At 35.5% G+C, this 72089-nt stretch overlaps 1 pseudogene; it reads left to right on the top strand.

The window, feature by feature from the left end:
- Positions 1-27495: 27495 nt before the first annotated feature.
- Positions 27496-28232, top strand: LOC142832509 (ubiquitin-conjugating enzyme E2 variant 1 pseudogene; annotated as a pseudogene).
- The last annotated feature ends 43857 nt before the right edge of the window (positions 28233-72089 follow it).

Genomic DNA, 72089 nt, shown 5'->3' with positions numbered 1-72089 from the left:
CAGATTTTTCACTACCAAGAGCATGAAGGAATTCTCCTGATTTTGTGCTGGTTATACAACTATACACCAATGCCAAGTGAATTAAACCATATAAGTCAATAGGTTAATTACATGTAAATTATGCCTCCACAAATCCATGAATTTCAAAACTAAAACTTCAAAAACAATGGACATGTCAAATAGAAATTTAAAATGTGTAGAAAATATTAATGAGGTGGAAACTGCTTCCAGGGAATTACTGAGAATGTAGGATAAAGACCTTAGAAATGCTAAAAGTGGGCTTAGATAATGGTTTGGTAAGTTGACTACTTGTTGTACACATGTGAAGTTTTGTTTTAGATTCCACAGATACAGCAGCATGCATGTGTAATCTAAGGGCTTCTAAGACAGGATATGAAGCAGAATCAGATATCCATGGAAGCCTGTGGGTCATCAACTCCTTCATTTCTTGCAGAAATGCAAGAGAATGCACCTAAAACTAGATAGATGGCAATAAATAATACTGAGATTATCCAAAAAAACTATAACAAGAATGTAATAATAAATACACATTAACTTTCACGCACACATGCAAGTAATAAGTGAAATGTAAAAGCCCACAGTGATCAAATATGCATAATAAAGAGCTCTCTCTGGATATATTCATATGGATATACTTGTATGTATATATATACATATATATCACATAGAAACATACAGATACATTTATGAATAGGTTTACATACACATATACTAAGAGTTTAATTTTTCAAAAATGAAGAAACATATGGCTTCAGATGGAAGAAAACATCAGGATATGAGTATCTGTACAAACCTGAATCCATAACTAGTATGTGTAGATTCCAAATACTATGAATAGTGTTAAACATAAAAATAGAGAAAAAATAAAGGAAAAATGAAAGATATTAAAAATTCATCAAGAATAGTCTTTTTATTAAAAACTGTCCCTAAAAGGAACTAGAGAGATGACTCTGTGGTTTCAAGTCATCTACTAGCACCCCTATCAGGTGATTCATAACAATCTTGATCTACACATTTAGGTGATCTGATCTGATGATCTTTTCTGGTCCCTGCAGGCACCAGTGCAGAACTAGAAAGAAATATTTCCTAACTTCATTTACTACAGCCTAATGTATTATATAAAGATAAAAGAGAAATACCTAGACTTCAGGTAGAAAATTTTAAAAAAAAATGCTTACAAATATTATTAAAACATTAAAAACCAGGTAACAATGAAGGACAGATGATAATAAATTATTCTCTAAAAGATATATGTTTTCATCATTTAAAATGTTTTCTATAGATATGTGTAACAAGGCAAAATTGTTACAGCATTTAAAATTATAGATTTGAAACAAATTTGAAGGAATCACCTGAATTTATCATGTTATAAACAAGAAATAATTGACCCAATGTTGTCTGAACTTTTTCTTATCAATCAATAATTACTTGTCGCATATACATGCTTTCCAATGACTCAAAATTTGTTAGTTCAAGGGTAATATAGCAATTAAATATAAAATTCTATTTCGTACCCTGGGATTTGTAAGTTCTCATATTAATTTACGTTTTATATTTTCATTTCATATGGTTGACTTAAATGTTTATCTAAATATAAATATTTGATGCATCCTTTAATAAGATTCATATAGGAACAACAGAATTTATACTGAAATGTTCACCACTAACCTCTGTCTTCTGCTGTTCATGCCTTTATCTAGTCCTTTCTCCACTGCTGTATTGTTTGATATCAATAGTATATTATTCATCTCTCCTTTTTTATTTCCCTATATCTCTCTTACATTTAGCACTAAGGGAGAATGTGAGTTCCCTATTGTCCAAGTCTGGAAGAGATCATCTGGAGAGGGGTATGTCACCGATCTCATTCATATCTCTATATCTCTTTCCTGATAAATCACATAATACTTTCTACTTTTGGTCATGAGCTAAATAACAAAGAGCTTTAAACCACCACCACCCCCAGTCTCTTTTAGTTCACAAAAGATAACATACAGACAATGGAAGCTATGTTATATACATTTAATTGTTATGCGTTGACTTACACATACAAGTATACTGACAACTTCAGTGAAGTATGCTCAGCAATGCTCCTCATACAATTACTTTTATGGGTGTGACAAGAGCAATTCAAATCTATTTTGACAAACCTCCAGTCTACAGGGTAGTGCTATTAACAAGTCATCAAGCTGCAGCTTAATGTACGTAAGTTTTAGAATTGTACCCTCTGAACAGAAATGCTAGTTCTGTCAATCTTCTGAGAGGTGGAACAATTTAAAGCTCTTCAATGTGTCAGTTTCCTATAGGTTCTGATGCTTAAGCCAAATACATGAACCATTAATAACTACTTCAAAACATGAACACATTTGCCAAGTCTACTTAAAAATGTCAAAAACTGATGTTTTGAAACTGGATGGTATAGTTGGTCACAGTATTATGTTTAAGACAGATTTCTTTATAGCATTTAACATATGGTGTTAGTACAGCTATCTACCTTTAATTTACTACAGTACTGTCTGCCTATAACGAAAGTTACATTTTCAATAATTTGAATAATTACACCCACTGAGACCTTGTATAAAAAGTTAATACGAACTTACCACCTAACAATAAAGGACTCAAAGTAATAATGTTAAGAGGGTGTCACCAGAGATGTCACTAAAAATACTGACTGAGAATTGTTTCCACTCCTTTGTCCCATGGCTGATAAAAATATGGGGATAACAACAAAAAATCTATATTATTAGCTGTATCTATCTAATTTAACCTATATGTGCAGCATCTTAGATCGATATCCAATAACTTATAAAATAATTGATTATGGAAGAAAAGCATAATGAACTAAATGTAATATAAAACCAAAGTTTAGTCAATTTGTATTATTTCTAAAAATATTAGCCATGAAGTAAAAATTTTGGATAGTTGTATGTTCCATTATCCATACAACTCAGCCTTTGAACTCATGCTGCTGGCCGTGAGCCTGTTCCAAGCTCTGGTGAGGGGGGCTATTATCCAAATGACAATCGTCTATTATCCAAGAATCGTCTAAAATTAATTTTCAAATGGTACTTTACAAGTCATAATGGTATACAATCAAAGAATAAGATGATAATTTAAATAGATGTCTCCATCAAATTCTTCCTGTCAGTGGTCAGGGAACCCAGCAGAAGAGGAGACAGAAAGAGTGCAAGAGCCAGACAGGATGGAGGACACTAGAACATGCTCTTTAAATTATTATAGACAAAGGTCATATGAACTCACAGAGATTGAAGCAGTGCAATGCCTACATAGATCTGCAATAGGTCCTCTACAAACACGTTATGTCTTTTAGTTTAGTGTTTCTTTTTTTTTAAATTTATTTATTAATTAAAAGATTTCTGTCTCTTCCCCGCCACCGCCTCCCGATTCTTTCCCCCTCCCCCAATTGAGTCCCTCCCCCCTCCTCAGCCCGAAAAGCAATCAGGGTTCCCTGTCCTGTGGGAAGTCCAAGGAACCCCTACCTCCATCCAGGTCTAGTAAGTTGAGCATCCAAACTGCCTAGGCTCCCACAAAGCCAGTGCGTGCAGTAGGATCAGAAACCCATTGCCATTGTTCTTGAGTTCTCAGTAGTCCTCATTGTCCGCTATGTTCAGAGAGTCCGGTTTTATCCCAGGCTTTTCCAGACCCAGGCCAGCTGGCATTGGTGAGTTCCCAGTAGAACATCCCCATTGTCTCAGTGTGTGGGTGCACCCCTTGCGGTCCTGAGTTCCTTGCTCGTGCTCTCTCTCCTTCTGCTCCTGATTTGGACCTTGAGATTTCTGTCCGGTGCTCCAATGTGGGTCTCTCTCTGTCTCCTTTCATCGCCTGATGAAGGTTAATATTCAGGAGGAGGCCTATATGTTTTTCTTTGGGTTCTCCTTATTTAGCTTCTCTAGGATCACTAATTATAGGCTCAATGTCCTTTATGGCTAGAAACCAAATATGAGTGAGTACATCCCATGTTCCTCTTTTTGGGTCTGGCTTACCTCACTCAGGATAGTGTTTTCTATTTCCATCCATTTGCATGCAAAATTCAAGAAGCCCTTGTTTTTTACTGCTGAGTAGTAATCTAATATGTATGTATGCCATACTTTCTTCATCCATTCTTCCATTGAAGGACATCTAGGTTGTTTCCAGGTTCTGGCTATCACAAACAATGCCGCTATGAATATCGTAGAGCATATACTTTTGTTGTATGATAAGGCCTCTCTTGGGTATATTTCCAAGAGTGGTATTGCTGGGTCCAGGGGTAAGTTGATCCCGAATTTCCTGAGAAACCACCACACTACTTTCCAAAGTGGTTTCACAAGTAAAGAAAACAGAGAAAGCATACATCGGAGACTTAACAGCACACCTGAAAGCTTTAGAAAAAAAAAAGAAGCAGACGCGCCCAGGAGGAGTAGAAGACAGGAAATAATCAAACTGAGGGCAGAAATCAACAAAATAGAAACACAGAAAACAATCCAAAGAATCAATGAAACAAAAAGTTGGTTCTTGGAGAAAATCAACAGGATCGACAAACCCCTATCCAAACTAATTAAACGACAGAGAGAGAACACGCAAATAAATAAGATCAGAAATGAAAGGGGGGACATAACCACAGACACAGAGGAAATTCAGAGACTCATTAGATCTTACTACAAAAGCCTATATGCCACAAAACTAGAAAATGCAAAAGAAATGGACATTTTTTTTAGATAAGTACCACATAGCAAAGCTAAACCAAGACCAGGTGAACAATCTAAATAGACCTGTTAGTCGCGAAGAACTAGAAACCGTTATGAAAAATCTCCCTTCCAAAAAAAGCCCAGGACCAGATGGTTTCAATGCAGAATTCTACCAGAACTTCCAAGAAGAGCTAATACCTATACTCCTTAATGTATTTCACAATATAGAAACAGAAGAGTCATTGCCAAATTCCTTTTATGAAGCTACAGTTACCCTGATACCAAAACCACACAAAGACCCAACCAAGAAAGAGAATTACAGGCCTATCTCACTCATGAATATCGATGCAAAAATTCTCAATAAAATACTGGCAAACCAAATCCAAGAACACATTAGAAAAATTATCCATCATGATCAAGTAGGCTTCATCCCAGAGATTCAGGGCTGGTTCAACATACGAAAATCTATCAATGTAATCCAGCATATAAATAAACTGAAAGAAAAAAACCATATGATCATCTCATTAGATGCTGAAAAAGCATTTGACAAAATTCAACACCCCTTTATGATAAAAGTCTTGGCGAGATTAGGGATACAAGGGTCATACCTAAATATAATAAAAGATATTTACAGCAAGCCGACAGCTAACATTAAATTAAATGGAGAAAAACTCAAAGCCATCCCACTAAAATCAGGAACACGACAAGGCTGTCCACTCTCTCCATACCTCTTCAGTATAGTGCTTGAAGTTCTAGCAATAGCAATAAGACAACATAAGAGGATCAAGGGGATTCGTATCGGAAAAGAAGAAGTTAAGCTCTCGTTATTTGCAGATGATATGATAGTATACATAAGCGACCCCAAAAACTCTACCATAGTTTAGTGTTTCTATGGGACTTCTGAGTGTGTGAACAAGTGGCTCTAGGAATATTATGTCTTATCTTAGGTTCTTTTCTTTCTTCTGGTTTGCTTTGTCCAACTGTGATGTGAGAATTTTCCAATATGTTATTATACATTATTTTATTATGATTTGTTATCTTTTTGAAGCCCATTCTTTTCAACTGAGAGACAGAATTGGATCCAGAAAGCAATGAAGGTAGAGAAGAACTGGGGGAATTAGTAGGAGGAAAACAATAATAAGAATATATTGTATGGGAAAAGAATCTATTCTTAAAAATTAAATAAAAATAAACACACTTTTTAAGAAAAACCAAACCAAAATAACAACAGCAACAACAGTAAAATCAATAAGCAACCACAAAATAACAGACATCCACCATTAGAAAATGTACAGAGAGTGAAAGCTTTTAGAATACTCAGGCCTAAATTGAATGTCCATATCACAGGCCTTGCATATAAGGGATTGTATAATGGAAGAAGGCACAGAAAGGACAAAATACCCAGAAAGGGGAATTACTTCAAGGAAACAAGTTTGTTTGGTATACCCAAAATATAACAGGAAAGTTGCACATGTGAACTCTGTGACTGATAACATGGACAATACCTTCTCAAGCTCACACAAGATGAAACATAGAATTGAGGAGGAAAAGTGGACTCAAAAGCCCATTCCTAATCGTGAAGTTATTCATAGCTGATAGCTCCAAGGAGAGAGAAGATAAACACATTTTAATGAAATGAAACTGGATTTAAAACCACACTCCAAGATAGGTCCTATGCATAGGAATAGATGGCCAACACAATCTGGATACTTAAATATATAAATATAAGTACATATAATGTATATAAACATATATATGTTAAAACATTATATTTTTATGATAATACGTCCACACCACAAACTCTTCCCAGGTCCTCTGTTTTCCCATAACTACTCAGTGCCATGGCTTTTTCTCCCTTTCTAAAATCAATCAATGTAACAATAAGCAGCTTTTTTCAGGTGAATCTCCAATTCAGAAAATGAAGTTGAATCTTGAGGAAAAATTTGCAAACATACTGCCCCCAAAACTGGGTTTCTGACTAACACCTGCATCGTTCATGAGACTCTATGGGGTTCTTGGGGTTAAATATATACTGCATGACTGGTCCTTGATCATGATCTTGTCTAATTTAGCTTCTAAATAGCAGTTGAAAACAGAAGTTTGAGTTGTTGACTTTCGAGTTTTAATGTTTTCAAAGTCAATGTCAGCCTAGGGCATGAGCCCCTTCACCATACAGTATTTATGAAGTGAGGGAGAGGGAATTTCCCTGAACTACATTTCAGATATTAAAGCTTATTAAATCACATTAAAATTGATTTTAGGGGCCATAAACAACCTGTATATACTAAAATTATGCTGATCACAGGTTTGCTCAGGTATTATTGAGAGGTGATTTTTGTGTGCACTGGAGGGTGCAGCTTAAGGACATTATCTCTGAAGTATGGACATTGCAAATACATCAGTTATAGTCAGGACTATACAGATAACTTACCTGCCAACACTCACCTAAAGTAGCCAAAACTCATTCTAACTTATTGTGAGTGGAGAAAGCATAGAAATGGGACAAGCACCAAGACTTTTTGTTTGTTCATTTATTTTTAATTTATTCTATATTTTCTTTTGGACATTTAATGTTGGTACATTATAATGTCTAGGCATATTACATTAATATGAATATCATTTTAAATCGTGTATTTTAGTGTTTTACGTTGGTTAAGAATGTAATAACTATTATTAATAACTATTACTTAGAATAAACTTGCCTTAAATCCCCTCCATATATGTGTGTGTGTGTGTGTGTATACACACACACACACACACACACACATACAATCTGCCAATGAGCGTATCTCCATATTGACACAGACTATAATAGAAGGGAAAGTTATGGTTTAATATTTATATAACCTACCCATTTTATTGCTTATTTTGTTCTTTAGTTCATATTACTGGGTGATAAAAACAAAGATGAAAAAATGAGCATATTGATATTCAAAAGGGAGTTTAATCTGAGTGCTGCCAAGGGGTTGATTACTAAAAAAAAGTTAAGTATTGGGTAGTTTTATTCAGGACCACTTTTTGGTATTATTTTAAAATTTATTTTGAGATTTTCATGAATGAGTATTATATACATAATGTTTTTCCTCCTTGTTCCACTTCTTCATCAAACTCTTCCTGTGTCCTGTCTGCAATCCACCCATTCTCAAATCCATGACCAAGAACTCACCTTTGATTATCCTTGTCACATGTACATATAAATGCACACACATACACAAATGTGCCATTTGCTTTTTTCATTTAGTGCTGTGCGTGTGTGTTTGGAGATAATCCCTTGAAATGTATCATGGTTGGAGAAAATGGATTCCCCTCTCTCAGAAGTCATTGATTGCCTATAGTTTTTTCTGTAGGTTGGAGACTTCTGAGATTTCCTTCATCTATATTGACTTCTCATCTGGTAATCTGATAATGCTGACTTTGTTTAGCTAACCATACTGTTGAGATTCATGGGTTCAGCATCTTTGTAATATACAGAGGACACTATCTCAAAGCCCATAAAAATTGTGGTCTTCTGCTCCCAAAATGTTTCTACTCCCCGTCGTCCAATGTTCCTTGGTGTGAGTTGTAACTGTAAGAATTCCAAATGGTTTCAGGCTTTCCACATGCTCATTATCTCTGCATTCCTGCCAGTTATAAATTCCTATAATCATCTTTATCTATTACAAAAGAAGATTCTTGGTTGACCGATGAGAACTATACATAAAAAGCAGAACAGCGTAAATCCAAGCAGATAGAGGAGGAAAGAAGGCAGAGTCAGTAAAGCGCCACGTAGTTGCCAAAGGAGACAGACTCCTGGGAACCTTAGTGGTAAACCACAAGCCTTTTGGTAAAATATAAAATCATAGAAATAGAAAATTAAGATGTAAGGGTTAGTTAATAATAGGCCTAAGCTAACAGACCAAGCAGTATTGCAATTAATATAATCTCTGTGTGATTATGTCGGGTCTGGGATGCTGGGAAACAAATGAACAGCATCTTCCTATAGTCCATGACTTCAGTAGCAATGGTTTACAGCAACATATAAGAATTTCATAATGCTGAGTAGGCCTTAAGCACAATGAGAACCCTTTCTTATGAAAAAAAAATGTGAATGACAGCAATGCATCACTGTGGGTATTTTGCCAGACTGATCATTGTTGTCTTCATAAAACTTCAAGATACATAGGATTATTATTTGGTTTTTCTCTTTCAGCAGCTTGTACAGCAACCTCATATATTATGAGTTCCAATTTTAAGTCCTATCTGAAGTGTGTAGTGTCATAACCGATGCGCTCTTAAATTCTAGTTATGTGAGGCAACCATGGGTGACAGAAATTGCCTATTTTGTTTTTGAAATTTCTGGAATTTTGTTGAACATTAAGTCAAAAGTTTCCATACCTGACACTGGGGTTTTTGAACATACATAGCTTATGGCTTGTCAATAGGGGAGCATTGTCACCGCAAGTAGCATGATTTCACTTGAGCTGCATTTAGACATGTTTACAGTTATCTCTAAAATACACATTTTTAAGAAGAATAAAACAAAATACTTCCCTATAGATTGTTTATGCTTCTATCTCTCCTTCCTCCCTTTCTCTCCTCACCTTCTTCAGTTAACATCTCTGTTTTCTTCATTTTTCATTTAAAGTAACTGTAGTTTTACATATCTTAACAAACATTTTATAAAAACATTTTATTTACTTTATGTAAGAGGTAGAAGGTATCAATAGAAAGTCTACCAGAATTTCCAGGGAGTAGATCTTTATACTGCATCTGATTCACTGTCAGAAGACTTTATAGTTAAAACAGTCACCACTGCATTTAACAAATAACACAAAAATGTCTCATTTGCCATGTGGTGGTGGAAATAATTTTTAGTCCCAGCACCCAGGAGGCAGAGGCAGGTGGATCTCTGTGAGTTTGATGCCAACATGGTCTACAAGAGCCAGTTCTAGAACACGTTTCAAAGTTACAGAGAAAAAAAAATATCTCCTTATAAATGAAAGAAAAAGCATGTGATAGGCATATTTATTTCATGCTACCTGGAGAATTTGATAAGTTCTTTGTCTCTAAGGAAAAAGTTAAAGTAGAAATTGAAGACTGTGGTTACAAAAGAAACATATGTAAGTGACTAGAAAATGGAAAATATTTAACAACATTTTGCTTTGAATCTTCTCCTTGATTGTAAATGCTCACAGACTATACATTGCTCTATGTATCTATCATTTGATCTGTTTGTGTGCCTTTCTGCCTTCCTGCCTTTCTGTCTGCCAGCCCCCCCCTCTCTTTCTCCCTCGCTTTCTCTCTCTCCCTCCCCCGCCACACATACCGTGTTGTTTGGTATATATAAACACATATATACATATGTACCAAGGTAAACAAACACATGAAGAGGCTAGAGGAGGGTGTTGAATGTCTTAACAATCTTTCTTGTATTCCCTTTAAACTGACATTCTGATTCAACTGGTCTTTCCATTTGGACTGATCCGGTGGTCAGTGATCCACAATAATTTGTTAATAATGCTGTTAGAGCCCCGCTTGACATGATTTTTTCCCCCAAATGCTAGGCACATACCAAAGCCATCTCCCCAGTACACTGTGTTGGTTGTTTATTTTATTACTAAATAAAGTGTTAACTCTTTTTTTGAGAACATTTTTTGTTGAACACTTTAATATAAAATATGAAGAACATACTTATCTACATACTGATTTTATAGCACCAACTTGAATTCACAGAGAATGCTAAAAGATAATTTACTACCATTGGGTTAATAAATAGTTGATATTGGATGCATCTTAAACAATAAGAATAGTAATTATATAATATAAGTGGTATTCATAAAGTGAGGCATGGAATCACTTTTTAGATAAAGCCAATTTAAAGGATAGTGATAGATTTTTTATTATGGGACTGAACAGTATCAACAATCTGCTGATGAAAAAAAAAGCACTCAGAACTCAGAACTTTATCAGCAAAAAGTCAAGCTATTCATACCCAAATAATTTTGCGCTAAGAAACTAGAATACTGATTTTGCTTTGGTATATTGATTAATTACAGGGAGATAATGTCCATATGATGAAAAATCAGGCCTTTATTAATTACTCAAAATGCTAAGATACAGTGAAGAAGTGTTACATAACAAGTTTATAACAAAACGATGTATAATAAAATATGTTGTGACTAGAAAATCTAATTTATTTATGATATGACAAATATCAGTAGTTTGCCCAAAGAACTTGTACTAGTGTTTGGAGAAGCTATGGATACAAATGTCGCTTTGCTTGTCTTCATAATCAAAAAATGCCTTTTCTCATCAGATGCTATCTTTGCTGTACTTGAGAAGTACAGAACACTAGATTATATGGACCAAAAACAGTTAGAAAAAATAATTCAACTCTGATAAGATGTGTTGGAATTTTAAAAATCAATTACAGCATTCTAAATTTTATATGCACCAGACACTCTGTGGATATCAGATGGCAAAAACTGATTTAATTTAGGGAGGATAGACATATTCTTATCTCACTGAAATGCAATGATCTCATTACAGAGTATACTGCACTGCAGAAGACAAGTTGTGTGTCAAGATAATTTCCTCAAAATAAGATTACTAGACAAGGAATTTCTATTGTATGCCAACTGGACTATTGATAATTTCATCCATATTGACTATGTACAATTTTTAATACAGCTACTCTTCCATTTAGAAATCTGATTCAAAAACAAATCTTTTTTTCTAATTACATCCTGTCATCTAGAGGGCTACCCAGCCTCCCCTGTGCCACATTCCTTTAAAATATGATTCTGACATAGGTAAGGACAACCTACTGCTTTGAAATTTTTTAATCTTATTTATAAAATAGCACTTTTTAGGGGAAATTTTGTATATTTGTAAGTACTCAAAAATTGTTGTGTAATATATATTAAAATTAAAATAGTGTACACAGTACATATGTATATCCCATATGTGTATATAAACATTATATGCAAAAATACTCAAAAGGTGTTAGCTATTTTATAGATATATATTTAACCTACAATTTATATCGATATTTGATTATCTACTTAGCTTTTCTTTGTTTTGAAATTTTGAAAAGAAAACCCCAAAATAAGATTCAGAAAGGGTCATGGTTTGTGAGTCATTTGCATGGCTTTTATTAAATTAAAGAATGTGAATTATTCAAGGTAGAATTAAAGCAGTTATCTGTCATAAAATTTTCAAGAAGAAAAATTTAAAAATATATATAATGTGTTTGTTATATACATAAAATATAAACATTATAAAAATAAAATATATTAGTCATATTTATAACATTATTTGAAGAATGCAGTAGAATTTTTGTGAAAATACTACATTGAAGTTTAAAGTTTCACCTTCCAGTATTCTGAGTAGTAACATTAAACTGTAGCACTGTGTTAAAATAGAAAGAAAAATCCTCTTTTGCATTTTCTTATCATTTTTGAGATTAAGATTTTTTCCCACATCAATTTCCTCCCTCCAGTATGTATTTCCCATGCATCCCATTCTTGCTCCTTCATGGCTTTTTTTCTTATTTGTTGTTTAACACACACACTCACACACAGTTACACATGTCTATACCAGATTTTCATAAATTAGAGCTTGTGAGTATAATTTAACTTGAGCATATATGTTTTCAAAGCTTATTTGATAACCTTGAGTGTGCTCTATTCTAGAGAAGACTATTTCTACTGCCCTCAGATTTTATATTGAAAAATTCGATCTATTTAACTCTTCATACACAATGCTTTGTAATACTTATACACACAAGTGAAAATCCATTAGAAAGTTAATTATTCTGGTCAGGGTAGCAACTTGAGCAAAAGTCTCAGAGGCATATCATGCATTTGAACACTATAATAAAAAAAAGACATTCAAACTAAATACATCAAGTTTGGGTGTCACCTTGGAATAACCATATAGTTGTATTTCTTCCAGAACCTAGCCTTAAATTCCTATCCTTTCCTCTTTCAACGGTGACCTACAACCAATCATTTAAACAAGTCATTTCCTCCTCAAATTTGTTTGTTTTCAGAGTGATGCCCATAGTATCATATACTCAATTGGAAAAGAACAGTGTTTAAAGTAATTTTTATATTTCAAAAATTATTTGTTATACATGATAATAATTGCAACATTTCCACTTCCTTTCCTTCCTCTACCTACTGTCATATACCCCTCCTTTTCTCTCTTTTGAATTTATGATCTCTTTGTTCTATGTCCATTAATTTTTGCTGCATACATATATGTATATGCACACACACACACACACACACAAAACCTGTAAGAACGGTGTAATACTTTTATATGCATGTTTTCAGGACTGACAATTTTGTTTCCAGGGCTGGATATTTGACACTTAATAACCAATGATATGTTTTTTCACTTTCATTATTTCTTAGTTACTTATAGTTCTTTGTGTAGTATTGAGGCCTAACGAACTCTTCCTCCTATAATTTTGTTGTTGATCTTTTTTAACTCGTATTTAGGTAGTAATGTTGGAAGACTTTGCACAGTATCTCAGGAAACTTCCTGTTCCTCGGTTCCTCTGGTTCTTACAATTTTTCTAGTTCCTTTTCTGCAATGCTTCCTGAGCCTTAGGTTGTAGGAGTTGCATTGCATGTGTATTAGTTGCAGGTTATCAGTTGGGACTGACTTTTCTTCATCTTCCTCCTCCTCCTCCTCCTCCTCCTCCTCCTCCTCCTCCTCCTCCTCCTCCTCCTCCTCCTCCTCCTCCTCCTCCTCTTCTTCTTCTCCTTCTTCTTCTTCTCCTTCTTCTCCTTCTCCTCCTTTCCCTCCTCCTCCTCTTCTTCCTCCTCCTCCTTCTCTTTCTCTTTCTCCTTTTTTTTCTTTTTTCCTGAAAGGTTTTTTTCTGTATAACAGGCCTGCCTGTCATGTAGCTAGCTTTTATAGACCAGACTAACCTCATACTCACAGAGATCTTTCTGCATCCGCCTCCCAAGTGCTGGGATTAAAGGCATGTTCCACTAGCTATGGGTTTAGCTTGTAATGGTTCTAGTTTACTGTAATGATCTCCACCTGTTTGTAAGAGAAGTTGCTGTGATGAAGGATAAAGACTACTCTTTAGTGTTGGTATAAGGACACATGATTAAATATTAGGGATTATGCTAACTTAATAAAGTAGTAATTGTATATTGTCCTCAAAGATCCAAGACTTCACCAGTCCTGGGAAGCAGGCCATGTACTATCAAATTTATTTCCCAGCATCCCGTGTTGATTACCTTCAAGTTATGTGTGCCACTACTGTGCTGTCCTGTGTCATACCTGGGACAATCTATTAGTTTCTTTCTCATTTGGAAACCATGATGGTAAAATAAGTAAGGCTGTATCAAAAATAAAAATGAATCATGCCATTAGCCACCTAAAAGCACATGTAATACATTTAAGTAAGTGTAAATACTAATATATAGCTTAAATGAAAATTTCCCGTCTGGACTGAAAACAGTCTTTCCATGATCTATCAACCATCTAACAAAAACACTACCTCCAATCATGAGAAGCAGTTTCTTGAGTTTGATGGGGTTGTCCAAAGCACTCTTAAACATTGCAAGCTATTCCTGATGGCTTTGGTCGCTCCACAGAAGTAGCAATTGCTGTTGCCAAAGACATCAGGCACTTCAATCACAGAACCTAGAGGCTTCTGAACAGGAACTTAAGGTAATTTAATGTAATTTAAAGTAATTTACTTTAACTTTAAAGTAATTTAACTTATATAAGCAAAAGCTCCCTAGCAAAACTGACAGTCCACAGCAGAGGACATGAGCATCTTGTAAGTAAGACAACAAGAACTAGAATAACAAATGCTGTGGGAAAGGGGCTACACAAAGAAGTTGAGCAGCAATCTTCCCGAGCTTACACCTAGGCAAAGGACAAGAGGTTAAGAGTTTGAATTAATGTAGGAAGTACCTAATTCCATATGATCCTTCACATTTGATTCTGACAATGAAAACTGTCATTCACCAGTTTTATTACTATTCATGAAAACAATAATTTCAATGGAACTTGTCAAAGATGATTAATATTTCCTAATATGGAAAGGAAATTTTGCCAAAAACTAGTCTCTATGTCCTGAAATATTCAGTTGAATGAGTTCATAAATTGGGAACTATATTTTTAATGCATTTTAAAGTCATGAGATGTATCATGACTCAAAGAAAGTGTGTTCATGTGTGTTAATGTGCCCTGGTGACATCTGTGATTATGAACTAAATGCTTAGGATACAGGTCATGAAGGAGCACACTATTGTTCAGACTCCAGATCTTTTGCTCATCTCCAGGTCCGTCCTTCCTGTAGTTCCTCTTGCTCTCCTCATTTTGTGAATTTCAACTGAATGCATCTGGATGTAACTATACTCCCTATAACTGTACCGCTAACCACTGTACTTTATTTTTTTTGGGTAGGGGTTGTCAAATACTATTTTTATTTTTATTTTTTTATGGATCACCTCACAGTTTTATTGATAACATTTTATGTTTTGTAATTTTATAATCATGGGAATATAATGTACATACTATGTGCCTTGCATTATCCACCCAATGGATCCACCTGATAACTTTTTAATTTATTCATTTTTGTTATTATATGATATTAATTTGTATCTATCAAAGTTTTATGCATCAATATTTTTTATTTTGTGTTTGTTTAAGACAGAATCTCCCACTGAAGACCAAGCTGCTGTCAAACTCATGGCACCCTCTCACTCTGCCTTCCTGGTGTGAGAATAAGGGATATGGGGCAGCACAGTCGACTATCCGGTTTATTTTAGAAATACCTAAAGACCTCTATTTGAGTCAGAGTAAACAAATTACCGAGAATACTCCAAATCAAGAATAATGACAGATGAAGGCAACAGTTTTTCCTATAAGGATGGAATTTCTGGGACACATGATAAGAGTATGCAGATTTTATTGGTTAAATATGAACTGTTTTTCAATAATAGCAATGTATAAGAGTTTTTCAGACAGCGTAATTACTAAGAAAAATCTTTTTCATAGAAGAAAAAAATCATAAGAAACAGCTCTCATTAACATCTAGCATACATTCTGTCAAAGAAGATGCTTGTTTCTTCTTTCTTATTTAAAAACTTGGTATTAAAGTTTAATTGTAGATAATTATTTTCTGTTTAGTTAACATGTAATTTTGTTTCAGAGTATTGATTCCTTTTCAGAATCAGAGCTTACCTTTATTTCTTCAAACAAAAGAATGTACTATTGGTGACAGATATTGACCCCCACAATAGAAATTTCCACTGAAATTCTAAATTTGCTTCTTATTTTACACATATATTTTTATCTGTTCATTCTATCTCAATACCAATATGCAAATTATTATAACACTTTCAAAACAACTTTCATACATACCATGAATTTAATCCAGTTACCACTTACATTTTCAAAAACAAAATGTTTTCACTTTTCATTTTATTTTCCACTTTCTTATTTTGTCTTAATTTTTCTCAAGACTAATCAAAGACATTGTATATTTGAATGATGCACATAAACCTTTAAAGTATAAAGATTAGATTATTTCTAATAAGACAATTCATAGTTTAATCTGCCATAATGGGATATTAAATAGATATTTCTGGCATTTTTTCTTATCTCTAATAACAGTAATGACTTCAAAATTAGGTTTAAAACAATGATACTTTTATGTTTATTTTTGAATTATTTAAAAAGACATCTATTTTCAGCAAAGCATATTCATTTTAAGCCCTCATACAAATGGAATATATTTTTTCTCTTAAATCACAGGAGTTAAAGTGAAATCTAGCTTTGTAGATTAAGAGTTGCTTTTTATACACTTGGTTCTTCAGGAACTCTTTAGTTAGGACTGTTTGTCTTTTCTTTTACTCTTTCAAAAGTATTTTCTAAAATAAATTAGTAAGTATGTATGATTATTAAATATATACATTTTAACAATTGTTCCATAACTTCAAATCTTAGTCTGTGCTTTCAGAACTCTGTTAAATAAATAGATATGAATAGGAATCAATATACCTCAATATCGAACCATACTCTTCTTGAACATATACCCAAAGGATGCTTCATCCTACTGCAATGACACTGTCACAGTCAAGCTCATAGCAAATTTATTAATAATAGCCAGAAATTAGAAACAATCTAAATGTCACTCAGCAGACGAATAGATTTATGTATTATGGTATTTTTATTCAGTGGAGTATTACTTAGGTATCAAAAATAACATCATAAATTTGCTGGCAAATGGAGGAGAAACTGGAAAAATAAAATCTTTGAATGAAGTATCCCAGACCCAGAAATATATATATGACATGTGTTTGCTTATATGTTTATATTAGCCAGTAAATAAATGATAACTAAGCTACAGTCCATAGATCCATAGAGGTTAGGTATAGAGGAAGTGATTATGTGGAGCAAATTGCCATGGGGGGGAAATGAAATACATTGTTTGCGTTTATTGGGCAAAGGACACAGGAGGGGATGGGAAGAGGAAATGGTGTTGAGGGATGAAATGTGGGGATGGCTAAAATTGAGGGACATAAGAGGGGTGGAATAGATACCTAGTGCTATGGAAACTTCTTAATATACATAAAGGTGATCTTAATGAATTCTCCAAACATTGAGGGAGACTGAGTCTCAACTGGCCATCACTTCTCACCAAATGTGCTTCTATTACTGGGACCTTGGTATATCCAGTTGATTTGTTGGCCAAAGGAGTATCATAGAAATCCCTAAACAATACAGACTGTTTCTAAGACAACATGTTGTTCTCCAAAAACTTACAGCACTGTCTCAGTTGCTAAGGGCTACACCCACACAACTCATTGAACATGGAAACTTGTTCTGGTGCCTACAAAGAACTGTCACCCCTGTGTTCTAATTTCTTTTATACAGAAAGGTACTTTGTGGGCTACCAAAAGAGAAACATAAACACCTCCCCAGCCACAAAACCTTATATCTATAAATCTGTTCTGCCCACAAAATATGTTAGGACAGCTGTGGTACAAAGCTTGTGGGAGTAATCAACCAGTATCTGATTTGACTTAAAATCCTCTCCATAAGATGGAACCCATACTTAATACTACTTTGGTGACTAAAAACTAGAGACTAGACTGCCCAGAGACCTAGGGTATAATGAAATACTATTTGTGGAAGAAAAAAAAACAAGTATTAACCAAATGACTCCATTGATATTATGCCATATTCATAGATCAGGGCCATATTCAGTCTTCATCAGAAAAGCTTCTTCTGTCAGCACATGGGAACAAATGCAGAGATACAGAGCTAGATATTACCCAGAGAAACATTGGAATACATAGGACTAAATGGGATATCTCTGCCAAATCCTTACCCTCAGACAAAAAGGAGCAAAGAATGAAAGTTTCAAAGGGTTTGGAGAACACAAGAAGAACAAGGACTTATAAATCAACTGAGAAAAACAGAAACAAACTCAGTGACTTAAACAGCGAGGGTAGTGTCAACATAGGCCAGCACTAAGTTCTCTGCACATATATCATAGCTTTTAGTTTAGTAATTTTATGCAATCCTTATTGTGTTAGTGAGTGAGTCTCATTTTCCTTCTATTGGTTTGCCTTGTACAACTTTCATGTTGTATTTTATTTTGTTAATCTTCATTGTCTTCTCTTAGAAATGTGTTCTTTTCTAAAAAAAAATACAGAAAGGGGTCTGGATGGGAGGGGATATGAAGAAAAACTGGAAAAAATAGAGGGAGGAGAAAGTGTAATCAATTAGATGATAAAAGAAAGTATTTTTAATAAAATGGAAAAAGGTCATAATATGTCTTGGGAGAAGAGGAGAAATTAGAACCGAGGAGCTTGGTGGAGTGAGGGCAACAAAAGGGATGAATATGATTAAAGTAATATGAAATTCTCAAATAATTAATATAAATGTATTTAATGAAAATAATTAAATTTACTTCCTAGGAGTCATAACTGAACATTTCCAGTGGTATTGGGATATAGTTATGCTTTTGATGCCTGTTTATATATAAAAAACCAAAGTGTTCCTTGAAAAAAATGCAAAAAAGAAGAGTGAAATCTTTGGTCATTTGGCCAAAGCATCCTAGAAGTATCTAGTTAACAATAAACTTAGCAGAACAAGTAGGGTCATTAAAAATTAAATACCCAGCATTCCAGGCTCACATTACACAGGGTACTGGAGCTCAGCTAGCATTGCCTTTGGAGGACAACAACTCACAGCTGCTTGTGGTCTCAGGCAATGACTCAGGGAGTTACTGAGAGTTCTTCTATGACAAATACAATTCATACTTCTTCAATTCTCTGCAGTATTCTAGGAGAGGTTAGAAGTAAACCAGAATTATTTTAGAACATACATTTTCACCCATGTCTATCTGGTTAATTATCTCAATGTATTAACCCCTCCTAACATGAAGACATTGATAGAGTGTTTTGACTAAAAAAAATTTATTTTGTTTTCTTTTAAGTTATTCCCATTTTACGTTATAATACATCTAGATATGGAGTGTGTTGAATATATAGAAAAATTTGTCCTAGATTTAATAAATTAAACTTTAAAAACTCATGTCCAGTCACAAATAGTCCTTATGAAGCTCTGGATTCTCAACTCATCTAAGTCATCAATATCCATGGAAACAAACCTGGTAAAAGCTGAAGATTTTTGTCTCACAAAAAAAAATCCCACATGTAAAAAATGGCATACTCTATGTATAAAATTGTATACCCACCACAAGAGAGTCTATGGAAGCATTGGAGTTGAAGAAACAAAACAGAAAGTCCATCTCTTCCTTTGTATAAACATTTAAAGCAGTGAAAAGATTTTATAACAGCACAGGATATCTGAACTAATTTAGAAATCAAGATTCAAAATTGTGAGATAAGTGAGATAATTATAGTCATTCTTTATAAAAGAAAAAGGAGTTACAGACTTACATTTCTCTCTAAATTCTTGTTTGTCCTGTCTGAAAAGTTTTTGCATTGTGATAAGCCTCTCCACAGAAGCAGCAATCAAAATCAGACAAAATCAAACTGAATTAGAAAAGGTTTAATGGGTAAAATGCTCCCTGATGATTTTTCTGGCTCCCCAGAGAGGAGACAGGAAGAGAGAGAGGCAGAGAGAGAGGGAGAGAGAAAGAGAGAGAGAGAGAGAGAGAGAGAGAGAGAGAGAGAGAGAGAGAGAAGTTACCTCTTCAGAAGAGTGACAGGAAGAGAGAACAGGATGGAGAAGATAAAGGAGATCCACTAGCCTTGGCAGAAGGGTGGATTGGGAATGGGCAGGGTTTGTCTCTTAAAGGGATAGGATACCCAGGTTACAGAGCAGGCTAGCAGATTATACCACTTCTATCTTTTTCTTATAATAAAAATGCTGAAATTTAAGCATAGCAGGTTGAGGGAATTGGGACAGAGGATTCTCCAGACTTCTTCCTGCTTATTTGTGGGCATCATCTTCGGGGCAGCCTGTGAAAGCTGGGTGCTGGTCACATCCTGGGGAAGTTCGTCACTTAACTACTGTGCAGGGTTTGCGGTATGGAACTCTCTGGTGTCTCTTGAACCTGGCAAGGTGTTGGCAGAACAGAGAACAAATTTAACTTTAGGAAGAAAAAAATTTTAGGACAAGAAAATTGAGAGGGGCGTATCTGACCTGTTTAATATGGATCCTTCAATTTGGCTCCCTGGAGCTCACAAGAATTCCTTGAGTTTGTGAAAACATTAAGTTTTAAACATATACATTATATAAAGAGCAGCATAGTTATGCCATAATTACTGTGACAGATGATTTTGCAGAATGAAAAAATCTTTAAGATTATGAAAGGCAGCATGAGAAATTAGATGACTTGTATTTGTCCTCATACCTTTATAACTTGCTTGTATACATTTTAATAACTTGCATTTGTATATGTTAAAACATCTTTTTATTAAAAACATGTTAAAAAGTTGTGCCTAAATTTGTTTGGGGATGTCCTTTTAAACTGACAAAACCTCTTGTCAAAAACTTGAGTTATTGATTAAAAAATGGCAGAGAACTTACTTGGTTGGCTACCTCGAGCCACCCCTCAGGGTCCTCCATGATTGCTCATGGTCATATTTGCCTTTTGCTGTTTAGCACAGGGCTTATCAGTCTTCAGAAGATCCTATGGGATAAGAAATCTGTAGGAAGAGAAGTCTACCTTGACCTGAACAGTTAGGCTGTCAATTCTAGTGATTCTGTACAAGTCTGGAGATCTTCAATTGAGATAAAAGGCAGTTTTGCCCAGTGGTAAGCATTTTCACTTGATGGACATTGTTCTGTGCCCTCTTGAACTCCTACAAATAATAAAATCATATAGCTTATTTTGAAATTAGGATAACTTATTCATGAAAGAAGATAGGATGGAGACACAATTGGTAGAGTATATATGCCTTGACCAATAGGTTTCTGAACTTTCCGTTAATATTCTGAGACTTTAACTTCTTATATACATGAACATAATTTATAATTATGTTGTTTCATAAAATATAGATATAGTAAACTGCATGTACTAATTTTTATTGTTTGTAATTTTAATTTGTGTTATCTGTACTGTTTGTGTTTGTTATATATTAAATAAGCTTAAGTTATAAGGAAGCAATAAAAGTATATATTGAGTGACTGTATCATAGATTTTATTTCTTTGGTACTATTTTTGTATCTAAATATTCCTTTAATTTTGGCATCCAAAATTCAAAATCCCTGTGAGTACATAGAAAAGCAGACTATCAGCAATGGGGGTCCATAAAGGGAGTTGATGTAATAAAAAGAAAGGGATGTTCTTATTGAGGGGGAGGTTGAAACATCAGGAAAGAGAGATTTACTGCTCTCAGAATTCTGCTGACACGGTATCAGAATCAGATCTCATTCCACAACTGAGTTTGCACTTTTCTTTGCTATTTGGAATGTCTCTACTTTCAACAATTAACCATCCAGTTTCTTTGTTTGAAGTTGAAATATGAACACATTCTACTGTAGATTTACTTTGCCTTTTACCCCTACAACCTTTCTGAATTCTGTTGTGTTCTCTCAATTTGCATTTACTATGTTTGTGCCTGTCACTTTGTATCCTGCCTTTAATTTGTCATCTAATCTTGTAAACAAATACAATATATAATTGATATCCCTCAAACAATGTGACACAGGATCAACTAAAAATCCAAACATAATTTTAATGATTGTTCTTTCTTCAAATGTTTATATGAAATATTAAATTGCAAAGTTACAGTTACAAACAATTATTGACAGAGAATTATTTATGATAATATTCACAACATGCCTTTAGAATTTCAACATGCATCATTCCTGTGCCCCCCTTTGGTAACATGGGCCTCACATAGGCCTTGGAAACCAACACAGACCCCAGCTGCAGTAGGACTACGGACTCAGATATAGCCCTTGGCAATAGCAATTCAGACCTGGAGGTCACCATGGCTCTGATGGAAGCATAGGCCAACCCAGATTAGTATGACTCCAGAAGCAACATGGACTTAGGACATGAACATGGTTCCCCAGTGTTATTCTTTTCTAAAAAATGCTACAAGATCCCCAGTGGCAGTAGGCAGCAGAAATGCTGTAGGTCCCAAATGGTGGCGGCAGGCCATGTGGTGGCAGACAGTGGGCCCTGGGAGCAGCCAGTCCCAGGCAGAGACGGCTGCTGGTCCCAAAGCAGTGGCTGGTTCCAGGCAGGGAGACACATGGCGGGCAGAAATCAGAAACATGGATAGACACAACATTCAGGGTGAGGTTGAATGTTTATTCAGGGGGTTATGGAGGAGGAAGGGTGAAGGGGGGTACAGAGAGGGAGAGAGAGAGAGAGAGAGAGAGAGAGAGAGAGAGAGAGAGAGAGAGAGAGAGAGAAGAGAAGAGAAGAGAAGAGAAGAGAAGAGAAGAGAAGAGAAGAGAAGAGAAGAAAGAGACAGAGAAGGGGGGAAGCAGAGAAGTGGGGAGAGAGGCAGAAGTGAATCTGCCTCTCCGAGAGGAAGATGGAAAAGAGAAAGAGCTCAAGCCGGAAGCTGAAGATCAGCCTGCCTCAGCGGATGGGGAGGGGAATGGGTGTGGCTTGTCTCTTAAAGGGACCAAAACCCTAACTTTCCCAGGTCTTCCTTATAATAAAAAGCACGCATGTCAAGGAAGCAGAAAAGGAAGGGGCCAAGATGGCTGCGGGCAGATCAGAGTTAATGGGAGTGGGCGTGGCTTGTCCCTTAAAGCGACAGGAAAGCACAACACCCAGTGCCACTAAGATGAATGAAGAGGTGTTGAAGAGGTGGGAAAGGTGGAGGAGTTAAGTATTTTTTTTCTTTTTCTTTTTCTTTGTTTGCTTTGTTTTTCATAAATGGTGCTTTAAAATTTTGGGGGAAGGAAGGCTACAGGGATGAGGGGCCAATATAGAAGGACTGACAATTGAGCAGGATTAGGGTATATGGTATGAAATTCCCAAAGAATCAAAAAAAAACCCTGTATAATAATAATAATAATAATAATAATAATAATAATAATAATAATATATTCTTTAAAAGGAAAAACTAACATTTAATTTTTTAATTAAAGTTTTCATTTTTTTTTACATACTATCCTAAGGTTTGCTTCCCTCCTCTTCTCCTGTTCCCTTCCCCCGCCTCCCATCTACCCACTCCCAGTCCACTCCTCCTTGATCTCCATTCAGAAAAACGTGGGCCTCCTCCCATGGGCATCAACAAAGCATGGCACACCAACGTGATGAGGAACCAAGAGACTTCTCCTGCTACATTAAGTTTGGGCTAGGCATAAATTCTCCAAAACCAGCTAAAGTGCCAGGAACAGGTCCAAATCTCACTTCTATGCAGAGGGCCTAGATCTGTCCCGTGCAGGCTCCTTACCTCTCACGAGTTCGAGTCAGCTGCCTCTGTGGGTTCTCCAGTCATAACATTGACCTCGTTGGCTATACTATCCCTCCTCCCTCTTTCAACATCCATTATTCTGCTGTGTCTCTCTGCATCTGATTCTATCAGTTACTGGATGAAGGCTCTCTAATGAAAATTAGGGTAGTCTACTAATCTAAATGGCCAGTTTAAGCACCCTCTCCACTATTGTTAGGAGTCTTAACTGGGGTTATCTTGTGGATTCCTGGGAGTGTCCCTGGAATCTGGCTTCTCCCTAACCCTGAAATGTCTTGCCGCTAATCAAGGTATCTCTTTCATTACTCTCCCCATTCTGGCCCCCAACCTGTCCAAACTGATCCCTCATGTTCCCATCCACATCCCCCACCACCACCTACAGTTGACACAGGACATTTCTTCTATTTCCCTCACCAGGAAAGTCCCTGGGTTCCTCTTTGGGCCCCCCTTGTTATCTAGCCTCTTGGGACTGTAGCCTGGTTATCAATAGTTTATACTTAGTATCCACTTAAGAGTTAAAACATACCAATTGTGTCTCTGCATCTGACTTACCTCACTCAGGTTTAAATAATGAAACTTATGTAAGACTATTAGCTACTTGAATATGACTGGGTACATCTGTAATACCAGCACTTTCCAGGGAGATGCAAGAGGATAACGAGGTTGAGGCCAGTTTGGGATGCTTAGCATGTTGCAGGTCTGCCTGGCCTCCATATAAAAGCACGCTCTCAAAACACAAAAGGGAATATTATCAAGTGTTTTATGACTACAATATTTGATTTATATTCTGATGTTGTAGGGAACCCTTTCAATTCTCTGTTGACTTTATTAATTGCTTCTGTGCAATGTAAGCAGGGGTTTAATAGGTTATTATCCTGCAAGGTCTTTTGCAAAGTGGCTCTATGCTTATTCATCTCAATTCATCTTGAGTTTGTGTTTGTTATTTTAGAGTTCAGTGTATATCTCTGTCTGATTAGATTGGAATGTGTTTGGTGTTAAAACTGTTCAAGATGCTAATTGGCCTTAGCAAGAGAGCATCAAAAAATAAAATCACAAAATCAAATAAATCTTCTGATCACTATTCTAGCAAAAAAAGTTTTTAGTTTAAAAATAGAAGCAGATAACAGTCCTCTGTAATTTTATGTGTTCTTTTGTGTTATTAACCAATGTTTTAATGTTGTTTTGCTTGCTTTTTATCTTTACCAGTATAATATATGCTCATTTATAAACAATCCATCTCTTCAAATACAGCTTGTTTGCTTTTCAGTAAATAAATAATAATATCTCATTTGCTTTTCAATGTTTAACTTTCATAGGAACTTATATATAAAAAGTTTGAAAAAATGGACAGATGGAATAACCATGGAGAACCACGTTGAATGTATTTGCAGCAGTGTGCCAAAATCATTCAGAACATTTCATAGAAGTAGAGACTTCAAATGTAAGACTTCTGAGCCAAATTCTGTTTTGTCTTCCTTTGAGCACAGTTGAAAAGGGATTATAAGACCTTCAACATATTTAATATATTACACTCCCTAGGTATATAAATGATTTGTAATTAAGTCATGCTTTGAACAAAAACAGTTTGTTTACATAAATGAATCTATTTATTTTAATTTTGAGTTTAAATAAAATATGTAGTAAGAAAGTATGGTCACATTTTAGAGTTCTCCAGATGAAGAACATCAATAAATTACATGAATTTTACTACATGGAAATTACGAAATTAGAGCTTGAGGGTTTCAGTGGAAGATCCTCACGATCTAGGAAACTAGATAGCTGTTAGCTACTAAGTCTCAGATCCCAGATATCTCAACATTCCAAGTAAGGTACCAAAGACACAGACGTTCCAGTGGGGCTGGCGCTCTGTTTATATTGAATGCAAAGAACTGGAGTCTAATGCCCACGTAACATGACAGCACCAGAAGATACACCCAGCTCATACAGAGATCTTCTATGCACACTGACAGCATTCTTTCCTCCTTTCTCTCAGGCCACCAGTCCTGCTAAGGGGAATCACCCACAATCAGGAAGATCCTCCTCTCATCTTCTGCAGTCTATTCTTAAAGCCTGGGAAGTCTCCACATCCTTAAATATCACCATATCATCTCTCTCAGATTACTAACCACAGTTTTGTTTGTTTTGTTTTCTAACCTTTCTTTAAATGCAGCATGTGTGTGTCTTATGCCTCTACATCTCTCCTGTGGCTTGAGTGCTCTTTGCACAGATTATACCTCTGCGACATTCCTTCTTCCTCAGCCCTCAGGCCCGAAGTTGCCAGATTTCAAGGGTCTTCTTTGGCCACTCACTTTATTTCTCACACTAATTGCATTAACTGCTCTCCAAAGACAATCTCAACCATCCTACAACTCCCAGCTTCATCCCATCACGGTTCTTCCTTTCACAATAAAGCAGAACAAATATGTGACTTGCTTTTACTATCAGAAAGTTACACAACAGAGAATATACTGGTTTGGATGTCTATGTTAAGAAAACCTGGTATTACACAGCTTTCAACATTTGGAGTCCCAATGTGTAATGTAAGAAATGTGGTTCTATTACTAGCTAGCATATCAGAGATAAGATAAAATTTGTAAGACTATAATATAACCTGGAGAAAGAAAGAGGGAGACAGAGGAAGGGGACCAAGAGACTAGCAAACCTCAGTCTGCCTCCTGTCTCTGAATAGCAATGGGTATGAAACTGAAAACTTCCTAAAGTGTTCCCCTCCATGTAGTATAGGGAACCATAACTCCAGTTGTCATGCAATGCAAGTGAACTACCCTGAAACTGTCTTTTAAAATTTGACAACAAACAAGGAAAGGATGGAAGGAAATTTGGCTAAGTTATAAATTGCTTGACTGACATGCATAGAATCCTGAATTCAATGTCTTGTCAAGCTAATTGTCAGTACAATCCCATATACTACCTACCTCAAAACGTTACAGACAATTGTCATTGCTTTTGTTTACTCTCCAATCTTGACCAAACAACTTTATTGATGGAGACACTGTATACTTGACTTACTGTACACAAAGAAATCCAGCCAGTGTCAAACTGTAATTAGAATCCTTACTGATTAGCTTTCATAGTCTTCAAGACTGAGTAAACAATTTCCTCATATAAACAATATGTTGAAAATCCTGCTTACTAGTGGAATAGTATTTGTGGGGCCAACAGATTTAAATGAGGTCATGATGCGAGAACTCATAGTATGAGACTAATATCCTTATATAAAATAAATATGCAGTTGCATATTCTCTCTCTTTATATATATACATATATACCTCTATTTCTGCATCTATCTCTCCCTCTTGATTCCTCCCTCTTTCTCTCTCTCTCTCTCTCTCTCTCTCTCTCTCTCTCTCTCTCTCTCTAGTGTGTGTGTTTGTATCCCTTATATGAGAATACATAATGATGAGTCAAGTATCTACCATGAATGAACTTTGCTTTGTACTTCAAACTGTGAGAAATAAATTTATCTTATGGTGATTTTGATATAGAAGCTCTCTAAAGTTTTGGAAAGCCAAATTGTCTTACTGAATTAAAAGTTAACCATAGAGTTACTGACATTCAGTGACTTTGGCATAGCATGACATACCTGAAAGAATGCTAGATTAAATAAGTGGTAACTCATCAACAACAGAATAATTACAGATGTTGGCAAGGTCAATGATGAAGAATTTTCAGTGAATACAAGAAATGATAAAGAATTAAAATGATTTCGCCTGCAAGTGTAGGAGTAGACTATATTTAGAGCAATTGGTTTCAGATCACAGACATTGGATTCAAGTCCCACTTCCCCAATTCTGAACTAGCGCTTTGCCTTTTGTAAATTTCTGGTGACTCTGCTTCCTCACTTCGGACATAAAAATATAATTATAGCGGCCTTCGAGTGACAGCAACGCAAGATGGCAGCCACCACAGGCTCCGGAGTAAAAGTCCCTCGAAAATTTTCTACTGTTGGAAGAGCTGGAAGAAGGCCAGAAAAGAGTAGGCGATGGCACAGTTAGCTGGGGTCTAGAGGACGAAGAAGACTTGACACTTACCAGATGGACAGGGATGATAATTGGGCCTCCAAGAACAATTTATGAAAACCGAATATACAGTCTTAAAATAGAATGTGGGCCTAAATACCCACAAGCACCCCCATCTGTAAGATTTGTAACAAAAGTCAATATGAGCGGCGTGAGTAGTTCAAATGGCGTGGTGGACCCAAGGCCACAGCAGTGCTGGCAAAATGGCAGAATTCCCACAGCATCAAAGTCATCCTGCAGGAGCTTCGATGCTTGATGACGTCAAAAGAGAACATGAAGCTGCCTCAGCCGCCAGAAGGACAGTGTTACAGCAATTCGTCACCAGGGCCCAGGCCTCCGCTCCCCAATCCAACCTATGTCTTCATTTTCCACAGTAGTGAATTTTCTAGATTCATCTTGTAGACCTCAAAGTCCTGGAGAGGAAGCTCCACTGAGACTTCATCCTGAGACACTGTTCTGATACTAATTTCTGTCCATTTGAAATACCTGAGCTGTGCTATATAACATCTTCTGTCGAGTGTAACCGCTGGCTGCCTAGTTGAACTTCTGGGATCAAGAAGGTGTGTTGAAATCAAGTTCCTTTGGGAGCGGTGGGCACAGCTAACGCAACTGTGAACAGATACGTCACACAATCACCTCCTGCTGACACATGGCCTGGGTCTGCCTTTGCTGGGCCCGCCCTCCTGCCACAGCTGTGTGGTGTGGTGGCCTTTAGACTAGATGGGAAGGCTTCAGGTAGCAGCCGTGGGACTACTGCTGGGCTTGGGGTGCTTTGGCTGTACCCCTGCTTCCTTAAGTCTTAAGTGATACCCCGTCCAAGCCATCGTCTCCTCCATTCCTCCACTCCCGCCCTTGGCCAAGGCTTGGATTGTAACCCTCCCCTCTCTCTGAAATTGGCCGTGGGTGAGGAATTCAGGGCTTCCCGTATCCCCACCTTTATCAAGGGGTGCTGCTTTCCCCCTCCTCAATTCCCTTGTTGCCCATCACCACCCAACACTTGCTGTAGCCAGAAGCCATCGGATGAGGTTGGAAGAGCCTGGCCTCCCTCACTTAGCTCTGGACCACACATTCACTTGCCGCCAGCCTGGGCAGGGGTGCTGGGTCCTCAGCCCTGCTGCCACCATCAGCCGATGCACTTTGAGCTCAGGTCTTGAGGTGAACAGAGCAGTCACGAGGCAACAAATCTGCCAGCGCTCAGGGTCCTTAGTGATTCCACCTAAAGAAAGACCATGCGGAGAGTCCTAAGTGCACGGGGTTCTGTGTCGGTTCCTTTTCTCATAATTGCTTTGCTTTTACAAACTGAAGAGGTTTGGGCAGGGCTCCCTGGCCACCCATCCGTTCTGATGTGGAGCCTGACAGCTGGAACAGAGGCCCAGACCCTGTGGATTCAGGTTTCAGTGTTGCTGCTCCTCAGACCCTCGGCAGAGACCTAGAGGAGCTCCGTGTCACGAGTTTTCAGTGGGCCTGGCCTTCTGGCTCGTTGCCATGTTCCCCACTCTGTTTAGGACCACTAAATGTTGAAATATGGATGCATACCGAAATAAAGGCAATTATTTTATATTTTTTTATAAAAAATATATATTTGTATATATATTACCCTTGCAACACAACAAATATATATATATATATATATATATATATATATATATATATATATATATATATAATTGTAGCTACTTTAAAGATGGGTTATTAAGATAAAATATTAAAATATCCATACGGGCGTGAGGAGATGGTCCATGAGCTAAGAGTACTAGCTACATCTCCAGAGAACCAAAGTTTAATTCCAAACATACACAAGGCAGCTAACAGCTGTCTATAACTCCAGTTCCAGGGCCTCTGACACCAACTTCTATCTTTTAATAAATAACAAATAATGGTAGTTTGTATTCAGTAGTGTGAATAAATGCTTTAATAACAAGTCTAAAACAGTATAGATATTATCTTGTGTCTGGAAAGCTGACTATTCCAGGTAAAATGTTTAACAGTCATAAAATAAATCACTTAACCTGAGTGAAAAAGAAGCAAAAGCTCTGACTTTCACTTGGCATCAATGCAAAGGAAGTGATGGGAGCAGGGATGTCTCAACTGTAGCTCACGATAGCTTCTTTACTTCAATACCGATAAAAAAGACAAAAGGAAAAATCCCATCTGTCCACATGACAAGTCCAAAATGAGACACCTGTGTGGCAAGCATGCATAACAGTAAGTATCGCAGATGCTCTAAATTTAGAACAAACCATATGCTGGATGATTTACTTAAATTGGGTTGGGAGGAGGATCCACTATAGAAAGAGTCTGTGGAGCAATTAAGAAACAACATGCTTTGCTGATCTCATCTCATCGGGCCTCCTTTTGTCCCAGATGTTACCATCACTACAGAGACATTAGTCAATTTGTTAATTTAGTGTCAGATTGTTAAAGGTTTATGAAGATTTTGACCCAGTATGCTACATTTGTTTTGGCAGCAAGATTAATTTAATTATAACTGTCTTGGGGACCAAAGGAACACAGTAGGATATCATCTGTTCTGTTCAAATGGCTTAGTGCTTGCAGCAGGCACTCCAAGCATGTGTACATGCTTAGTCTTCAAGTATGTGATTTCATAGTGAGCAGAAGAACGTCAAGCACCCGGAATGCATTCTATGTGCTTTAAATGAAAATGCTTCATTTTACATAAATCATAAAGGGACATCTAAACATGTACTGACATTGCTATATTTCTGATTTCTTTACTTTCCATTTTTTCATTTAATATACTAATTTGATTCATGCCTTGATAATTTTGATGTTTACATTGTTTTTATTTTATGAAATTAAAATATAATACATCATGTCTTCTTTCCTTTCCTTCCCTTCAAGCACTCCTGTGTATCACCACATACTTTTCCACAAATGCAAGGCTACTGACATTTTTATTTAAAATTGCTATTACATATATACATTTCACTGTAAAATTATTATGTTTATATGATACAGGACTGACCACTTTCTCTTGGATAACGAGCTTGCGAAGATAAATCCTAAGGGTGCAATGGTGTCACTTGCATCTTGGAGGTAGTAGCATTGTATTTGGACTTAAGGTGCTCTCAAGAAGAGAGGTATCCTAGGCATGAACTCATTGATCCTGAAGGAGAACCTATAATTTCCTTCAGCATAAATTAACATAATTTCTAATTTATAACACAAAATAAGAATAACTCACACCCTGTTTTGGGGGCTGCTTGTTTATTCCTGGCTGCTCAGCCCTGAAATAACCACACAGAAACTGTATTAATTACAACCCTGCTTGACCTATTACATTATGTATATTTCTAGCTCACTCTTACATCTTAATTTAACCCATTTCTACTAAGTTGTGTATTGCCATATGGCTTTAGCTTACTAGCAAGTTTCTGACATCTGTTCCCGAAGACAGCTACATGGCATCTCCTGACTCCACCTTCTTTCGGCCAGCATTGAGTTTTTTTTTCTCCACCTACCTCTACTCTACCCTATTCCCGACCAAGGTAGCTTCTTTATTAACCAATGGTGTTCACAGCATACAGATGGGAATCTCACATCAATATAGGAAAAGAAACTGTTTACTCAAGGACTTGTGGTTAGATACTGTCTGACTGTTGATGCTATGTTTTGTTCTGCTCTTGAAATAAACTCAGGGCTGCTTGGTATTCACCAACAGACCTCCCGGCTCTATCCAGTTTTCTGTCTCACTTTCTTACAAACTGCCGTTTCCTCAACCTTGCACCCCCTTCCAAATACTACACCTGACTATATTGAAGCAGGCTCCAACACAAGATCTTCTGGGTAAGAACAACATAGTTTGATTTAATTATAATAGTTTTAAAAAGTATCACATCATATTTGAAACATTATATATGATAGCAATGTTTTGACTTAAACAATTGGTAGAATCCCAATTAAGTTGAGTTTACTTGGTCATATCTTTTTAAAAGGAAATTCTACCACATACGTTTTATCATATTTGTCTCTAACAAGCATCTCAAACATGGTAATTCATTGAGTTTCCCTATGGCCTGGAATTTCTGAGTCTAACTCTCCTCATCTGCTAACAAGTGCAGTCAGTGACAACATTATTGGTTAATATGTACAAAGGCTTTTCAGTGTCATAATGAGCAAGACTATTCCAATACTGCAGTTTTTATATTTTATGATATGACTCAAATTCAACTCTAATTTCTTTGAGGTTTTGTATCATAATATACATCCTAATAGGATACTAGTATAGGCACATCTAATTAAGATTTGAGACCTCATAAGAACCCATTAAATACAATTGATTTAATTTAATTTCAAATAATTGTTTACTCTGTCAATGATTAGCCAAATACAAAGCAAAAAAAAAATCTCATAAAACAATGACAAGTTGTCAAAGTTTACAGAAAAAGTAAAACAGCCTTAGTCAGTGGATTTCATATATCTTCTGCAGGTCAGCTACAGCAGAGTCACCTGGGAACTTGTTAGCCTAAAAATTCTGAGCCTTCAGCTCTCAACTAGTGAATCAGAAACTCTGAGGGCAAATATAAAGAATGAAACAGGAAAAGCCTCCTGGCTGATTTTCACTTATACTTATGTACGATCTACATAAAAAATCATACCCTATAATTATTTTCAACATTTGATTTAGACTCTCATTTAGAAAGTAAAGTCTATGAGGTCAATATTGTTTAATATGAAACATTTACTTGCTATGCCTTAATTAAGTAACTACACCAAAATCACGACAAAAAATGAGAACCGAACACTCCATAAGATTACATTACATTTCAATATAGCTTTCTATAGTGATGGAAGGAATCCTTATTTCTGAGGTTCGAATACAGAAATGGTTACCATAACTGACAATGTGTATTTTAATGTCAATTACATATAATACAAACTTATAGACACGTATGGCTAGTGGATATCATATTAGAGAAGTTTTTGTAGCCCCTGCGCCAATGCAGTCTATTCACCTTTGCACGACTATCTTTGATGTTATATGAAATGAGACATTTCTCAAATTCCAGGAAATGCAATGGAAGATGTTAAATTTTCCATAAAGAGGTATTTTGATGGACATTTAAAGATGACCTTGAAACTCAAGGGGGAAAACTGGTGAGATTGTAGCTAGAAGCCAAGACATAGTAGAACAACATGTATATGATAGCGAAACTGACCAAAACAAACACTTTATGTTTAAAATGTAGGTGGGAAAACTGAGGGAATAAAGATGAAATTATCAATGCATCTGGACAATGAAACACACAGTAATATGGGCTTATTATCAATTCTTTAAAATAATTAGTAGAATTCGTTAAGACAAGCCTCTGAAATGCTTCTCACCATCCTGAAGGGTATGGGGTGAAAGAAAGAAGAAAGACAGGAACCAGCCAAATGCAGTTGAAGACACCAGAACTGTTCATTGAACCAGGTTCCAGTTAGTTACAGGATGACTTCAGTATCTGTGATATGCCAAAATTTCCTGTTTTTCCCCATGATTCTAGAAGGATAGTTTCAAGTTTAAAGCCTGACTTTTTAATAGGATACTGGGAGTTCCATTGAACTTAAACACAAACCCCAAGTATGTATCGAAGGATCTACATAATACTTGGAGATTTCTGTGTTGACAATACAGAGTAAAACACTTTAGCAAATAAACATGGTATTTTGCACATACATATGACTTTAAGTTTTGTATTTTTATGAGACTCATAAGCGTGCAAAGGAGTGGGTCTCTATGTCTATATCTGTCTTTTGGTCCTTTTCTTAGCCTCTTTCCCTTCTATTTATTTTGTTCTATTTTAGTATAAGATTTTTGATGTGGGAGTGTCATATATCAACCTGTTGATTTCATTGGTTAAGCAATAAAGAAACTGTTTGGCCCTCATAGGTTAAAACATAGGTGGGAGGAGTAAACAGAACAGAAGCCTGGGAGAAAGAAGCTGAGTCAGAGAGTCGCCATGATTCTCCCACTCCAGGCAGACGCATGTTAAGATCATTCCTGGTAAGCCAGCTCGTGGGCTACAGCAGATTATTAGAAATGGGCTAGTCCAGGAGCGAGAGCTAGCCTAGAAGAGGCTAGATAGAAATGGGCCAAGCGGTGTTTAAAAGAATACAGTTTCAGTGTAATTATTTCGGGTAAAGCTAGCCGGGTGGCGGGACGCAGCCTCGCTGCCCTTATTTCAACAGATTTTGTTTTATTTTATTTTATATTGTATTACATTATTATATTTTATTGTTGTTCTTTAGAAGTCAGCTTGATTTCTATTTTCTAAGGAGAGACAGAAAGGAGGTGGATCTCAATGGGAGGGCAGATGGGAAGGACTGGAAGGAGACGAGGAAAGGGAAACCATGCGAGTATATATTATATGAGAAAAATCTACTTTCAATAAAAGAAAAAAATTAAAAAAATAATTCAATGATTTTTGAAGCATATTTATTTCTTATTGGAGGCAGTTTTATTTGGCTTACACTTCCAAATCACGGTCTTAGTATCTCCACTGATGTGAAGAGATACCATGACCTTAGTAACTCTTTTTTTATTGATTTTTATTGAGCTAGACATTTTTTGCTGCTCTCCTCCCTGCCTCTCCCTTTGCCCATCAACCCTCACCCAAGGTCCCCATGCTCCCAATTTACTCAGGAGATCTTGTCCTTTTCTACTTTCTACTATCCATGTAGATTATATCTATGTAATTCTCTCTTAGTGTCCTCATTGTTATCTAAGTTCTCTGGGGTTGTGATGTGTAGGCTGGTTTTCCTTGCTTTATGTTTAAAAACCACCTATGAGTGAGTACATATGATAATTGCCTTTGTGTGTCTGGATTACCTCACTCAAAATAATGTTTTCTTGCTCCATCTATTTTCCTGCAAAATTCAAGATGTTAATATTTTTTTCTGCTGTGAAGTACTCCATTGTGTAAATGTACCACATTTTCCATATCCATTTTTTGATCAAGGGGCACTTAGGTTGTTTCCAGGTTCTGGCTGTGACAAACAAAGCTGCTATGAACATAGTTGAGAACATGTCCTTGTGAACAATTGAGTATCCTTTAGATATATACCCAAAAGTGGTATTACTAGGTCTTGAGGAAGGTTGTTTCCTAATTTTCTGAATCACCACACTGACATTTAAAGGGGCTATACCAGCTTGCATTCGCACCAGCAATGCAGAAGTTTTCCCTTTTCCCCAAACCTCTCCAGCATAAGTTTTCATCAGTGTTCTTGAGCTTGGCCATTTTTACAGGTGTAAGATGGAATCTCAGAGTTGTTTTGATTTGTAGTTCTCTGATGCCTAAGCAACTCTGATAAAGGAAAAACATTTAATTGGGGTGGCTTTCATTTTCTGAGGTTTAGGCCATTATCTTCATGGAGTGACATGGTGGGATGCAAGCAGACATATTGCTGGAGCTGAGAGTGCTACATCTTGATATGCAGGCAACAGGAAGTGGTCTGAGACACTGGGTGGTATCTTGAGCATATATGAGAACTCAAAGCCCTTCTCCACAGTGTCATACCTCTTCCAACAAGGCCACACCTCCTAATAGTGCTACTCCCTTTGTAAGTCATTTTCTTTCAAACCACCACATTCCACTACCAGGCCTCCAAAGGGTTATAGCCATATCATAACACAAAACTTCATTCAGACCAACTTCAAAAGCCCCCATAGTCTATCACAGTCTCAATAATGATTAAAAGTCCAAAGTCTCTTCTGAGATTCATGCAATTTCTTAACTATAAAATGAAAACCAAAAAGCAGATCACATATTTCCAATATATAATGACACAGGACATTACTATCCCAAAACACAAGGAAGGGAGCACAGTGAAGAAATACTGAACCAGAGCAAGACCAAAAACCAGTGGGCAAACTCCAAGCTCTGCATCTCCAAGTCTGATATTAAAGCACACCAGATTTCTTTCAGTTTTGTTGACTACAACCCACTTGTCTCTCTTGGGGTGGTTACATTCCTTTTTCGCAGCTCTCCTCAGCAGGTATCCCATGACTCTGGCTTCTCCAGCATCTTTGGTTCTCCAAGGCAATCCAGGCTTCAATTTCACAGCTTTACACAATGGCCTCTCTATGCTCCCAATCGGGGACACCCCTCACACACCCCGACACAGCCCTGACACATGCCTGGCCTCAGCAGCTTTCTATAGTCGTGGAGACAAATTCCATAACTCTTTTCTTGTATCTTTAACTCTAAAGCTAGAACCACGTGACTGAAGGTGGCAAGTGCTGTTGTTTTCTGGGGTTGGAATAGGGTTCCCCTTTTCAATTACTTCACCAGCTTTCTATTTTTGACAGTTACCTCCACTGCCTAAGCTTGGCTGTCCTTCAATTTGCTCTGCACACTAGGCTGTCCTCACACTCAGAGACCACCAGCCTCTGCCCTGGAGTGCTGAAATTAAAGGTGCGTAACACCACACCTGGCTTTGAGCTTCTTTTTAATTCCTTTTCACAACTTAGAAATTTAGCTGGGTGAGATCTTGCCCTGAGATCACCATTTCCTTTATTTCATTTCTTAATCTGTTTATCTCCTTGAACACGGGATTTAGCTACATTCCACTTCCTGGTGCCCCTTTTCTCAGTCCACACATTTTGTATTTTCGTTTGTTCAGCTTACTGCTTTTCACTATAAATCTTCATCATAGCTAACACTAATGACCACATAGCAGATTCTATACTAGACTGTTTTGAGATTTCCTCTACCAACAGAATGAATCCAAATTTTTTCACTTTGGCCTTAGGCAGACTCTTTGGACAAGGGCAAAAGCAGCCACATTCTTCATCAAAATATTACAAGAATGATATTTAGGCCACATATTAATATTCTTCTCTAAGCATCTTGAGCCATCTCCCCACAATATAAAACATACTGAGCATCACTCTCTTCCATTCTTCCACTAGGATGGCCTTTTAAGGAGCACTTAAAGCATTCAACTACTTTCCTGATCAATAGTCCCAAGGTCCATATGTCTTCAAACAAAAGCACGGTTAGACCTATCACAGCAATACCCTGACGCCTGGTACTAAATTCATTCTTAGTTAGGGTATCTGTTTCTTTGAAGAGACACCATGATCACAGCAACTCTTATAAAGGAAAATCTTTTAATTGGGTGGCTTATATTTTCAGAGGTTTTGTCTGTTATCTTCCTGGTGTGTGCATGAGTGGTGTGCAGGCAGACATGGTGCTGGAGAAGTAGCTGAGTGTCTTAAATCTTTGCTTGGTATGCAGGTAGGCATGGTGCTGGAGAAGTAGCTGAGTGTCTTAAATCTTTGCTTGCTGGCAACAGGAAGTCTTTCACATATTTATTTCTAAATGCTTTTTCTGGGTAATTTTTTTAAACCTTACAAATCTTTTGTTTATTTACTATGGCTCCAGTTTCAATTGCCAGCATCCACATGATGGGTCCAAACTGCCTATAGTTGTATTTCCAGGATCTATGCTACCCTTTGGGTCTCCTAAAACATGAGACATATGAGTAGTGTGTAGACCTATACAAATGAATAGCTTTTTTTAAGTTTAAAATGGGTTTTATAAATGTTTGCTGAAGACCTGCTATATGAGTTTCTAATTCTAAGATTAATTTTTTCTCTTCTATATATTTTTGTCCAAGAGCATTTTTAGGTGAAGCTGTCAGTTTTAGGAAAGAGGACAGCATTTCAAAGATTCTAAGTGACTACATCCGACAAACTTCCAGGACATACAAAATACTAACAAAAGTCATTCATTAAGAGTCTTAGGGGTGGGTTTCCTGTGCTTCCCTAGTAACTTGAATTTTCCTTCCTTATTGCAAGAAGACAGTTTGAGCATTAATGCTATATGGTCTTACCTATGGAAAAATGTTTCTCAAACAGCAACATGAAAATAGTTTAAAGTATTTCTCCCATAGAATTAGTTAAGATGATAAAATAGAAGGAACTCATTTCTCATATTGGTGTACCTTTCAACTTGCTAATTACTTAATCAACTACATTAAAGAAAAATGTTTTCTTGTATGTAAATGCCTTGCAGTCTTTTATAACTTAAGAGGTTAGGCAGGTCTTTCAACTCAGTGACAAAAATGGCATGTGGGGGAAAGGCTCTGTACATGGCAGTAATTCAAACATCCTGTCACTGGAAGAAGGAAGAGGACTGATGGGATTGGTTCCTTCCTTAGCCACACGGCAATAACTTACTCTTATCACAGGCTTCATATTCAAGGAAAGTGATTGAATTGTGAAACATTGACAGTCTCCAACTTCGTTTTACCCGTGATGAATTTCCTTTCCTGCATGCAAAAGTAGGTTCTGTAAATATATTAGTTCTGATATATGAAATGAGAGTAATGGACACACTTTATATAAAAGAAGAATATACATTCCTACTTGGTTTCCAAAGTGCTTTCCTTTTACCTGCCGCGACTGATTAAGGATAAAATATCAGTATTCGTTGGGGAATTCCAAACACTATAAATTCTCAGGTCCCAGAGTGTGTATACAATTTTTCTCCCTATAATTCAAGTCTGTTTAACAGATATTTGCATATTTCTTACGCTTCTTGGGTGCAGAAATTGTGAATCTGTATTTAGAGTAATGTATACAACAAACATTTACTTTTCTACATTAAATATTTATAAAATATTAAAGACATTGTGTCTCTTCCATTTTTAATTATAAACGTAAAAGAGAAAATGGCTGTTATTCTTAAAATAGATATGTGATTATATTGTAAAATCAATTTTAAAACATAATGCTAGTCAATAATAGTACCTTAACACACCCTACAGTTTTTCCCCTTGTAATCATTCAGCTCTGCTATAACTCAGGTAAAGACACTTTTGCATTACAGTAACAAAAGTTTCCAAAAAAGTTTGGTGCTAAGCAAGAAACTAAGAAAACAACAAGTTGCTCATATTCCACTGACCTTAAGAATAGCTAAGTGGTCTTTGCCAAGAGTTGTTTATTCTCCAGTTTAAAATTGATGAACCCAGTGGAACTGAGAATACTGGTGCTCCAATCATTCAGCCGCTTATCAGCTGTACACAAACAACACGCATTGCAATGCAGGGTTTTCTACAAGAAAACTCCTTTCTCTATCACCTCCTACTGAATTTTTGAAAGCTGAAATAAATTTCTTTTTAAAAGTATTTAGATCAATCTTTCCAAATGTCATATGTTTTATTTTGGTGATATTCATCGAAGATGATCCTGGACAATACTAATGACTCATGAACTATAACACATAAGCTTTTGGATAGTTTGTAAAAGCAGTTGGGAACTAATTTTCGACTTCCAATAAAACTGAAAAAATATGAATCTGACTTGGAATGTGTTCTAAGTCATATATTGCTAGAACATAGTAGTTGAGCCTAGCAGATAAGGTTTATCTTTATTTCTTAATAACTGGAATGATGTCCAAGATGGCAAAAAAATGCATTAGTTTCCCTTAAAGTTGTGTTTCAGACCATTTAAAGCAACCTGATGTATGAGAAACAAAACTTGAGCCCCCCACAAAAGCAGTACCCGTTGTACAACCACTTATTCATCACTCCAGGCCTCCACCTGCTACTTTGTGCTCCCAGAAGAGGACGGTTGCAAAACTGTTCACTTAGTCAGACAGGATCAAGTTACTTATCTGAAGAGATCAAAATAAAAGAGCCAGGCAATATATTTTAAGTAATTGTTATACAGAAAAGCAGAATACAGAGTGAGCATTGAGATATACAATAGAGAACAATTTAGTTGAAAGGTCTCCAAAAGACTTCATCATATGGTGAACTTAAATACACTGCTAGAAATTTGTCTTAGAATGTTATTTGCTGAAAGTTTTTGAAACTGCTGTATTCTGACTAAATTGTTATCCCAGCATACACATGGTAATGCTTAATGAAGACTTCATGTTTGTGAAGGGTTTTCAAGAAGTAAGCAAGAAAAATACTAGTTAGAAAGACTAAAAGGCAGTGACCTTTGATCTTTTAAGGGAATTAAATCATTGCTTGTTTTTAAAGAAACCAAATAAATTAAAATACATATATTTTATGAAGGATAAATTTATGAGTTCCTAAATGACTTAGTCAAAATATTAGTTTTTAAAGCAAAGAAATGCCACACATTTACTTCATAATAGTGCTTTTTTCGGAAACAACATTTTTTTTCTCTATGGAAAAAATAAAAAATCGTTTAGATGAATTCGCTTGTCGGGCCTTGTGTCGCTTCTGCTGCAACTGTAACATGAATACACTTGATACAGACTTCAAAAGAAACTCAGGGAAGCCAAAAGTATCCTTTCTTTTTAGACATATGTACCCTACTCTTGAGTACTGGAATTGCATTTCATATCTAGTTTGGAACTCAGCTCTGGAAAGCCAAACATAATCATCCTTAATCCGTTTGGCTGCTGGCTTATTACTTTGAAGAGTAGGAAGAAAGGTGCCTCTATTGGGTTTATTCTTCAATCGTGCTTCTTGAAAAAGTGCAGGTGAATAATCTATATTTCAAAGAAAGATGACCTTTACTTGATTTAATGGAATCTTTTTTTCAATACCTGAAATGAGAAAGTGATTAAAACTTTGGTTGATAGGCAAGATGTATTTTAGGAATAGATAAGCATAAAGGTCAAACGCTGTCAGAAAGGATTTTACCTTTCCTTAATATTTAAGAACTTCATGTGAGTCATGGTTTATGCATTAATAGTATATTTTGTAAGTTACTTTAAAATCCCTGCATATTTTGTGTCATTCAAAATTAGTCCCTGGTGTAAGGTAAAGATATTGGGTAAAGCAGGTATATTTCTGCTGGTATTTCCATAGAGATGGATATAATCAGTTCTTAAAAGTTCTTATAAAAATAGGAGTCATTTGATACACTGTTTATACTGTTTAGGGGAATTTAACGTTATGCTTGTGATATTTCTAAATCATATGTAATCTGAATTTCTATACCTAATATTTTTAAATGTAATATAGCATTTTTCCTCAATGACTTATTAGAAAAACAATGACACGTAGTATTGAGAGTTCAATACCTATCAAATGTTTTGCAAGTTACTTTAGAAGAATCAAAATGCTAATAGTTGACCTACTATGAAGATTTGTAAAAATAACAGAAGAAAACTTTGGATGAGACAGATCTATTTGGCATCAGCATTTTATAAAAGGTTACTCTTTGACAAAAATTTCAAAAAGATTGTTCAGAACTATGAAGTAAATAATAGAGCTAAGTTTATAATGGGTCCCACAGTGAAGACTAAGTTCCTATTTATAAATATGAGCTGTTATTTTTAATATTATAGAGAGCCTTTACCATATCTATGTAACATTCTAACTGAGCAGAATGCTTTTAATCACTTTCACCATATTCCAGAAATCACTGCAAAATGTGTATTTCATTGATATTTTTGATGCTCCCAAATGTACTATTAGCCATTATCTAAACTTGTTTGGTAAGTGGTTGGTTGATTTGCTTTATGGCTATACTACACAATGGAATAGTTATGAAATGACAGAATAAAAATAGAGTGGCATTTTTACTGAAATTAAAGGAGAATTCATCTTGTATTCTTCATGAACACATATTTATAAGATGGCAGGGAATTTGCTATGAAAATTCCCAAATGTTTTCATGATTAAAACCGAGGAAGAACACCAAAAGTGATACAAACAGTAAGGTGTCTTCAATTAAATGGAAGGACTCTCCTGGGAACTCTCTATGCACTGCAATTGTCAAACCTTCAGTATTCTGTTTAAAAACACGGTGACACTTGCTTGCATATTCTAAGAGATGTTATTGGTCTCTGAAATCGATTATAGAACTGGATTCTTTTATTAAGTCCTGTATAAATACAGGATATTAATACTCCCTTCCCCTTATATGAACTTTTCTCATATAAGTGTCAATGAAAATATTTGTAAAGAATAATATGCATGCACTATAAATACACATAATTATGTATCTATGTATGTAAAATATCAGCACAATATAAATCATTTATTTATTTTTCTGACTCTTTTACTCATATAAGTATTATTGTCATCACTACCAATAATACAGAAAAATACAGGCTGATAATCCATAGTAAGCTTACAAATAAAATCATGAGAGAGTTGACAAACAATTTGGATATTTTAAAGAATATTATAAATAATAGCAAAAAGAGTATGACATAATTTAAACAAAGGACATTTTCTTGAGGAAAGTGAACTCAAATGTCAGTAAAGTTGAAAAGAGGTGGAAATTTGGAGTATTCTTTGATGAAGCTGCTGTAGAGACCTCTCCACCTATTCATCATGAAGTATTGTGACCCACATGAACACACAGAATATCCATCCTCTTAGTCTAAGATTATGAAATACAACTTCCTCATGTCTTTTTCCTGTACAAACCATTTGTCAAAAGAAAGTCATGGTTATTAATTAATTTATTTATATTGCCTAGATTTTAAACACAGAGAAACATATAAATAATTTTACTAAATTCTTTATGTATGCCTCTCCAACTCTTCAGACTTGTCCACTTGACACAAACACATCAATAAAACTGCTGTTGTATAGTATTTCTGTATACTGTGTAAATTGTACTCTGATTGTTCTAATAAGCCGACTGACCAATAGCCAGACAGGATAGGTTAGGTGGAAGAGCCAAATTGATATTGATGGGGAGAAGGATATAGTAAAGAGAGATGTCAGTCTGATGCTGAACATGTAGAATGTGTAGTAACAAGCCTTGAGCCACATGACTAAACATAGAAATATGGGTTAATTTAAATGTAAAAGTTAGCTAGCATTAAGCCTGAGTTATTGGTCAAGCATTAGTATTTAATATAAGCCTTCGGGTGATTATTTGGAAACAACTATTGGACAAGGGCGGACAGAGAAATCTCCTTTAACAAGTTGCACCATCTACCTGAAAATTTCTTGGTTTTTTAGTATAATCTAGCTATCCACCTTAGAACTTGGCTTCTTACAATGCTTCAGAATGCCCACTAGTTTTTTGGTTTTATGGAAGTCTCACATCACTTAGTGAGCTGGTGGGTTTCCTTCTTTTTCTCATTTCAACTTTCAGAGTGTTTTGCTTCACTACGCAAAAATAATCCAGTCATGTTCTAAAAGTTTAAGGAGTACATCAAATACTCAGGAGTCAAGATTCTGAATCCTAACGCTATCTTAATAACATGGAACATCAGGAATCCAGACTCATCTCACCAAAAAAAATGATACAGCCCACCTTTATACCATATATCATTATTTTTCTTACCACTGATGATAAGGTGTAGGAAGTTGTTTGGTGAGAGTCTTCAATGAAAATTAGCTGAACCAAAATTGTTCATTTGTTTACACCCAGAATCTACTGACACACAGTCTTTCTGTCTTACTTATTCTGTCTCTCTTTGTAGCAAGTCTGGTATCTCTATAAGTATCCTTTCTGCATCCAGCCTCTCGGGTTCTTCACTTCTCTTCCTTGGCTTGTCTCTAGTTATCTAAGTAACATCCATCATTCCTCTTGGTGAACTCCAGAACATAATGAATCCCCTCATAATATCAGGCTCTCAGACTGTCTACATCATGCAAGTAATCCCCAAACAGTACTTGAAAAATTAGTTCATTATTTCTCTCTTTTCATGGGCCCATAACCCATTTGCATTCTCACTTTGCTAACTGCCTACTTTTTCTTCAGCAATACCACCTCTGCCTATTTGATAACGTACCTAACTTTGCCTGTTTCTCCTTCATCATATACCCATGGGAAACATCTAAACTCTATCTCCTGACATCCAAATTTTGTAAGCAAGTTTGCCTGTACTGCTATCATTTTCCATTTATAGCACCATTCACAATTGGCCCTTTATTGCTATCTGACTTCTATAACATATTTCTCTTACCCAGTCACTTAATTCTGCTTCAACAATAACACAGAATGTCTAATTCTCCGTGATAGAATGTTCGAAACTGCATGTTATAGCCTCATACAAAAGGAACAAAAGTTCCTTACTGGGAACAGAAGAAAGATATCAATATGAAACTTATCATCACACTTTCATTTCCCATGTTCCTATATTTTATTTATTATTATGATTCACGTATTAATATAATTATTCTCTTTGTGTTTTTGGCTGAGGCTAACCCACCTAGTTAAACCTAATACATTTTCATTTTGATATCCAGCTCAGTTTGTCAGTAATTTCTGCCTTTCTATTTTAATTTTATTACTCTAAACTATGGTGAATTATTCAAATAAATTTCTATTTTGAACTCTAAAACAAACCACACTAAAAAACCTAGCAGGTTGCATTAATATATTTTACATATACATGTATGCATTTATACTTAGATATATGTAAAAATAAAAAATAGAAGAGAAAATTGTTGGAGAAGGGCTGGTTTCCTGCCACCCAGTGAGTTCAGACACAAAATAACCACACAGAAACTGTATTAACTAGATCACTGCTTGACCTCTTAGCTCTAACTTCTTATTGGCTCAATCTTGCATATTAACTTAATCCATATTTATTATTCTGTGTATTGGCACATGGCGGTGGCTTACTGGGTAATGTTCCCAGTGTCTGTTTCCGGTGTCTCCATGGCTTCTCTCTGACTCCAGTCTTCTTTCTCCCAGCATACAGCCTAGCTTTCCTGCCTAGTTCTGTTCTGCCCTCCTATAGGTCCAACCAGTTTCTTTATTAATTAACCAATAAAAGAAACACATAGACAGAAGGACCCCCAACACCAGACAATCAATATGAGAAGGCTAGAGAAGGACACAGGAGGGTTTATATGAAACACAGTTATAAAAGGGAGCAAAGTAATTATCTTTTAATTTTAAAATTATCATTAAAATAAAAAAATATAAAATTTAACAATTAAAAATTATTCCTGTGCTCAGCTGTTTGCAGGCACTACACACGTGCTATTCTGTCTTTTATAATAGCATTTGTTTTGCCTGTGTTTTCATTCAGAGTAGCAAGCCTCTTAAAATATTTCATTTTCCTCCCTGCCTCAAACTCACTCCATTCAATTTTGTCTTCAGTACTTCATATTGCTTTGTCGAAATCAAAATGGCTCCGATTTCTATACGTAATGACACTTCTCAGATTTCACAACACTGGCATAGCAACACAAGGGACAGAACGAGCTCTCTGCCCCTTGTCATCGTCTTAGGTCTTCTTGCTATGATGAAAAACCATGACCAAGTAACTTGGAGAGGAAAGGCTATGTTTGGCTTACAGTTTGCCATAATAACAAGGAAAAACGTCAGGAGAGGAACTCACACAGGAGAGAAACCTGGAGGCAGGGGTGCTGGCAGAAGCAATGAGGAGCACTGCTTATGGCTGGATCATCATGGCTTACTCACTTGGTCTGCTTGTTTTAGAACCCAGGACTACCAACCCAAGCATGACAACAAGCACAATGGACTGAGTACTTTCACATTAATCACTAATTAAGAAAATACCTACATATGAATGAATATACTATATTTGATTTTCCGGGTCTGGGTTACCTCACTCAACATGGTGTTTTCTAGATATATCCATTTGCCTGCAAATTTCAAGATGTCATTATTTTTTTCACTGTGTAGTACTCCATTGTGTAAATGTAACACATTTTTTTTTATTCATTCTTCATCAAGGGGCATTTAGGTTGTTTCCCAGTTCTGGCTATGACAAATAACGCTTCTATGAACATAGTTGAGCACATGTCCTTGTAGTATGATTGAGCATCCTTTGGGTATAAACCCAAAAGTGTTATTCCTGGGTCTTGAGGTAAGTTGTTCCTAATTTTCTGAGAAATCGCCATACTAATATCCAAAGGGGCTGTACTAGTTTGCATTCCCACCAGCAATGGGGAGTGTTCTTTTTACCCTTCCTACATCCTCTCTAGCATAAGTCATTATCAGAGTTTTTGATCTTGGCTATTCTTACAGGTGTAAGATGGAATCTCAGAGTAGTTTTGATTTGCATTTCTGTGATTGCTTAGGATGTCACTCATAAGTGGCTTTTAGACATAAAGCAAAGAAAAACCAGCCTACAATTCACAATCTTAGAGATCCTAGAAAACAAAGAGAACCCTATGGGAGACACACATGGATCTAATCTACATAGCAAGTAGAAAAAGATAAGATCTTGAGTAAACTGGGAGCTTCAGGACCATGAGAGAGGTAGAAAGGGAGGGGAGACAAAGGGAGGGAAGCAAAGTAAAATATATAGCTCAATAAAACCAATTTAAAAATAAGAAAATCCCTACACTTGGCTATTTTGTCAACATTTTCTCCATTGAGGTTCACTCCTTTCAGATAAGTCTAACTTGTTTCAGTTTAACATAAGGAGAGAGAGCACGAGCAAGGAACTCAGGACCGCGAGGGGTGCACCCACATACTGAGACAATGGGGATGATCTATTCGGAATTCACCAAGGCCAGATGGACTGGGTCTGAAAAAGCATGGGATAAAACCGGACTCACTGAACATAGCGGACAATGAGGACTACTGAGAACTCAAGAACAATGGCAATGGGTTTTTGATCCTACTGCACATACTGGCTTTGTGGGAGCCTAGGCAGTTTGGATGCTCACCTTACTAGACCTGGATGGAGGTGGGAGGTCCTTGTACTTCCCACAGGGCAGGGAACCCTGATTGCTCTTTGGGCTGATGAGGGAGGGGGACTTGATTGGGGGAGGGGGAGGGAAATGGGAGGCGGGGGAGGGGAGGAGGCAGAAATCTTTAATAAATAAATAAATTAATTAAAAAATTTAAAAAATAGACTGCACTGTCATACTAGACTTTCTCAAAGTGGGAAATTTTCCTTTCTTTATCTTCCAAATCTTGACTATTTCTTGTTCATTCAAAATTCCTTCAAGATTATGATTCATGACTGTAATTTAGCAACATGGAATTTACATCTGTACCATGGAATCCCAGAGAGATTTGTTCTGCTAAAAAAAAAATCCATCTTTACACTCACATGGCATAATCTTTCTTATATTTGATGATAAAGTGCAAGGTGTTTCTTCTTGACACTCTTCTGTAAAGAATAGCTAAACCAATTAATTCTATGCTGAAATAGTTTACCATGAATTCTGGATGTGTAAGAACTATGTTTTCCCCACAGTCACATTACTTAGGTGGCTGCAACGTGCTATTGGAAGTTGAACATATAGATGTATTGTGTGAACTGTGACTGATTCCTTTGCTGGGTAATTATTATTAGTTGACTTTCGGAGTTTCTTTGAGATTCATCATCTATAATACATTACTGAAAGACAGAATGTACCATTTTTACAAGTGATGAAGTCAGACCTTGGCTTTTATCCAGGTTCTAAGAATGAATTATCTCCTCTCCATATTATTCAGAGAAAACCCAACCCCATGCACTCTTGACTCTGCTTCTGCCTCTTTATATCTTGCATCATCATTCACTTAAATTCACTAAAAGGATTCTTTTCATTTCTTTTTCCAATCCTAGAAGAAATTCACGCTGGGCATCTTCAGTGGAAGGCACATACCAATTCTTCATCTTTAGTAATAGCATCCATTAAGTCTAATATCATATCATACAGATATTTCCATCTCAATGTTCCTCATTGTTATTCAGCCAGTCACTCCACATAGAATTCTACAATTGGCCTCTTGGCTTTACTAACCCCCCAATCAATCACATCTAATTACTTTGCAAGCTTTATCAATGACATCTATTTTTTTCTTAAATCTATACCACTCCTTTTTAATCTAACTTCAAAGCTGCTACTGTAATTCAAGTCTTCATTATGCACTTCCCAGAACATGGGAAAGGTTACTTCTAGTCTTACTGAAAAACATATCTTCTTTATTATTTCTTTCAATCTAAGTTCTCACAGATATGTAAAAAGTAGAATCTCCATTTTCTACAGAAAACAATTAAGTCACTTCTCCTTATGCGGTAGTCTCCTAACTTTCCTACTCAAACATTTGTAAGATTATATCCCTAACGAATGACATATGGCTTTATATTTAATGATATCTACTTTGCACCTAAGTTCACAAATTAGCATTTTACAATGATATTAGAGCAACATTTCTGTAACACATTGTGGTTCACTGTCTGCATAGCAGATGTCTCATTTAGAGTTGATTAGTGGACTGGGATAATTCTTATACATCTTTACTTCATCACAGTCATAGTAATGACTCAAATATTAGTGTGTGGATGAAGGGAAAGTTATAAAAATTGTTGACAAATACAATACTACAATCTTAGGAAAGAGACCACATATTCAGATGCTACTCATATTGGATCATACTAATTCCTCTTTATTATAGTGACAACGTGGCAAGTATAGTAAGAAGGGCCTCTTCTTTGTTATCAACATTTTGGATTCCATGTTTATACACTAAAAAATTGTTCCTTCTAGGGTTTCTTTTTAATCATGGCGTGTAACTGTCTTCCCTTACTCTAGTACTGGTAGAGGTGAAATTTAAATTTATTTGGTTGGTTACCTAACCTCATAATATATGTGTCATTGTTGGGGGAAGAAAAATCAAAAAGGAATTTTAGAATTGAATGGGAAATAATGTTATTGTGGAGAGACTGTCAACAGGAGAAGCTCATGTGGGATGGTGAATATGTTCAAAGAATATTGTATGGAATGTTTTAAAAATTAGCAAATTAGAATAAAAAAGACTTTGTAGATAAATATAGCAGTCTTTTGACATTTAATATCACTATATATATATATACATATATACATATATGTATATATATGCAATATTACATATAGAGAAAAACAGAGAGGGAGAGAGAGAACTTTGGCTGCACTTATACAGGGAACAAAAGTGAAATTCTCAGTTTCCATTATAAACTGTCACCTTCTGGCTAGTTTTTGTTTTCACATAAAGGCACTATAAGAATTCCAACAGGTATTCCTGACATGTTCATCTCATCCTCCTTGTATAAAGATTTAACTGGTGATCCTTTAAGAATCCTGGAAGACAATGAAAATACATGAAGTGTCTATAGAAGAATAATGATATTCAAGGCATTTTAGATTGAAATTCCATTCATAAGAGAGCAACTGACTTCTATATTGTATCACATTTTTCATTTCAAATATGGCAAGCACAATTATTATTAATAAACATTAAGTCCATTATGTGTTGACCATATACTCCTGGGCATGAGGTCTAGACTTCAGAGTGATTTGTATACCTATCGACACTGTTGTAGAAAACTAAATTTTCATTTATGAATGTTTATTAATTGGAGAAAGCCTCTGGGTTACAGATGTGGACTTCTGTCCATTTCTACTCTCAGCACTAATCAGGCCCAGACATGTGCAGGCTCTGGACATGGCGCCACAGTCTCTGAGTATATTGTATGTTCACTGTCATTGCTGTGTTTACATCTGATTTCCTTGATGTATACCATCATACTCTGTCTCTTTAATTCTTCCCACATCCTTTTCTACAGGGTTTCCTTAGCTGCAAAGGTAGGGGACTGATGGAAACATGCCATTTAAGACCCAGTATCTTAAGCTTTCTCACTGTCTGAACATTGTCTAGTCGTGGGTCCCTGTATTATTTTCCCATCTATCAGTCTATTGGAATAGGTTTTAAATCCAATCAGATGTTTGTTGGTTAATCCCACTATTGCACTAATGCATCTTGCATGCATGCCTTCATTGTAGGCCACAGATTTTATAGCTGGGTTAGCATTTACCTTTGTCCTTGGCAGCAAACAGGGTACCCTCAGGTATCCTGAACACTAGTCAGCAAGAGTAAAGGTATGGATAGGCATTAGTTCAACTTAACCATACTAAATGAGTTGTGTAAGAATTATCTATAACAATGGCACCTTACAGTCAATTTGTGGAGAGTAATCAATAACCTTAGCAGTAGTCTGGGTGGTTTGGTGGCTCCCATGGACTATAAGGGAAGAATGAGTCATATATATATATATATATATATATATATATATATATATATATATAGAGAGAGAGAGAGAGAGAGATCTATATATATTCACTGAAAAGACCAGGAAGTAATAATAAAATAAGAAAACCCAGTGTCATTGACTTTTCAAAATTTTTGTAAATCTCATCTGTGATTATCCCAATGATCCTTATATTGAATCATTTTCCTTATGCAATTTGATCTCACACTGATCTACGAAATACTAAGAAGATACTAAGAATACCAGTAACAGTGTATAACATCCAAAAGTGTGCACATTAGATATTTGCATTTTTATCCAATCACAATTTCATCAGATATAAAATCCATTCTAGACTGATGTCCAGACTATAACAGAATGAATGTTCTGCCAACCTGTGTCTGACCCATCAATATTTCTGATATCTAGTCTTAAATTAAGGTCTAGTTATTTATGGCTAAAAAGCCCATAAGAAGCTCTTTCTGAACATTTCCAAAAAGCATTCTGGTGCAATAGTATTTTTCTAGACCAAACATAAAAATGCACTCATGAAATATCAAAATACACACACACACACACACACACACACACACACACACACACACATTATTACTTAGTAGGATCATATGTCCTTTGTTTATGGTTTAGGGTCCACTAATGAGTGAGTGCATACCATATTCATATTTTGGGGTCTGGGTTTTCTCACTTAGGATAGTGTTTTCTACTTCCATCCATTTGCATGCAAAATTAAAGATGTCATTTTTTTTTTTACCACTGAGTAGTACTCTAATGTGTAGATGTGCCACACTTTCTTTATACATCCTTCCATTGAGGAGCATCTAGGTTGTTTCCAGGTTTTGGCTATTACAAATAGTGCTGCTACAAACATAGTTAAACAAATGCCTTTGTAGTATGATTGGGCATCCCTTGGCATACCTAAGAATGCTATTGCTGGATCCTGAGGTAGGTAGGTTGATTCTCAATTTTTTGAGAAAACACCACACTGATCTCCAAAGTGGTCGCACAAGTTTGCATTCCCACCAGCAATGGATGAGTGTTCCCCTTACTCCACATCCTCTCCAGCATAGGTTATCATCGGTGTTTTTGATTTTAGCCCTTCTGACAGGTGTAAGATGGTATCTCAAAGTTGTTTTGATTTGCATTTCCATGATCACTAAGGATGGTGAACATGACCTTAAGTGTCTTTTGGCCATTTGAACTTCTTCTGCTGAGAATTCTCTGTTCAGCTCAGCACCACATTATTTTTAATTGGGTTATTTAGAATCCTAGAGAACCTAACTAATAAGGTGAACCCAAACAAAAACATATATAGATCCTCTTGGAAATTGAAAGCAGACAAGATCACCAGGCAAAACTTGGGAGCATGGGGTGGGGGAAGGGGAGAGGGGGAGAGAGAAGGGAGAAGGGGAGGGTTGGGGAAAGCTTGGAGGAGTGGCATGGTTGAGCTGGAGGAAGGGTGGATATGGGAGCAGGGAAGAAGATATCTTAATTAAGAGGGCCATTTTAGGGTTGGCAAGAGACTTGGCTCAAGAGGGGTTCCCAGGTGTCTAAGGGGATGTCCTAAGATAGGTCCTTGGGCAGTAGAGGAAAGTGTGCCTGAACTGGTCTTGTCTCATAGTCAGACAGATGACTATCTTGAATATCACCATAGAACCTTCATTCGGCGACAGATGGAGATAGAGACAGAGATCTATATGGGAGTATTGGAGTGAGCTCCCAAGGTCCAGTTGAAGAACAGGAGGGAGAATATGGCCAAGGAAGTAAGGACTACGAGGGCTTGATCCACCCACTGAGACAATGTGCCTGAACTAATGGGAGCTCACCAAAGCCAGCTGAAATGGGACTGAATGAGTATGGAATCAAACTATACCCTCTGAATATGGCTGACAATTGGGGCAGAATGAGAAGCCAATGATAACGGTACTGGGATTTGTCTCTACTGCATGTACTGGCTTTTTGGGATCCTTGTCTATTTGGATGCATACCTTCCTAAACCTGGATGAAGAGGGGAGGACCTTGGACTTCCCACAGGGCAGGGTACCCTGCCCTCTCTTAGGACTGGAGGGGGAGAGGGATTTGGGGAGCGGGAGGGAAGTGGGGGGAGGGGAGGAAGTGGAAATTTTGATTCCTAGTATTAATAAAGTATTAAAAAATTAAAGGGGAGCACATCCTAACTTAGAAAAAATATGATTACATAACCGATGCCTGAATAATTACACCAGTCAACAAGCAAATAAAGATAGGGGAATTTTCCTAAGGCCCCCACTCCTAGATATAGAGGCACAGACTATCCATGACTGCTGAGGTTGAGAATCAGTTCTTTTCCAGGTCTCTTGCAGTTTCTTTAATCCTAAGTGGTCAGCCCTAAACACATGCATGTAATAACATTAGTAATTGAACTCAGTAGGTTATAAACACATGCATAATATCTGCATTTATTAATAATAGAGATAAAGGCTGGGAATTTGAATGGGAAGAACGAGTCCTGGGAAGAATTGTATAACAGGACAGTCGAGAATATGCAAATATAGTACTCAAAAAAAGGTAAAAACTTAAATAAACTTCTGAATTCCTGACAATAACAAAAATAAGACTTTTTAATTGTTTGATAGCGCTGAAATTTGAAGAGGGCATCTCTGCAGCATTTCAACCCTATAAACACCAAGAAGTGAAAATTAACTGCAAACTATTGGAAAATTCAGTATTTTGTGTCTGAGCAGAGAAAATGAAATCCAAGATTGAAAATGTTGCTTTGTAAAAAAGTAAAACTGTGTTTGATATAATGATGAGAAGTGTAAAATATTAGAGGTAAATATTTGTATGTTTCCATTGTTAATAGCTTAGTACTCCATTTCATAAGTTATAAGGCAAATTGACTGACATTGATTCAGAATTTTGAGATGCAAATCTTATAACATGTATTTGATGAAAAAGTTACTGCTGGGCACTAAGGTGGTGGAGAACATCATATTTCAGTATACAACTACCTTGTGTGTATCCCCAGTGTGTTCTTGTGTGATTGTTTCTCCTTCTAAACCTATCAGTATTCACTCATAGCACTTCCTAATATGTTTTATATTAATTACCTGCCAAAGGCCTCACCTCTGCAGTACATTATAGTAGTATTAATTATTCACTTCCTTTATTTTCACAAGGGTGATTAAAGTTCAACATAAACTTCAAAATAGAAAACACATACAACATACAGGTGGATGGAACTTTATGTTACCTTAGTAGAGATACTTAGCATCAGAACATGTTAATGTGCAAACAATTTCATAAAATAAGCTCCACGAAATAATGAGTGTTTACATATAATAATTCTATAAATACTGGCATACCTGATAAATTGATTAGGTGATAGTTAAAAAAGTAAGAGATTGTTAATTTCAACTTTTAGCTGACAAATTGAATAATATAGCTAATTACCTTTACAGAAAACTTATTAAATTTGATTTTCTTAAGAATCATCAATACATAAATAACCAACAGGAGGAGGATGTTTGATGAGAAACAGAATATTTGCATATTCTCAAAAGACCTCTTCTCAAATTAGATATTAATTTAAAAAGGAAGAGTAGTAATTATGAAGTGGATCAGATGTACAATAATTTAACTAACTTATCAAAATTAGCATCACCAACATAGTCTATGGGGACAGCATGGGTTCCATTTAATGCTCTCAAAAGGAATAATCAGAACTTCACAAGAGAAATGACTAGGTGATATGTACCGTGAATATAATCACCAGGAAACATCAGGAAGATTTAAACTGAGGGGTTGTCAATACAATTACTGTTTGTGTTCAATATCAGTGAACTGCAAAAGTCAAAAAGTCAAAGAAAGTTTGAAGATCTGCCTCCGATAAAAGAACACTGCAAAGGTAATCTATTGTCTGTGTGAATTAAACTGAATTCTATAGTGAAAACTCATACAGAGTACATTAATTTTTGCCATGAATAAAATTATACAAATCATTTGTGTTAGAATAAAGTATTAAACTGTGCTGAAATTTGTTAGATTAGTAACAATGTTACTATAATTATAAAAGTAAATATTCCATTTGCAAGTAATTACACACTGAATCATTAAAAAGAGCACATATAGACTATATCTGGAATACCTACTCTCATATGTTTTAAAAACAAACAGATGCTATATACATATATAAGAATTCACCCATAAAGGTAATGAATTATTAATTTAATCTTTTCAGTTGTGATTAATCAAATAACTGGGGAATTTTCAAATCATTCAATATTTCATTCCAAAGTGGTGTCATTGTTTGGGGACTGCATAACTTATAATATTTGAGGATAAAGATAATTTGTATTGAAAATTATAAAATTGGTGGGCATGCAGGGATCCTAAGATAAAGAAAACATTTTAATACTGATTTTTCCTCAGTGCTGAACATTGATATTATAATACTAACCTGTGGGTGATATGTGCTCATAAGATCTGTTGAGGCATGAAAGTTATGAGGAAAACCATCTACTTTATCATGTTTTCAGGCTTGTTGCAGGAAGTTGCTTGTTTTGTCCCAACTAGCCTAGACTTAAAATAATCACACAGAGACTCTATTAATTAAAATACTGCTTGGCCCATTAGCTCTAGCTTCTTATTGGCTACCTCTTATATTAATTTAACCCATTTCTATTAATCTGTATATTGCCACGTAGCAGTTGCTTACCAGCAAAGATTCGGCATGTCTGACTCTGGTGGCTCCACGATGTCTCTTTTTCCACCTTCCTACTCCCAGCATTCAGTTCTGTCTCCCTGCCTACCTAAGTTCTGCCCTATCAACAGGCCAAGCAGTTTCCTTATTTGTTAACCAAGAAAAGCGACACAGAAATAGAAGGACCTCCCATACAGATAAGGAGATGCAAAGTTTGGAGCTTGCCCAGCTGATTTTCAGTCTTGCTTTGGTCCAGTGTTTCCTCACTGTGCTCCCTTTCCTATTCTTTGGAATGTTAATGTATATCCTGTGCAACTATATGTTGGAAGTATGTAATCTGGTTTTTGTTTGCTTACTCTTTGTTTGTTGACTTGTTTCTGATTTAAAAAGAAATTATAGTTAAGAGATTGTATGGATCTCAGAATAGACTTTGAACTTTGAGCTTTTAAACATTGCTGAGACTGATACACCAAGGAAACTTTTAAGTTGGACTAAATTATTATTTTTTCATTATGAAATGAGTATAAGTTTTTGGGAACCACATAGTGGAATGTTGTTGTTTGAAAGATAATGCCCCCAAAAGGGAGTAGCACTGCTAGTAAATGTGGCCTTGTTAGAGGAAGTGTGTGACTGTTGAGATAGGCTTTGGGGTTTCTTTACTCAAGTTTACTAAGTGTGATAGTCAGTGGACTTTCTGTTGCCTCTGAGTCAAGATGTAGGACTCTCAGCTCCAGCACCACAACTGCCTATAGGCTGCTATGCTCCCCACCATGATGAAAATGGACTGAACCTCTGAAACTGTAAAAAGCCACACCAATTAAATGGTTTCTTTTTAAGAGTTACCATGGTCATCATGTCTTATCACAGCCTAATAAATTATGTCTCCTCATAAACCCTAAGACACCATTTATCTAAGTGTCATTAATTTATTCATCCATCCATCCGTGTATGCCTTACATGTCTTGTTTTCCTATCTTGAACATGGAAACATACACACACACATATACACATACATGTTCACACATGCATTGACACACATAAACATGTATATGCATAGCAAACATGCATACAACACAAACATGCGCACATGTATACACACATGTTTCTTCACATCAATACCACATGCATACCAAAGTATCTTCTAAGTATGAGTTGTAATCCTGGTCCACACCACTCTTTATGTGCTGGGATAAAAAAGCAACTAAAGAATTCATTTTGCTTTTCAAAGTTTAATTTTTAAAATTGGAAAGTCACCTTATGTATTGCCCAACTTTTAAATTTTAACAAAGCTATTTATACACTCACTGATTTCTGTCCTCTACTGATACATTCCTTTGCTAAATAAAATGAACTCTCCTAAACTGTGTTAGAATTTTTTTTTACTGGAGAAAAGAAGCAAATTTCATTAAAACTACTTATTATTGTCAATTTTTATCTCATTCACTTCTTAGCATAAATGTCCCATTCAAGCCATCAATTTCTTGATAAGCCAAACTTGCTCTTCTCTCAAGATCGTGCTAAAGAAAGAGAACACATATGTACACGGTAGATCAAAAGATGGATCATAGTCTAAACACAGTTGGGAGCACTCGTAAGTTTCAGCTTAATGGGGACATCCAGAGGAATTCTAATGCTTCAGACTCTAGGGGAAACTCTGCTGTGCTGTCACTGAGCAGGGTTTGTGTATGCCTGAAACTTCTTATAACCCATTAGATAGAAAGCTTCAGCATTTCTTTCATCAACCAACCTCTGAGCACAGTTGTACATCAGTGATAGAAACACAGCCACCAGAGACATAGTCTTTGAATAAAAACTGACCCAGGAACATGGAAGCAATATTCATCACAGTGCAATTCCACTGAGTTGCACATGTGTGGAAAATAGAAGCCAGCAGGATGCTGCTGCTATAAAGTGAGCTGAAACGGGAGTAATCATAAGCAGAGAGGGCAGCAGAAACATGCTAACAATCCATAAAATCAGGACCTCTACAAATGCAGCATGAAGGTATATAAGAAGAGTCATGGTGCCAACAGAATCCAGGAAGAATGCTGCCCTTGAAGCATCTGTTTCTGATAACACACAACAGAGCCCTGCACCTTTATGTATTTCTGTTTATTTATTTCATATAATACATTGGTTTGGAGGCAGAACTTTCTTAGCAATTATGTTTGCGTAGGCTGTTTGAATATTTTTGTCTTTTTAACTTCCTGATGGCCACTCACACAAAACCAGCACATAAAACATACAATTAGCTCCATTTATATTGTTTGTATTTTCTCTCTTTTGTGCTTTTTTGAGACAAGTTCTCTTCACGGTGTACCTGGGTACTTCGAGATGTCCTCACTGACTCCCTAATGTTGAGATTACAGAGGGATGTTACCAAGTTTTATAGTCTATCAATTTATCTACAATCCTTGCACAATAATTTGTAGTAGAGTAGCAGGTACGTTTAGGATTTCAGATTCTAGATTTTAAAATATTATTTTGTGTTTGTTATAAAACCAACAACTTTCTAGGAAAACAGAAAGGAATCTAAGCAGAGCACAGAGATGAGAGATTGCCTTTGCTTGCTTTGCACAGGATAACCACAAAGTAATGAACCTGTTATTTGTCAGTGGCTTATGGAAACCATGCTCATTATTTTAGGCATGTGTATTTATTAACTGAATTTTCTCTACAGCGTCAACCCAGTGTTTCATGACTAGACCACATTACTAAATCCTGGTGGAAAAGGAGACCAACAGGATATTAACATGCACTGAGGATCCTACCCCCACACCCCCCCTATCTGGATCTGAGCCCTAGATAAGGAAAAGGAATACTCCTATTTTCATGCAGACAGTGTTTTTCACTCCATATAACAAGAGGTACTCAACTCACACAAACTAAAACTCTGGCAAATATCGACTAAACCTTAGCACAACTTCCAGAATTACAATGACTTTAGCAAAGAGTCAACAGCATATCATTATGATGAAAGTTTTTTTCTCACTTTTCTGCCAGCCTTTAAGAAAATTTTATGACAAAGGTGAGCTAAGTGATTAGAAATAAAAGAAAATGTTAGGAAATTAAACAGCAAGTAAACAATTAGAAGAGATAATTTAATTTTAAAGGAGGTTTTCCAAGGTCAATTCTTTAGATACTTCAATTTCAGTGTATTCTTTTAAGTGATTCAATTGAGATCATTTAAAATTTTGCATGTAGCCTTTTTTTCACTCTTGATAGAATTAATGAGGTACAATTTAATTGAATGACCTGAAAATTTACTGAATTTGATTATAAGCACACATAGACAATTATTTACGTTGTACTAGCTGAATACTATTCTTATCATGATTTTAGTTACATTAGCTGTTTCTTACCTGCTGTATATGTATTACTTCATTGGGATTATATGTCAACTATAACAAAAGGGTTACTGAGGAAAAGTTGTGGTGTTCCTTAGCAAAGTGGCTACAACTCTCGGAAATTTCCAGCAGCTTTGAACTGAGAAGATTAACTCTTCCATATTTTTTTCTGATGAAAGGGATCATATTCTTTTCCTGATAGAAATTACTTCCATCTGAATGTTTTACAAACTTTTAAATTTCCACAAAGATATGGTTAGACAATGAATCTCTATTCATTTCCGTTTCCGTCATGTAAATTTTACTACCCAAACTACAGTAGACAAGTTTCAGGGCCTCATAAAATTAAGAGATTAGACTATTTTCAAGATAACTTAATATGCTACTAAATAAAAGTCTCCATTTAAACACTAATGAATTGTTAGTTTTTGTTCCTTTTCTTATTAATGACTTACTTATTGATAAGAAAGGATGTGGTATTGATTATGATTCCATAACATAACACTTGGAACATGTATGTTTTGAAACAATATTTAAATACCAGCATTAATCTAAACATTTTTCTTGTTTCTATGAATGTTATTTTTAAAAATAGCCATGTTTGATAGAAACAGACAAGACAGACCTGTTATCATTATTAAATTTGGCAAATGTTTGTGCTCCATTGTTCATGGTTTTCTGGTTGAAAGCAATCCCAATACAACAAGAATTTTTATGAGGTGATCACAGAAGTGAACATTTAGGTGGAAGAGTTGATACCCTATGTTACTTTATTCCTTAAGTGAAATTCGACGTTAACTTAACACTTCACGCTGAATAAACTATTTGAGAATACGATGATAGCTACATATTATTGATGGTGTTTATAAGTAATCAAGGAGGAACTATTACCTTTTATGTATAAAAAAGTCTTTGAATTGCTAAAGTTCTATTATATTATTTAACTACATGTCAGACAGTGAATTATTTCACTTTTGCTTTCAATAATACTTTATCTATATATTAACATTTAATATGCAAAAATATAAAGCACTGAATATTATAAAATCCTGAATGAATCATTGACTGGTGATATTGAGTTTAAGTACCATCTAATATTGATAGATTGATACTTATTTCAAAACAAAGAAAATTGATAATCATAAAATGTATAGCAGATATTAGAAATAAGGTTACATTCTTTAATTTTATTTAATTTTGTTCCAATAAAGAAGTTTTGACCTCCTCTATATTTTTACACATTTGAGTAAGTCTACAAGTCAATCTCAAGGGAATATAATATGAAGAAAAGTGTTTCCAAATTTAAGCAAAATGAGATTTTACCCTTAGAATATATACACATATGTGCGTACGTGTGTGTGTTAAACTCTGAAACTCTGATCTAAATATGCTATCTACTTATTCTTGTCAATTCTTCATGTTTCACCAAGTTAGGCTTTGGAAAGTAGTTTAACACCCTATATGCAACTCAGTTCCATTGATCACTGTCTTCTCTTATGTATTGTTAATGCACTTTGTTTTCTGCATGGCTGTCTACCACATCCAAGAGGACAGTAAACTGGCAATCCACATTGCCCTAAATTTCTGCCAAATATTCCTTCCTAAAATTTGTGGGGTTTTTGTTTTGGTTTGGTTTGGTTGGTTGGTTTTAGCTTAGGTTAATGTGCATATACTCAAATTTATCACTACCCTATTTTTCAGGAGCCCCGAGCTTTGTAAGTGAGAATATTAAGATCTATCTGTCAAAGTTATTATAATTACACAAAAATTTGGTATAAATTCATTCTTTACAAATTAAAATAATTCTCTAAGAATTTGGTACGTGTAAGCAATGAAATATGTTCATATGCCCATATAACCTCACTTATATTCTCTCTTTGTTCATGCTAATATGTCTACGTTTTAACCTTGAGTGTTCTCTCTTTTTTTTAAATAACATGCTTACGTCAGTTAGTAATTTTATATATTTACACACACACATACATATGTGGGGAGCATGGGCAGCCTACTCACCAGTAGCTTTAGTAGCTGAAGTACTAAAGAATAATGGTTCTTTCTCCCCCTGTAGTTCTCAATATCAGCTAGGTCCACATTTATTGAAGGGAGACCCAGGAGATCATAGTGTAACCATATTAGGATTCCGGGTGGTCAGTCATGTTTATGTCTTATATAGTTAATCAGTTCTGTTGCGAACTCAAGTGCATTGGCCATGTCACGTCCAATAGACAGCAAATTATAATATCCCTTGTTCTTCCAGCTCTTACTTCCCCAATGCATGAACTTCTGATATGTTCCATGATCTTTGCCAGAAAGTTGTGAAGAGGGTTTGATACATATACTGCGTTTTGAGCTGAGTATTCACAGTCATTTATTCTCAGCACTTTGCGCAGTTGTAATTCACCACAATGACTCCTGTCCACTGCAGAAAGAAGATTCATTGACCTTGGTTAAGACATGAGGCTTATAGATATAAGCATACATATTTAGAAGGAAAATCGACAACACTTAATAAAAATAATAACAGTGAATTCCGCACTAGAGTTCTTACCTTCAACAGCCATGGGCTTTTGTCCAGCTTTACTGTTCTAAACATGAATTCTGACTTCTGAGTCGGGCCTTCAGTATCCTGAAATATTGATTACCAAATAACTCTCATGCCAATATTACTCTAATGTACACAAACTTCCTGAAAGGTCAGTAATGAATCATGTAGGGTCCAGTAGTGGGCACTAATTATAGAATTTCCATAAGAATTGTTCAGTCATTTTTGATTAATCTTTAAGCTATTTCTTGAACTTTCCTGCTCCCCTATCCTGACCTATCTGATTTCTTCAATACTTACTTCTCTTAAACTATGTGTCCTACTACCTACTTCAAATATAATTTTAACTGGATGTTAAAGCATAGTCTGCAGATGGCTACCCATATCTTTCCTTTATTATGCCTTTCAATTCCCAAGATGTCTGAATCTTTCTATTCTGATTATTGCATAAGCTTTTCCACCAAACATTATTTTACTTTTCTACTTTGTTTTAACTATAAGTGACTACAGCCAGTAGTTACCCAACCACTGGCGCATGGCCTCTTATACTATTTATGCCAATATAAAGCATATGTCCAGTCTCTTTTTCAGCTGTAGGATTCGGTTTCTGTTCTGTGTTCCAGCAGAGGACTCTGATTTGTGAGTCTACCCCTAAATAAATAACCGTCTATTTTTCTTAATTCTGAGCTAGTGAGGTATTTCTTTTAAGCGTCCTTCATCAGTGACTATATCCCTCCTTTTATGAATTTTTCTCTCTCAGTAGCCATTTTCTAGGTTTGTGGGTTCTGCTTAGGTTTAAATATAAAATCACCAAACTCAAAAACAAAAAACAAATGAACTTCTCAGAAGACACATGAAAATTCTTTATTAAACACAGCACCTTTTTATGATAAAAATTTTTAGAGAAATCTGGATAAGGAGAGTGTACTTCACCATAATAAAGGATCTATAAGAGAAGTACATTCTATATGTTGATATTTTCTCCAAACATATATTATCTGACATTAAAATTGCAATATTGTATGTTCTAAAAATAATTGAGTACATTATATTTTCCATTATCTAAATATCACCTTTTATCATCAGCTGAAATGTTTTTACAGGTTGTGATGACATTATGGCTTCCTTGATAATCAAATTTATTTTTACATTTTGTTGTAGGTTTTTAACTGTATTGTGGGAATAATGCCATAAGAAAAACTATTTTAAAATGAGCACTTAGCTTCAATATAAAATTGAAGTGATTCTTTAAATGGTGGATAAGCTAATATGATAAGTAATCATAAGTAGAAACTAAAGATAAAGTAAGTAACATTAACAGCTGATGTGTTATATAGCATATTGCTTCAGGAGTGTATATAATGATATTTGTGTACTTAGGTAACTTGAACTCTTAAATTGAATCAGATGGTACTATCACTGTTTTACAGAAAACAAAACTTAAAGTGACTTTTAAGATTTGATTAAACTTATTTTGGCAATTTTATATATGTATTTAATACATTTTGGTTAATTTCACCCATGTCTTCTCTTATCTCTCTCCTAGCACTGGATCACTCCTCCCTATGGGTCACTTTTCCACATTCATGAAGGTTTTGATTAAAACAAATGGATTGTAAACAAAATGTTATATGATTACATTGAGATAGTCTGTTTCAAACCCATTTAGCTCACCTAAAAATCAATTCACTTTTTATTGCCAATTATTTTTTTAATTTTCTTTTTATATATTTAAAAAAAAAGTCAAAGTTTGGTATAAAATATCAAATGTCAGTTAAATCCCATGAAAATTTGGGATTCCCCCCGTCTATATAATGATGTACAAAATTTCCCTTTGTCTCTTTTGAAATTTCAAAATCACACTAGTGCTTCTAATTCTGATTAATAAATTCTTACAGGTTTATTAACAATTGGAGAAAGCAGAACCAAACAGTCACCACACAACTATACAACACAGAAATATCATCTTGTGATTTTTATACTACACTGCAAATTTTCCTCCCATGCAACACGAATGATTAATTAAATATAAAATAATATTCAGATATTAATGCATATCTAAGCCTATCAACTTAACTATTATGTCTACTCAATTATACTTTAACCAGAAATAAAAATTATTTTGCATAGCAAGAGATTGGAAAAAATAATGTATCGTAACTGAAATGATCCCTCTATTTTAAAACACATAGCTTAACAACATTCTGGAATTTAATGGAATTAACAAGACATAAATGTTCAAATTAAGCTGCTTAGCCTTTATTATGAGGTCAGTGTCTGATTTAATCTTGTTTCACTCTGTGGACACAAGATAAAAGGCCAATAGCATTGTAAGGAGAATGATTTAATGCTGATTGGTACTGTCATTTTATCAATATATTTGCTTCCTCTTTCTTTTCTTATTAAGCCATTACTTTTAGTTGTGTTCTTTATTTCATGATTAATTATATTCACCATTTCAGAGATGCTCTCTGATAACAAAAACAACAAATATGAGGTTAAAACAAAAAAAAATTGTCAGCCTTTCATTTGATTTCCATTCATCTTTACCAGGTATTTACTAACAATATACTAACACAAAAGTTTATAGTAGTATTCAACAATAAAGTGATAATATTTAATCTTTATGAAAGAATAAGTTAATCCCTAAGCTCATTCTGTTCTTGTTTTCTCTTCCTTCTATGTAAAATGAGAAAAATATATCAAAATGTTACATCTGGTTTCTATATACATGCATACACTGAAATAAAACCAGTGAAGATGGCTCTATATCTCATAGAAAAAAATATATGACATAGATGTATGTCATATATTTATGTATATATATATATATATAACTGTATAAAAATAACTATCATTTCAATATAACACATACATATATAGAAGAAACAAAAGAAAAAAGTCCAAAGGCTACACCTTTGAGACAAAGTGATGGTGATACACAGATAGGATTGAAGGAAAGAACAGGTAAAATAAAATTATGCAATTATATTTTAATTTCTAAAACAAAAATATGAATAAATACAAGATGAACTACTCAAGGAAGAATAGGAAAGTTCAAATCTGTGAAAAGAAAGTGTTGTTATTAGAGAGTAACCATAACTTCAAATGTATAAGAAAAAGACACATATTCACATGTTAATACAACTGTATTCTAAATAGGTTCTTGATGGAGGTATCTGTCCCTTGCGGTCCTGCTGCCATTCAGTCCCAAAGAAACACACAGAAGTACACATTAATTATAAACTGGTTGGTCTATTAGCTCAAGCTTTTTTTAACTCTTATAACTTACTTAACCCATAATTCTTGACTGTGTAAGACTTGTGGCTTGGTAACTTTTAGCAGTGAGACATTCTCATCTTGCTTTCTCTGCATCTGGATGATAACAACAGACTGAGCCTTTTCTCTTCCCAGAATTCTCCTGTTCTGGTCACCCTGCCTGTACTTCCTGCCTGGCTACTGGCCAATTAGTAGTTTATTAGACCAGTACAAGTGACAGATCTTTATAGGGTACAAGACCATTGTCCCACAGTATATCCTTTTTAATTCAAAACAAAAACTGTGAATCTAATCTCCTTTGTTAAGCTTGTTTCCTGACCACTATTCATAGCAACTTTTATCCAACATTTTAAACAAAGACAAACATCCATAATCCTTTTATTAAAAATATATGCTTACTTTTCTAGACTAACACCTGCTGATTGGGGGGTGCTGATAATCTTATGGGAACCTAAAGAAAATTTAGAATTATGATCAAGTCCTGACTGGAATATTCTGTGAAACCTGATCTTCTCAACAAGCAGTCTTGAGGCTGTTCTGGATGTAGAACTCAGACATCTGCACAATCTGATTTCTTAGGTGCTCTTTCTTGATCAAACCCTATTTTTCTTAACCAAGAATGAATCCACAGCCTCTCATTTCCTATAGAAACAAAGGCAAAATCTCTTATCCAAAGTAACATATCTTTTGACTTAAATTTTAAAATCAAGGTATTTTCAAAATACTTACCTTGGATTAATTTAGCAGCATTTATAAGCAAATATCTTTTAGCTGCTTTTGCTCATTCTCAGCATTCAAACAATTTAAAGAGAACTTAATAGCATACAGTATCCAGACTCGCTATGTATTTTTTATCTTTATGAGGCTTTATTTTAAACTCTATTTCTTTTGTTTTTATTTTTAATTTTTGGTTGTTTTTTTTTGAGACAGGGCTTCTCTTTGTATCTTTGGCTGTCCTGTAACTCATTCCATAGACCAGGCTGCTCTTGAACTCAGAGATCTACCTGCCACTGCTTTCCAAGTGCTGAGATTAAAAGTACTTATCACCAACTACTCTCTCTCTCTCTCTCTCTCTCTCTCTCTCTCTCTCTCTCTCTCTCTTAAGTAATTTATTTTTTTATTTTCTCATTTAAGCCTGCATATATTTTTAAACACTCTGTAGACCATTCAGAGGTTTTTTACATCTGAATCTATCTTTACTGTATATCTCTTTTTTTTTCTGATTATATGAGTCTTTAATTTGCTAAGCAATATAGCTAGGATTAAAACTGTGGCCTTGAAGACTGTATCCACTCCATTTCTTAAATTTCTGAGAGCTGAGGTACTGTTTGACGCCATGTTTATTGCCAAAACTCCATGGAGTTTTATGCCTATCACCACCAATAATCATGTTTCAGCTAATTGTAAGAACCATTTAAGTGTTTAATGTTGGAGCCTCTTAAAAGGGCTGCAGAGTTTTTGCAGCTAAATCTGTGTCAGAAAGCCTCTCTTAAATGAGACAGAATTGCCTTAAGCAAACATAGCCCATCTGAGAAAAACCCATGCTTAACTCTGTTCTTTTGTACCTAGAATTACTTTCCAAGCTCTATCTGGTTCTATGTATATATAGTTGTCAACATTAGTGCCATTTTGTTGACTGGGGTTTCTGTCCCTCCTAGTCCTGCAGCCATTCAGTCCCAAAGAAACACACAGAGGTCTACATTAACTATAAACTAGTTGGCCTATTAGCTCAGTCTTCTTTTTGACTGATATAACTTACGTTAACCCATAATTCTTGTCTGTGTTAGCCATGTGAGTTGGTACCTTTTATCACTGAGACATTTTCATCTTGTTTCCTCCGTGTCTGGGTTACAACTGCAGATTGAACTTTTTCTCTTCCCAGAACTCTCCTGTTCTGTTCACCCTGCCTATACTTCTTGCTTGGCTTCTAGAAAATCAGAATTTTACTAAACCAGTACAAGGGACAAACCTTTACAGGGTACAAGAGCAAAGTGCATAAAAAGTTACAAGCATTGAAGATAGATGCTTAAAAGAAATCCCACAGTAGCTCAGAATGAGTATAATAAAGGGTTATTTATTTAGGGATAGACTCACGGGTTGCAATCCTCTGCACAGACAGGGAAAAGGAACCAAATCATGTCACCAGAAGAGAGCCTGGATGTGTGCTTCACATCGGCATATATAGAATAAGAAGCAATGCCCAAATAGGTGGGTAACTTAAAGGCTACTGGCTGTAGGAATTCCTACAGCACCTCCCCCTTTTGTTTAAATAAAATGTTTTAAGTCTAATACAAAATTATATGCAATAAGAACAAATATTAGGTAAAAAAATTAGAATTACAACCAGCTTAACAATATCAATCAAGAAATATGTGATAAATATTTCAATAATTATCCTATCATAACAAGTTTAAGTTTTAAATAATAAATAACTTTGGCAAGTCATGAGAGGAAAGTAACTACAACTATCTAGTCTTCAACCCCATTAAAGACCTGTGAAGGAAAATAATGTTACTTATGTAAGAAGGAAGTGCAATCAAGCAACTTCCAAAATGTGCAACAAATTACAGAGACAACTGGCTACATGGGCAATTACCCAAAGTCGCATTTGCAACATTGGAGAGACAAACTTTGACTAAAACCTAGAGTAACTGATAGACCATTTTCAGAGACAGGAATTTTTTTTAAAACCATATTACCCTTTCTTGGCAAGTTTTGACAGTCTTTTTTCTTGTCCTGTCCAGACATGATGTATTTTGTCAGTGGTCAATGCATGGGCAATTTTTTGCCCAAAGGCCAGTTTTGCCAAGAAGAAAAAAATGCCCCAAGTGGAGTGTCTTTTGCGCTCAACATTCTCTCTGGAAAAGATCAGTACTGAAAGGAGCAATCGTGTCTCAAGTCAACAAAAGCCTAAGTTATTTAAACTCTATAGTGTATAGCTCTTTGCAATGTTTGGAGATTACCTATTTATGCAGTATACAATCTCTATGCAACTAAAGAACATGATTAGTCTAACTATAAGTATGACAATCAAGGATGACTATTGACCTATGAATCTTAATACCTATATAACTTAAAAACTAAGATTTCATATTAAAATATTAAGCAATCTTTAAACAACTGTGCACACAAGTATCATTAATTAGTAGATGGATTTAAATTAAATCATTTACTTACTAACAAAAATATATCAATTAATTTAGCAAGTAATCAGGCGCTATTAGATAATTATGAGGAAAATTATACTCCCGAAAATTTTTAATTTTAGTCAAAGCTACTAAGTAACTGAAAACGTATGCTATTTGGAATTATCAGTAACTTTATTTGCAAAATGCAAAGAACCTAATTATATGTGCAGTTACTTAATGACAACCAATGTCAGTCTTTTTCTATTTGCCACACTTATAATATTAAAACGTGTCTGACAATGACCACAATCATATCGAAATTGGAAAGAATTACTAAAATTTCATTCCTTTCTTACAAGGGCAAAAAATTGAACCCTGAAATTAGTTAATAATGTTCTAAGTTTTTTTTTCAACCAGTACAAGGCATTTCAAGCCTATCCCATCCACATCTAAGTACCAGTTCACTTAAATGCATCATGGCTAGCTATTTAGATTATTTAATAAATTGTGAAGAATATACAATGCTATTTTTCTCTGGAAAACAATTATAAGAACAAACTTAAACTGGATTTCTTTAGTAAGTTAGATTTGTACAAGGATGTACTCTGTGATTACTATCTATCATTTGCACTGATGCCTGAGATGGGGCTGGTTCCAGTTAATCTCATGTTTCTCATAAATAAAGAAAGGGATGACCTTGCCATAACACTATGGATGCTGGAGCAATTGAGTATTATTGTAACTATTTACAAGGGTCTGACACTGAGGTAAGAATAGGGAAAAATCTGTTTAATTCTTAAAACTGTATTATTCATGTTGGCAGTGATAGTGTCGGGACCAGTGTCAGCTCTAAGCAAGAGGAAACTCAGTCTCAAAGGGCTAACACAGTATAGAAGCATGTGGCATCCATGATCGACACAGTAATGCTGTGCTCAATGTTGTCTAGCACCTCTGTTGTTTAAAAGGAAAAATCACAGATTCATGAAACATCAGTATGTTAGTAGAGTTCAGGAGCTCTGTAGGTTTTATGCCCTGTGGACAATAGGGACTGTTCAGCCTTTCATTCTCCTATGACTCATAAATAAAGCAGTTTGAAAGAAATGCTTCTGGATGGAGAGGAGGTAGAAAGGAACTGGGAAGAGTAGAGGTAGAGAAAAGTGTCAGCAGGCTATAGTATGTGAGGCAAAAAAGTCTACTTTCAATAAAGGGGAAAATTAAAACAAATAAATGAACAAACAAGCAAACAAAACAAATGTAGGGAAAAGAGATTCATTGTACCAAGTAGTTTATAACCTCTGCTTGAAACATGTCTTCTAGGTCATATAATCTAATCACACTTATATGTCTATTCATGGTAATAAAAAAGAATGGAAAATGTGGTATGAGAAGCATACTCTAGTCAAATATTATTGCTAGGTTTCTTTTATGATAAAAAAATCTGAAAATATGGTTATTAAGAAAAAATAGTATTAAGAAAATTAATACTATGATTTATGATTCAAGGTTATAAATTATAGCCTCGGGTAGTGACAGACTATATTAGAGAATAATATTTTTCCTTAAAAATAATTATTTTGTTTAAGTTAATATAATGCAATTCTGTACTGTAGGAAATAATAAAGTTATAAAGCATATGACAAATATGTGGTGATCTATTTGTGACATCCTCAGTTTAAAGTCTCACCACAATAGGAGCTCATCTTTTTTTTTCCATTCAGAAGAAGCTTTGACACACACACACACACACACACACACACACACACACACTCACGCACACACACACTACCTAGTACAAAGTTTCTCTGACAGATAGTGCAGTTTTATATAAAACAAATACTTGATATCTGTGCTGTGGTGTTTTTCACATTTACTACTAAGAAAGAACATATTGCCTATGTTCTTTCTGCCAACAAAGACTTTCCTTTGGGTTCCTGGTCCTCCATCCCCTCAGTGAGAGAGCAATCAGAGAAGCCTGTTGGTGGCTAATCTTTCACCATGACTCCAAATACACATCTATTATGAAGATGAGTACGGGGCTCCCTGCAAGCTCTAAGGCTGACAGCAGAATGATCTCAAGGAAGAGTCAAGTATGAACTGAGTTCAGTATGACTTTAACTGGCCATCACTGATGGAAACTTCTGAAGTCTGACACCACGTTGTTTATTTTGTTATATTTCAGTACAGCACAATTTTTGGACAAATTTTCAAGTGGCAATTATTTCTGTCCTGAGTGTGCAGCAAAACTCAAAATATGTTTACATTGAAACTCTTTGCAAAGTATGTATGGCTCTTTCCATAAGGATGGGTACTGTTGACTCAGAAACAACGCTCAAGATAAGGATGTGGGAAGAAGGAATGCTATATACACAATTTCTGTGTAATCAGGATTGACCTGATCTTAAGATAAAATAGAAGTTTCTTAGGATGTTGTAAAGTACAATTAGGTTCTCTCACAATAGTGACCTTTATAGACTAAAAAGCAATGTTCAAGATTTAGTGGGGAATTCTGGAATAAAAAAAACACCATAATATTACGGGATATTCAGATGAAACAAATAACAAATAACAAAAGATCCCCAAGTCACAAACTACATCCTTTCCTAGCATGCCAGGTGGAAGACATGATAACATCTCCGTCTTTTGAAGAGACAGCCTATGTGTTTAACTTTTCCTAGTTTTCCTAGTAGTTTTCTGTGCACAAAGAACTCTTACCCACCACAGATAAACATTTTAGATTGTTTATAACGTCCCATTCATTTTTCATAGGTTATATTTAACATATTGAAGTACATTGAATAGTAATGTGTCTCTTCACTAAACAGTACCCATTGTAATAAGAACTTCTCCATGCAAGGTTGGGAACAGCACAAATCTATGGATATAAACATGATTATTTAGAAGAAGCTTGACATCAGGACAATTTAGGAAAAACATCAATCATTCTACATTAGGTCTATGACTTTTTAAGCCAAAGATTTTTGGAATGTTTATAATACCAGGAATAAACTTCAACTTGTTAAGCAGACCTCAAATCCAATCAACAGGACAATCGCTGCACATACACAGACTTATAAATTTTATTAATACTATGCTACCAGTGAGCACACCTTACCAGGCAGGTTAGTATTGTAGTATGCAGGTCCCAGGTTCTATAAAACCATTAATGTCGAGCCGGGCGGTGGTGGCGCACTCCTGTAATCCCAGCACTTGGGAGGCAGAGACAGGCGGATCTCTGTGAGTTCAAGGCCAGCCTGGTCTACCAAGGGAGTTCCAGGACAGGCTCCAAAGCTACAGAGAAACCCTGTCTCGAAAAACCAAAAAAAAAAAAAAAAAAAAAAAAAAAAAAAAACCATTAATGTCTTTCTCTGCAGTGCCCACATTGCGCCTTTTGGTGCTTTAAAATCTAACCATGAGTACAGTGCCTGTTCAGTTCAAGATTTTTTTTCTGTGTCCTGTAACCAACATGAGTGATGTCTTTACAAATCGTGTCTTTTTGTCTAGTTACAATAGGAAAATAAGAGGAATGATAGTAGCTTATACTGTTTTGGAGTACCTCTAACGATGTTCTAACCAACAAGTAACTCTTATGAAGGTGTTCTGTGGCTGCCCTTGAGACTTTAATTTACTCTCTACTTTTCTGTATTTTATTTCCTTTGTTACTTAAATCTTCATTTACCAATCATATTCAGTTCCTGTTGTATAATATCACATATGTTTTTACATATGAATTGAAATGCCATAGATAGAAGTAGCTTTTTTTTACATGTTTTATTTTGCTTAACTTTCAACTGGCCCCTAATCCTCCCAGGCTCCAGAGTCTACTAAAACTGAACACTTATGCCACAGGTATTACCCCTCTTTATTTTCATTTCACATATATTCTACTATCCTCTTTACCTAAATTTCTAAATGAATTCCCTGGTCAATGGTCTATCTAGTTTCCTATCTTTGTACATTATATTAAACTCAAAAAGATGTGAAGCTAGGACTCTATATGAGAGAAAGTATGCAGCCTTTATCTTTTGGGACCTGGATGACTTCATCCAGTTTAACATTTCCAGTTGAATAAATTTAATGCAAAAGTAGCAATAGATCTATGATATTACAAGCAGTCCTTGGCCTTTTACCAAAGGGCTTTAAATCTTACAAAAGAGATACTTGTGCAATTTTGTTTATTGCCTGCTACTCTACTTAGAGTAACTAGAAAATTAACTTACCTTAGATGTCTATCAACTGATGAGTAGATAGTGAACATGGGTAGCATATGCATATTGTTATATTATTCAGTTAATAGAACATATATTTTCAGAAGTACAATTCCTCCGTGATGATATATCAGCACTATCCCACTGTTTCTAGCAGTTTGAACTAATGTGGGACAAATATAATTGACTATATTGTTGAATTGTGGAATGTTAAGATTTAATTCCTAATTATGTTAATATCAGCAAACCTTCTTTAAATATTCCAAAGAAATCCCATATAAATATCAATTCTATTAAATAATTGGGGCAATACTGTATTTTTGATATAATACAATAATGAGGTATCAAATACTAAGAGAGAGATGGAACATTTTTAAATTATCTTTAAAATAATTCATTTTAATATTTTGTATATTTAACTTTGAATAACTTTTCAGATATTTTTATATTAGGTAGATGTTGGAAATTATTATTGCTCTTCAGGGGGAGGGTGGTACATGCATTTAATCCCAGCACTCAGGAGGCAGAGGCAGGCAGATGTCTGTGAGTTCAAGGCCAGCCTGGTCTACAAGAGCTAGTTCCACCAAAGACTCCAAAGCTACAGAGACACCCACTCTCAAAAAAAAAAAAGAAAGAAAAAGAAAAAATATTATTATTGCTCTTTTGTGTATACAGTCAACCTTCTACGTTCATAACCTCTTCAAGTACATGATGATTTAAAATCAGATGAAAGAAATCTTAACAATAAGACAATAAAATGTAATGTAAATGCTAATTTTTTACAGTAACTGTTTTATGAGGCATTTATTATAAGCAACCCAGGGATGCTTTAAAATACATGAGTAGATTGTGTATCAATTCAAGGTACATAGAGAACAATTTCCTATACGGGGAATGAACGGTGCTAGATTCAGTAACTTTGGAACACTGCAGTCTTCTAAATTCATGTTTTTTATAGACCCTCCTATCAGACTAAACAATATAACTACTTCAAAATTATTTAATCATGTAGAACTTGTAGAGCACAACCTATTGTCTTGGCAGATACATGTTTGAGAATTTCCACAGAACCCTTTAACCAACAAATCAACTGGATATTATCCAGTCCCATTAGTAAAAGTTGTGTTTAATATCAAGTGATGCCCAGTTGGAACTCTGTCTCCACCACTGTTTCAAGACTTCAGCAGTATCATGGCCCCATTGCTAAGAACAACACCCACAGAAGTTATTAAATGTGAAGAAGTTAAGTGTGTGCCTATATAGAGTTTTCACCTCTGTCTTCTAGCTTTTGGTACAGGAAGATACTCTGCAGGCTACTAAAAGTAAAATATATACAGTAATTCAGAGACAAAATGTTTGTTCTGCAATGCTGTCCTTCCTTCCA

Source organism: Microtus pennsylvanicus, chromosome 12, assembly GCF_037038515.1.
Source record: "Microtus pennsylvanicus isolate mMicPen1 chromosome 12, mMicPen1.hap1, whole genome shotgun sequence".
NCBI classification, from domain to species: domain Eukaryota; kingdom Metazoa; phylum Chordata; class Mammalia; order Rodentia; family Cricetidae; genus Microtus; species Microtus pennsylvanicus.
This window is presented reverse-complemented; position numbering and strand designations above follow the sequence as displayed.